Here is a 72,089-nt window from a genome sequence, read left to right on the forward strand (position 1 = left end):
AGCATTGTATTTATGGTATTACATGCTCTTTTATGTAATTTTATTTAACATCACTGAAGAAAAATCCTTGATCACCTAGAATCTTCTATGTTTTTGTTTTAGGCCCTCAATAATTCTCCTCCATCTCTCATCTTGACCCTTACCCTTCTCCTAGTTTTCCTTCTCTCTCATGCCTTTCGCCTCTTGCCCATTTGTTGCTTTCCTTCTCCCATTGTTCCCTCTTGGTCCCTAGCAACTAGTTGTTTCCACCTAGTTGTCGTGCTCCCTACCTTCAGTGAGTGTGGATGGAAGCTCCCTGTGACATTCACCCTTTTCTCATCATTTAGTGTTACAGTAATATGGCATCGCCCTAGCACTAGCTCTATCTCTTTTTTCTCTTCCTTGTTGCAAGCTTCCTTTTTTATCCCTGTCCTACCCCCCATACCTCATTAGCGAGTTCAAGTTCACAGTGTAGTGGTTTATTACCAAGAGAGGTCCCACAGGGATAGTTCATGTATGCATCACCATCTATAAGAAAAAATCTCTCACTATTGTGACCTCACTCTTAGGCGCATCTAGGATGAACTCACTTGTGTCGAGGGAGAAGGAGGCTCTCACAAACTCTATCTCTCAAACATGGAGGTTCTTTTTTAGATGGTTGACCGAGTTCCGATCACCATAAATACATGTGGTAGGTTTAATAATTATATGCATACTATCGATCTCTATCAGCATATGAAATTTTCTTAAGTCAAGTTCTCCTCTATCGACATGAGCATCATATTAACATCATCCACTCTCTTGAGCACCTACACTAACACATGAAGGAACTATATTGATAGATGAAACACACTAATCAACATATTAGGATTATCCCCTTACTGGGGGGCACTATTGGAGACAAGGACCCCATCTAGGTGGTTGCCACGAACTGAGATCGATCCGCTTGAATGTATGCCATGGTTTTGTCTTCTGGGTTTCTAGGTTCTACTGCTCATTTTCGGCCAATTAGGCCTACTACACTATGTTGTATGTTGTATTTTGAGCTTTCCTCCTTTTATTTATCTTGTACCTCTCTTTGGAGAGTCTATTTTTTGCTTTGGTCAGGTCTACCATGTAATAGATTGATTGAAAACTCTTACTACTACTCTATAACTCCCACTTTTGAATGAATATAATTTACCCCACCAAAAAGAAAAAGAAAAAATATCTATATATAAATATATATATATATATATATATATATATATATATATAATATATATATATATTATTCACTTTAAGTCTAAGATAGATAGTAGTTCTAACTCTTAAAATTGGAAAGTTAACCTCTAATACAATCTAGTAAATATTTAATATGGTAATTTTTTTTAACATAAACTGTTGATGTTTCCATAACATAACAAGGAGTTTTGATTTTTTTAATTATAAAATAACAAGTAGTTTTTTCCAGTATTGAACATAGAGAGTTTGATTTTTCCATTGCTAATTATGCATTACAACTTTATCGAAAACTATAAATCCCATATGACTATTCAATTGAAGTGTAATTCATTTCTATATATCAATGTAGTCAAACACAACACACCGGCTTGATGCTAAATCTGTAAGTTTTAATATTTTCAGTTGGTTTACATTTTATTTAATACAATTTTGTTTTTCTAAGGATTCATCTATTTTGATTTAAATTGGTATTATTGAGTTGTATTTATTGTTTACAGGTTTTCCATGACTATGGAGTTACCAAGTTGTTCAATGGGAAAGTTGTAGCCATAGCAGAGGAGAGGAGAGGATAATCTTCCATTTAAAAGTTCTTTACTTACACATTTAAGAGCTGCCTAGTTTGTAAGTATGTTGAACAAATATTTTCCTTCTCATTCATTTTACAAATTTCTTGATGCCATAGACATCTAGGAATAAAAGATACTTGGCCAGAGAAATGGACTTTGCCTCATAGAACACTTACTTTAAGCAATTTTAATTTCTTGTGCTATAATTTGGTATGTAGATTGATAGCATCGAGTCTTCCCTTTTACTCACATGCCTGTTAAATTACTCTTCTCCACATAAGTTTATTTTTACCATTGCAATCTTTAATAAGTCATATATTGAATTAATTAAAATAGTAAATATTATCTAATTTCAAATTACAATTCATAATAACAATTCTTATCACTTTAATTAATTATATCCATCCTAAATTTTCCAAAGTGATGTCTATTTATAAAATTCCTAAATGTCCAAAGTGTATTCATTAGAATTCTTCATTTATACAATACCAATTATAAACCAAAACTGTAATGGATGGAGTCTCTATCGTGGTGGAATTTTAAGGATAGCCAGAGAAGTGATGATGGAGGGATGGTCAGAAATATCGTGCAATCTTGTGAAGGAATTCTTTGGATGTTGTGGCTAATGGATCTCCACTAATTGGAAGTGATTGATTGAATTTTGTATAGTAAGGTATGATGATTATGGTCTTCAAATTAATGTATCCATTATGCAATCCACAATTTTTCCATTAAATTTTGGCTAACTTATAATTAACAGATCCACCATGCAATCCACAAAATTTCCTTTATATTCTAGCTTCACTAAAGACATATTGATGTTATTTTCAAGGGTTGTGACATAACTTGTTCGATGACACTTCCAAACAACAATAAGTTGTCTATTCTCTTCCCATAGATGAAATTTGATGGGAAAATTGCCTATTACAGGTTGATTTTCTTGTCAAATACAACCAAAACATTTCTTGTTTTGTTAAAACCAACCTACCTCCATCTTAAATCTAGATCTACTAAGCATCGGGAGGGATCAAGTCTGTAGTTAAGATGGATCTATGCTGGTACTCTTGCATTACATAACAAATTTCCTCAAGCCTTTAAATAGGCTTAATCATAACAAATACCATGGGCTTGTAAACTGCCATCAATAAACCCATCAAATAACTAATTGAAACTCTAATTTTAATTTTTAATTTTCAATTTTAATGTTGATCGAGCCAACATAACATTAGATTACATAATGCCTTACATAACATTTTACAACATCACTACCATACTGGATTGTAGAGTGCTTCTTAGTGCAATCATCAAAAACAATATTAGAGTTGCAAAAAAAATAGGTGCAGGTGTTTAAGATTTGAAATTTTTACCCTTCTCTCCCATATCTCCTTGATTTCAAAGGCTATTAGGGATTTTGTCTTCTTTTTGGCCTTCTTTCATTCTAAGGTTCTTCGTATTTGCTTTTGTGTTCTTTTACGAGGTCCTTGGATAATACTTTCAAGTGGAAGCCATTTGCAGTGAACTGTGATGGATGGTTTATCTATCTGTCTATCTATCTATATATACACACACACACACACACAAACACAAGTGTGTATATCTCAATCTATACCACCATAAATCGATGTTAACCCCAACTCTATCAAGCACTACGAGGGATCAAATTTCTTGATGTGCAAACCTCTTTTAAAACATAAAACTTGAAGAAAGGTTTCCACCTAGAAATTATCGCTATAAAAATTTGATAGATCCTGGGTTAACATGGTTCTATGTTGTTTATTTATATATGTTCTATATGTCTACTCCATTCTAAGCATGAAATGAGTTACAAATCTCCTTCATCTTGAGAAACACACTAATAAAATGTTTAAAATTTAATTTTTTCTCATTTTATTATACAATATAGATATACTCTTTCTCTCTCTCTTTCTATAAATAAATATGTAGATCAATTGATTGTGTGGTGTTTTGTCCCCACCAAGTCATAGGTTCAAAACTCATGGGGAGGGGTTGAGGATGGGAGCCACCTTTAGGGAAATTAAAATATCCCAAGGGGCTTCCAAGATTGACTGAGTTGTGAAAAAGGCTTAACATCCTAGTGGTGGGAAGGTTGTTCTTCCATCGAACATTAGGGTTGGCCCTGGCCTAGGCTTCACACAATCCTGATTATAGTATCCTAAACCTAGTGATAAAATCCCACTAGTTGGCATATCATCCTTCCATCCAACATTAGGGTTGGCCTTGGTGACTGAGCTTCACACAATCTTGGTGATAGAGTCCTACTGGTGGAAAAATCATTCTTCCATCCAATGTTGGGGTTGGCCCTAGCCCATGCTTCACACAATCCTGGTGATAATATCCTAAACCTCGTGATAACATCCCACTAATTGGTAAATCACCCTTCCATCCAACATTGGGGTTGGCCTTGACCTAGGCTTCATAAAATCCTATTGATAACATCCTAATCCTAGTGATAACATCCCATTGGTGGGCAATCTTTCTTCCATCTAACATTCAATTTCTTTTAATAATATCTTTTTTTAAATGTTACATGCCACTCCTTAAAAAAACACTTACCAATGGAAGGAATTACACACCTTATTCATCTTGAGCAATACAGTAATAATTTTTTTTAACCATCAACATTTTTTTTTATTTACTTTACATACTACCTCAATATTTACATTGAATCTTTTTTGCATTGGATTTTTTTGTTATTAATGTTTTTCTTTAAATCCTACATGTAAACTCCATATTAAGCATTGAAGGAATTATCACATCCCCCTCATATAGTGAATTATAAATAACCTATTAATGGAATAAAAACTCTCTCTCTCTCTCTCTCTCTCTCTCTCTCCCCCATATATATATAAAATTCCCATTGATTTTTTAAAATAAATTTAGTTAAATACCACATATCAATTTCATATTAAAAATTAAATAAATTTCATATAAAAATAACTAATTTAAACTACTTTATATCTCTATATATAAAATTGGTATGAAATTATGTTATTTAATATGTGCATTGAAGTAGTATATTTATAGTTGACACTCAAATATTTTTTTGTTATTAATATGATCTTTTTAATTCTTTTAATTTTTTTGTTATAAGTAAACAAATTTACATTGTATTAACAGAGAAAAAATTTACATAGTTTACATGCAAGTGTGCATTATCTGCTTCAGTGTGAGGAAACCAGAGATGAGAACTGAAAGGATCTACCCCCAAGAAGGAGAAACCAAATCTCGAAGGTCTTACAATTTTCAAAAAACAGCTGATAGTTAACAAGAAACATGCACCTTAGATCTAAAGTTACATTTCTTTGCATGAAAAACCAAAATGGGTGCAGATCCATAACCATCAACGAGCCTCGAGGCTCTACGACACATGTCCACCATCCACACAAAAATGAGAATTGAAGGGATCCTACCATGGGGCCAGAATGGTCTGAGAGAACCAACCTGAAAATTGCCATAAGGTTGGAGTGTTATATTTTGCGCATTAGAACTGCATGGTCGCCATGGTGGTGCCACATTATACCTGGGCACTGCATTGAGCTTGCATGCTACTAGTGTCTGCCGAAATCTCTTCCACGATGTAGTAACTTTTGGGACTGGGACGAGGATGGGAGGAAGGAGGAGCATCATCCACCTAGGGGACAAGAGCATGGGAAGGAGGCAGATGGGCCACAGGAGCACAAGGGACAGGTGGAGATGAGGAGCCGACATGAGGGTAATGTGAAGGAGAGTGGGTAGGAGAAGAGGAGGAAGGGATATTTGGTTGGAATTCGATGTTGAGGTCTCTAGCCAGATGTTTGAGTGAGGAGAAGGAGTGGCTTTGGTGGGTTGAGAGGTCAGCTATCCAGCCAGAGGCCTTCAGCCTCTCTTGGGCTCTCTACTAAAGCTGGCATGTGAGGAGTTTCCAGAGAGCCTAGAGCATCAAATGACCTCTATGAGTCTCCACCTCCTCCATAAACATGGCATCTCTTCTAATGGACTCTGGTATGCCATAATTAAACATCAAAACAATGGTGGTGGTGTTGAAGGTGGTGGGGATATGCCCACGACATCTGCCTCTGCAAGGGCATCGACCTCTCCCCTATCACGATTCATTGTTTGATGGCATCAGAGCAGGGTCATAGTGTCGGAGCCAGAGGGAGCGCTAGATGGAATGACGAAAGAAGAATGAAGCCTCGAGAAGGGAATTTCCATGACATTAGTCAATTTATTGCATGGATGTGGGAGAAGAGGAGCCTGATACGAAGATAGCATGAGCCAGCGAGGTGGAGTAAAGGCCATGACTTCCACTTATGAGGGAAGTGAGCCAAGTGGAGGATGTTGAAAATAGGACTTGGGAGTTGTTCTAGTGGTCTCTCGAGCACTCAGATTTATCCAAACTTAAACATGAATGCAAAAAAATACAAATATAAACAAAAATATGAAGGTGCAATAGAAATAACACTTCATTGCATTAATCTCAAAGAATTGAAATGTGCTTACATACATAATGGAAATAAATTAGCTTGGGCGATGGTTGTTTATCTTTGAGAAAATATGTGGCGGCTACATGCCTCTAAACTGTGTTACAATGAGGCTTAAGGGCCTTTTTATTATTGAACAACAAGGGGAAACCCTAACCCCAGGAGATGGAACACCAAGAGTTTGTGGGCCCCATTGGGGTTAGTTGGGCAACCAACTTCCTTGGGTCGTAACTTGGTCATATTATCTCCGTTTGGCACATACGATTCCTCATTGGAAATATCTCTCCAAACATTACAAAATTTGTAGTAGGCCCTTGCCTATGGAAACTACTGTGGACCTAAAAAAATGCCATTTAGTGGGTCAAAACTACTCCATAAGTTCAAGACCCGAAAAAATACTAAAAATAGTAAATGTTGCTATAAATAAGGAAACTAATGAAACTGATCAGAGGTCTAGGTGGAATAGGTGGGTCGCCACCAATATCCACCTAGATCTACCTTCCCTCCTTAGGAAGAAATGGTCCCCATTGTGTGCAAAGCCTTCATGAGGTGAGGAAATTTTTGTTGAACCTGGCCCATGGTGCACCACTTGCCCTGGTGAAGGAGTTGGTCTGCTTTGACAAGTCGATATAGCTGGATCCTCTATTGGTGAGTATTCTTGATCTATGTGTCCATGATTTGATTAGTTGTGTCATGTTACATGCAGTTTGGGTTAAACTATATTGGTGTGAGTTGTTTTTCAATGTTGGATGTGTCAAGTAATGTTGGAAAGTAATGTCGAAGGCAGTGCACATTGAATAGTAGGTGCAGGCTAAGGAACGGTGGAATGTTGAGATCGAAGGCATTATCACCTACAACCTTGTTAATGGTGTATGGACCATATCAGAGTGGGCGAAACTTACGATGGGGCCCAACAAGGTGCTCCTTTTGCAAATGTAGCCAAACTTTGTCGCCTACCTAGAACTTGTGTGGCACCCAATGTTGATCACATCATTTCTTGTACTTAGCATTGGCTCTGTCCAATATGTCATGGACCTATTGGAGGATGTGATGAATGTGCTCAATGATTTTTTTAGCCCTGTAAGCATTAGACTGAACATGAGCCGAGTCTTCCTAAGTAGCTACAAATGGAATGACCACATCAATGGGACATAATGGATGGAATCCCAACCCCATCTGAAAGGGGATTTGGTAAATTGAGCTATGGAGAGCTCTGTTATAGCTGTGTTGGACATAGAGGAGGCTTCATCCCATGTGTGTGGATGCTTCGAGTTGTACATGTGAAGAATGTGTACAATCATCCTGTTGATGACCTCTGTTTGGCCATCAGTTTGGGGGTGGAAATCTGTGGACTTACTGAGCTTGGTATCCATCTTCGACTAGAGAATTGACCAAAATGTACTTAGGAACCTGCTATCCTAATATGAGATAATGGATTGTGGGATCCCAAAATGTACCCACACTTTCTCAAAGAAGAGCTTAGCAGTGGCTTTTGCTGTGATACTATTTTTGCAAACCGCTAGAATGGCCATCCTAGAGAACCTATTGATGGCCATGAAAACGCAGTCATTCCCATGCTTAGTAGAAGGAAATCTCGACATGTGATCCATCAAGATTGATTCCCAAGGTTGACTAGGAGTAGGGAGAGGAGTATATAGGCCTTGTTTCTTGATGGTCAGTTTGTAAATAACATGGGCAATGTAGGTTCTGATGTACTTCCCAACATCTTGTCGAAGGTTTCGCCAACAAAAATTCTTCTACATCACTGCTACTACTCTCTCTACTCTAAAATGTCCAGTGACCCAACTTTAGTGCACCTCCCTAATCATCTTGGTACGCTCGCTTGAAGGAAAATAGAGGTGTCACAGGTGGCATAACAATGCATCCTAGAGTTGAAATTTTGGAACTTGCTTGCCTTCCAAGAGCATTTGGTATGTGTTGTTGAATTTTGGATCACTTTCGTAAATATGTGACCACCCCGAAGTCTTGTGCCCATAAGAGTCAAGCACAGTGGTCAACACCATGACCGACAATCGACTGAGGTAGACTGCAACATTATTGGTGTTGCCCTTCTTGTACTTAATGTTCAAATGGAACAGTTGTAGGTATGTGGACCTTTTCTAATGGTGATAATTCTGCAACTTCCCTTGTGTCTGTATGAACTGCAGGGGTCGGTGGTTTGTGTGGATGATTGTTTCCTTCAACAAAATATAATGCTTCCATTTTTGTTAGGTTAGTACAATGGAATAAAACTCTTTGTCATAGGTGGGATACTTTCAGACTGTATCTGAAAGTGTCTCACTGTGATATGCCACTCGATGCCTATGTTGAGTAAGAACTGCACCAATAGCACAGTTAGAGGCATATGTCTCAATCTCAAATGGTTATTGTTGGTCTAGTAATGTGATAACTGGTCCAGAGTAGAGGCGATGCTTCAAATCAAAAAATGCCTTATGTTGGGATTCAAACCAAAATAACTTTGATTTTTCTCTTCCCTTGGTGACTTGACTTAAAGGCCAAGTGATATGAGGGAATCCCAACACAAACCTGCGGTAGAAATTGGCAAGACCCAGAAAGCCGCAGAGCTATGTTAGAGTGGTTGGGGCTAACCAATCCCGAATGACTTGTACCTTGGCTAGGTCCATATGCACACCCCTCTCATCAATGATGTACCCTAGATATTGAACCTAGGTCAACCCAAAAGTGCATTTCTCCAAATTGGTACACAAGTTGTGTTGTCGCAAGTTTTGGAGGACCTGTTGAATATGGTGCAGGTGCTCTTCCCAGCTTTGGTTGAAGATCATGATGTCATCCAAATACACCACCACGAATGAGTTGGTGAATGGTCGCAAGATGTCATCCATCAACCTCATGAAGGTTACGGGGGGATTCGTCAACCCAAAAGGCATGACCAACCATTCAAAAATGCCCTCCTTGGATCTGAATGAAGTCTTCCACACATTAGAGGGTTTGTTTAGTACCTAGTGATAACTAGACTTCAAGTTAATCTTGATGAAATATTTGGCCCCCTTGAGTTGGTCCAGAAGGTCATCAATCTATGGGATTGGATACCTATTCTGAACAGTGATATTGTTCAACACCCGATAGTCAATACAAAATCTCCAAGTCCCGTCCTTCTTTTGTACCAACAAGATCAAGCTCCCACATGGTGATGAACTTGATGTGCCCTTTCTGCAACAACTCTTTAATCTGCCTCTTGATTTCATCGTTCTCTAGAACATAGTGTCTATAGATCCATTGGGTAGTGGTGCGCCCAGGGTCAGATCGTTGGAGTGCTTGATTTGATAGTGTAGAGGTACCCTTGAGGGTGAGATGAAGATGTTCCTATACTCCTCCACAACCTTGTCCATATGTTGTTTCTAGGTAGAGGAGCCCTTTCTGGAGGTTGTGGCCACAACCTTCTTATTTCCCTAAGGGCGAATCATAAGGAAAACAAATTTCCCGGTCTGGGAAATAATCATACTGCATTGCTTCGCAGTGATCAAAGAGATGGTGGTAGGCGATGCCACCTCCAATATCCGGTACAAATTATTGCCCAAATTAATAATAGTAGTGCGAGGCCTAGACTCATACATAACATGTCGTTTCCACAAGTATGGTTGGCCTAATAACACATCACAAAATTAAATGGGAGAAACATAACACAACACCTCAACCATGAAGAGCTTGATGTTGTAGGGAAGGCCACACTACTAGTTGATGCGAATATCTCGTCCTTGGTGAAGCCACTCGATAGTGTATGTCTATGGGTGTGTTGTGGTCGGTAGGTCCAGTCACTTCACAACCTTTGCTAAAATTATGTTCTTTTGGCTCCTGATGTCGACAATGAACTGAAACAGAGAACCCTTCACCCACATCTGTGAGTGGAAGAGGCGATGCCCCTCTTTTGGATCTTGGAGGTGGAAATGGTGGTTGTTATGAAACCAACTCACAAAAAGATACAAAAGATAGATCAACGACTTAGAAATCAGCCTCTTCGAGGGGGTAACCTCCTCTACATTACACAAATGAATGTTTCTTGGATGCTACAAATGAAAAACCTCCTTTCTATATATAGGAGTCTAAGGGGTCACAATATAATCAACGCCGACATAACGCTAATAATATAAGGGCACAAAAATAACAATAGTGGGCTTCTATGGGGCACAATAATAACAATATGGGGACAATAGGGGCACAACAATAACAATAAGGGCTACAATGACAAAAATAATGGGGGAATCACTAGTATTATAGGGACCTAACATGCCCCTCTCCTTCAAAAAAGTGTTGTCCTCAACGCTTAAGTAGTTCTGGATGCTTCTATATAAAATTCTCATCCTCCCATGAGGAATCTTCAACAGGTAAGTTATTCTACTTGGTGAGATACTCTGAAATTGATCGATTTCGTAGTTGTCGAGTTCTTATTTTCGTGACTGATTCAGGTTCCAATATTATTTTTCCTTCCTTATCAAGTTCTGGCAATATTGTTTGAACTGGGAGCTTGTCACCTATAACCTTCTTTAAGCATGAAACATGGAAAACTGGGTGCACTCAGGAAGATGCAGGAAGCTCCAATTTGTATGCCATAGTACCTATCTTTTGCAACACCTTGTACGGGTCATAATACTTTGGTTATAATTTATTATCCTTCTTAACTTGCTTGAGGGATATTTGTTTATATGGTTGTAGTCGTAGGAATACCCAATCACCTCCATCAAAACTTTTTTCGTTGTGCTGTTGATATGCCTGTTGTTTCATTCTATTCTGCGCCAAAGTGAGGTTATCCTTTAAGATTTGGAGAACTTGTTGTTGATGCTCAATGTGATCTTCCACTGCTTGAACCTTAGATTTTTCTCTTAAATATGATGTGATGGATGGAGGATGATATCCATAAAGTGCCATAAATGGGGTCATTTTTGCTGCAGTATGGAAGGAAGTGTTATACCACTATTCAGCCAGAGGCAACCATTTGACCCATTGTGTCAGTTTATCAGATACAAAGTAACGAAGATATCCTTCCAAACATTTGTTTACTATCTTAGTTTGCCCATCAGATTGAGGATGATAAAATGAGCTATGAGCTAACTGAGTACTAAGACAAGAAAATAATTATGTCCAAAAATTTCCAGTGAAAATGGGATCTCTGTCGCTTACAATAATCTTTGGGTTTCCGTGTAGATTTTGAATTGTTTTCATAAATGCAGTAGAAACTGTACTTGCTTTAAATGGATGAGATAATGCACAAAAGTGTGCATAATTGGTAAGTCTGTCAACTACCACCATGATAACACCCTTTCCTTCGGACTTGGGTAAACCTGTGATAAAATCCATTGAAACCTCCTCCTAACGTTGGCTTGTAATGTATAAAGGTTGTAATAGACCTGGGGTCTTAATTGTTTCAACTTTATTTTGTTGGAAAGCCAAAAATTCCGCCACAAACTTTTAAATATCCGATTTAAGGCCATCCCCAAAAAAAATCTTCTTAACCCTGTGGTAAGTTTTTAGAAATCATGAGTGCCCTCCTAAGGGAGGGATGTGAAATTCCATAAGAATCTTTCGTTTGAGTTGGGAATTATTACATAAGTATAAGAGATCTTTGTACCATAACGAATCATTTTTCCAGCTAAATGTATCAAATGTACTGGGATCTTGTTGTAACTATTGAATGAGTGCCCACACTTTTTCGTTATTCTTCCATTCATCCTTTGCTTCGTTTATCCAATCTAGTTGGATAATAGAAATGGCGCAAATAAATGCTTCCACATCCTCATCCTTTCTTGGGAGTGCATCTGCCACAACATTTTGCTTCCCTTTTTTGTAGATGATTTCAAAGTCATAACCCAACATCTTTGTGACCCATTTTTGTTGCTCTTCTTAACATAATATTTGTTCTAAAAAGTATTTAAGACTATCATGATCTGTTTTTACCTTGAAGTGTCTTCCCATTAGGTAGGGCCGCCATTTCTTAAGTACATGTGGTATTGCCAACATTTCCTTCTCATCAATAGCTTTGTGTAAATAATTTCCTTTGATTGGACGACTTTCGAAAGCAATGGGTCTTTCTTCTTGCATTAAAACAACACCAATTCTATTTCCTGAAGCATCACATTCCACAATAAAGGTTTTTGTGAAGTTTGGCGTGGCTAAGACCAATGCTTGGCACATTGCCTCTTTAAGATGTTCAAAGGCCTTTGTTGCTTCTGGAGTCCATGAAAATGCACCTTTCTTCAATAATGTTGTTAGAGGTGTTTCTATTCTCCCATAATTCTTAGCAAACTTGCGTTAATACCCTGTCAACCCGAGAAATCCTCACAGATGCTTTATGGACGTGGGGATTTTCCAATCTTTAATGGATTTAATTTTGCTAGGATCTACCTTAACACCTTCATGAGATACAATATGACCCAGATATTCCACCTCTTGTACTCCAAAGAAACATTTGGAGCTTTTTGCATATAATTGTTTCTCCTCCAATAGTTTGAGCACCCTGTCAACATGTTGAACATGATCATTCTGAGACTTGTTGTAGATTAGTATATCATCAAAAAATACTAACACAAATTTTCTAAGGAAGGGTTTGAAAATGGAATTCACCAAACCTTGAAATGTAGAAGGTGCATTGGTAAGGCCAAAAGGCATGACCAAAAATTCATAATGACCCTCATGAGTTCTAAATGTTGTTTTCGGAATGTCTTTAGTCTTCATTTTGATTTGATGATATCCTAAATGAAGATACAACTTGGTGAAGTAAACTTATCCATGCAATTCATCCATTAATTCATCAATGAAAGGAATGGGGAATTTATCTTTAATAGTGAGCTTGTTGAGCTCCCTATAATCCGGACACATGCGCCATGATCCATCCTTCTTGTGAACCAATACTACTGGAGCAGAGAAACAACTTTGACTAGGTTGAATTATACCAACCTCTATCATTTCTACAACCATACGTTCAATTTAACTCTTTTGGGCATAGGGATATCTATAAGCCCTGATGTTTGGAGGAACACTTCCTGGAATCAAATGAATAGCTTGATCATGATCACAAATAGGTGGGAGGCCTTTGGGAGTCTCAAATACCTTGGAATGATTGTCCAAGAATTTTTGGAGATTTGGAGAAATAGATGATTTTGATGTGGGAACCTCTAGCGAACATAATTGTGAAATTATGCCTCATTGTTATTTCTTTAGAAGATTTTTCATTGCGTTAGAGCTGATTATCTTTCCCGGTTTCCCTGCGATACCCCTTAATTCAACTTCCTTTCTTTCTGAAGGAAATTTCATGAAACATTCTTGAAAATTAAAAGCTATTGTACCCAAGGATTGTAGCCATTGGACTCCTAGTACAACATCAACACCACCCATTGGATTGGAAAGCATTGGGCTATTAAATACATATTCTCCCATTGATAACTTGATATTATGGCACTTTCCAGAGAAATTTATGGTTCCTCCACTTGCAACCATCACTTGACACTCTGATGATGGATATAGGAAGCAATTCAATTCCTTGGCTATCTTACAATGAATAAAATTATGGGTACTACCTGAATCAATCAACACTATTACCTTTTTCTTCTTGATATGTCCTTCTATCTTGATAGTTTGAGGAGTGGTAATTTCAGCCAATGCATTACAAGATATGGTCGGATTCATTTCTTCTTTCTCTAGGGTTTGTTCCTGGTGTATATCCTCTTTTTTTGACATTTCTTGTTCCTTTTCTTCCTCCTCTTCACCATCTATGTAAAATAATTTCTTCTCAACACACTTATGACCTTTAGTGTATTTGCTATCACAACTGTAACAAAGCCCTTTTGCTCTTTTTTCTTCCAATTGTTGTGGTGTCAACCTTGTGGGTTGTGGAAGGCTAGGGGAAAAAACACTTTCATCTTTATAATTGTGAGTGGTAGGCTTCTTTGTTGCCATAATTTTGCTTTCCATTTTTCTTTCCAACCTGACTGCCTTCTCCAACGAATTAGGTTCCCAAAGGTGAACCTCATGTTGGATGTTACCCTTTAAAGTCCCTATGAACACACCAATCCTATGCTCCTCTGGAATATCTTTTACCCTTTACTCAATTTTTGGAAGTCCTCAATGTGCTCCATCATTGAACCCTTTTGTTTGAGATTTATCAATTGGCTAAAAAAAGTGTTTCTTTTTGCATCCTCATAATGTGCTATCATTTCATCCATAAAAATTGCCCAAGTGACAATCTGTTTACGAGAGAAAAACCATCGATACCATACAAATTGATTTGGTTCCAAATATAAAGTTGCAATGCGTACCTTTTGTGTGTTTTACACATTATGGAGATAAAAATATTGCTTCATCTGTAGTATCCATGTTACAGGATCCTTTCCATCAAACTTCCTCATATCAATCTTTAGAACTTGGTGGGTCTTCGATCCAACATTAGATTCTATGAAATCATGATTAACATTTATTTTCCTCTTATCATGAGTTTCCTTTATTACCCTTTCACCATTAGTAAGCATTTATTTTAGAAACTTTTTTCAGATCTGTCTTCAAATCTTCCATGTTTCCTTTAAGTTTTTCTTCTAAACCATCCATCTTAGCTTCCATGCCTTTCTTTAAACCATCCATCTTAGCTTCCGCACCATCCATCTTAGCTTCCATGTCATTCATATTATCTTCTACGTATTTCTTTAAACCATCCATCTTAGCTTCCACACCTTTCTTTAAACCATCCATCTTAGCTTCCATGCCATCCATCTTAGCTTCTGTTACTTTTTGTGAGAGTGAATTTTGTTGCACTTGGTCTCGTAATTTTGATATATCATGTTGCATTTCTTCCTCTTCTTCATGAGTCATGCTATATCTTCCAGGTTGCTTACTAGGTGTTTCCATTTTCTTTCTTCGGGGCATCAATTATAATTATGCTTCACTATGCTCTTTGAATTCCTTCAAACTAATTTTTCAAACCAAACTTACGCAAAAGTTTTAAAAAAACTACACACGTTTTTCACTTTGTAGGAGCTCGATATTGCATCTGATGTATCTCTAAAATTTCGGATCTCCAAGGTCTTAAATTGCGTACTATAGTAGCCCTCTGAGTCCTCTTTCCAATTCCACTAGTCTGATCGAAATTGGATTCCCCAAGAAAGCGTTATGCCCAATCTCCCATGATGACCTGATTATACACTTTTTCAGTAGAGGGAACTTGTATGAAGTGCCACGTGTCACTGTTTCAACCCTAGGACTTGAAAATGATGCACAAAAAACTACAATCCATCCTCTTTCTATAAATTCTTACGAAATTTCAATATTATACTCAAAGAGAAAGTTATAACTATTTTCCCAAGGTAACCTATTTGGGATGTAATTTGGGAGCCTGCAAAAACCCTAACTTACTTGGAACATATCTCCAAAACTATAGCGACACAAGATCTGAAATTTGGACCCGAGGATCACCGAGATTTCGGCTCGAATAAGTTTTTTTTTAGCTTCTTAAACATTGCATAAAAACAGTTACAGTGAAAATGCCACGATGACCTGTTTTGGAGCAGTGAAACCCTAGAATCCAAAGATATGATACCAAATGTTATGAATCCAACTCACAAAAAGATAGAAAAGATAGATCAACGACTTAGAAATCAGCTTCTTCAAGGGGGAAACCTCCTTTAAATTACACAAATGAATAACTCTTGGATGCTACAAGTGAAACAACACCTTTTCTATATATAGGAGTCTAAGGGGTCACAATACAATCAAAGTCGGCATAACAATAATAATATAAGGGCACAAAAATAACAATAGTGGGCTTCTATGGGGCACAATAATAACAATATGGGTACAATAGGGCCACAACAATAACAATAAGGGCTACAATTATAATAGTAATGGGGGAATCACTAGTATTATAGGGACCTAACAATGGCACTGGGCTCTGCATCAATAATCTACTTCCCTATGTCATTCCCCTTGTCGGGTTCTGACTTAGAGTTGGAACATGCATCTGATTCGGAAGCCTTCAACTTGATCACCAGTGACTACTTGGCCTGACACTTTCTTGTGTTATGAGTGGGGCTCTTATGGAACTGACAACATTTTCCCGTGTCCTTCTTTGTCTTTGTGGTGTTGTTCTTTTCTTGTGGCTTCGACAGGTTTTCCTGGGTCACCTCGCCTTGGATTTGTCCTTTGTTTTGCGGTTTAGGGGTGTCTTTCCCTTGCTTCGGATTCACGTATCCAACGTATCGATTCTTTTGTTTAAATTTATGCTTGACCTTGATAGCGTATCAATAGGAAACGCCAAGCGAGGAGATGTCTAGGAACTCCATCTCATCCTAGATGTATTTGTGTAGACAACCATGGTACTTAAGTACCAATGTCGCTCAAAATCCTTGATACCCAACTTCATGCGAATGGTATGAAAAATATTTGTGAACTCTAGTATGTCTTGGTCGCTTCCCTATCACAACGTGGTCCACTTTATGTATTTATCCTCATATCTCTCGATTGGGTAGTACTCCTCCTTGAAGTTGTCTCAGAAATAATTCTAGGTGGGTGCGACTGAAGATAGTGAGGGTTCATTCTCGTCCCTCTTCTCATAGTAGGTTTGCCACCAGTCCTTGATGTGGGGGGAGACTTTGAGGAGTCCAAAAGTAATATTTTCTTGGTTGGAAAAATCATAAACTAAGAAATATCCTTCGGGAAGATTTAACCATTTATATATGGAATTCACATCTATCTGACAGTCAAATATGGGGATGTAAAAGTTAACTTGTACCTTAAAGGGAGTGGCACTTCTAGAGTGGCTACTGGAAGAAGATGTGTTGCATGTGGGTAGCCATTGAAGGATCTGGGTGAAGTTATCCATCATCGTGTTCCTCTATTACTCAAGGGCTTCTTCGAGAAATATTTTGAAAGGATCTCCTAGCCCCTTGTCTTTCTTTTCTTCTGCCATGGGAAGTCATCGGGGTTTGCGAGACTGGCGTTGCAAAGGTTCAACCATTTCGAGCCCTAACTCCTTATACTCCAACCTCTTTGGGGACATGCAAAGAAAAATAAAGAAAGAGCAGTCCGATTTGATACCACTAATCCAAAATTAAGCAAGAACACAAATAAATACAAATATAACCAAAAATACAAAGGTGTATCAGAAATAACACTTCACTTCATTAATCTCAAAGAACTAAAATATGCTAACATACAGAATGGAAATAAATTGGCTTGGGCGATAATAACTTATCTTTGAGAAGCGATGTGGTGACTACATGCACATGAATTGTGTTACAATGAGACTCAATGAACTTTTTATTATTGAACAATAAGGGAAAACCATAAAAAATCAAAACCCTAACCCAAGAGATGGAACACAAAGAGTTTGTGGGCCCCGTTGGGGTTATTTGGGTAGCCAACTTCCCGGGGTCGTAACTTGGTCATATTATCTCTGTTTGGTGTGTATGATACCTCGTTGAAAAGATCTCCCTAAGTAATACACGATTTTCTATAGATCCCTACCTTTGGCTACGAATCTGCTGCAGACACAAAAAACATCGTTTAGGGGGTTAAAACTACTCCAAAAGTTCAGGACCCGAAAAATTGCTAAAAGTATATTTTGCTACTATAAACAAGGAAAGTAATGAAACCTACCGGAGGTCTAGGTGGAATAGGCAAGTTGCTACCAATATCCACCTGGATCATGGACCCAGGGAATGGATTTTTCAAATATTACATTTCAACTAATTTTAAATATCCTATTATGTTCTTATCTAATGAGTTATTGTTTCATTTATTTATCTCACGTGTTTTTATCATTTTATATTACTATTTTAATGTAGATGTGGTGTTCCTCGATGGGGGTGTTAATCTTGATATGATGGATTCATTGGAGGTTGTTCCCTCCTCCTCCCAAGTGTACATGCTCAATTAAGGAGCTTAGGCGTTTTTACTATCGGTCGGTGTTTGCATGCAGGGATATGGGTGGCGACATATTCCTTTAACGTGTTTTTCCTTACAGTCTTTGCCCCATGGAACAATTAACGTGAATGGTGGTGAGGACATGCCATTTCAGTTGTTTTCTCTCCATTGCTTTGAGGTTTTGTTGTCCTCCTTGGTTCAATCTTTCTTTGTTGAAGATGTGCGGTAATATTTCCTTTCAAGGGTGTATTCAAGGTCCTATTAGTGTGTTGGTGAGCAAGCTCTAACTTATTTCTTTTATATTATTTCGATGCTTGATCTTGCGTCCTTTTGTTAGTTGGGTCATTCATATTTTATTTCTATTTGTTATGAGGTTAATTCTCCAATCCTTGAGGCTTTTTATTGGTCAATGAGGGCCTTTCAGTCTTCATTTCAGTCAGGTCTTGAGTTATATTGTGTTTGTTGTTCAAAATAGCTATAAGTTTTCTTGTGGAATTTCATTAAGTTTTTTACTGGGTTGGTTGTTAATTCATGGCACTACCTTGTTAGTGTTGTGTCTCTACATTTCAAAATTAAGTTAGCGTAAAGGAAAGTATTTCCTTGTTCCAAGGCATTGTAGAGTTTAGTGGGTCATGGTTCTAAACTGTGAGGAGTTTGATTACTTGGTGAATGTGGAACTTTTAGTTTGGCAATTTGGTGATGATATAATCATGTTATTAGGTCCGGGGTTCCGGGTCCTATGTTGATTCCTTCAAAAGGTGCCCCAAGCATTATCTTTGTGTAGTTTTGATGCCTCATAGATCGAGGATGAGTAATAGGTAGGATGGAGGAGGCAACATTTCTTTGGGGCGACGAGGTTTCATCCCTTCGCATACGATTATGTGGCTACTCTCTTCAATGCTATTCGTCCTAAGGCGAGGAAAGAAATTAAAGTTTTGGAGAGTCAAGATGAAGGACATCATTTATATCATTCTGATTCAGATTTGGTGGGTGAACATTTGGAATGAAAGGCATTTCCAACCCTGGAAAGGAAGCTTCATCGTCTGAATTCTCTTGCTTTAAATCTTCAAATGTATACTCTAGTGCGAATGGTCTTCAAATATAAGCAGGTGGACAATTACAATTGTATTCTCATCTCTGAAGGATATCAAACATATGCTCTGAAATCACAAGTTTTTTCTAGATAGTTTGGAATCTGGTTTGGCTCGTGTAGAGAGATTTCTTGTGAGTGATTGCCTCTAGTGACCTCACAGATCCTCCTTGATCTAATTCTTAGGCGCCATCTATAATCTATTTCCCAACCACGATTAACGATGTAGAAATTCAATGTTTTTGGAAACAATTTTGGAGGGTCTTCAATGAGATTGCTAAGGTATTGCTTTTTGGCTTCTTGGATTCTTTGTTTGTATCCTCAACATGTTTTATTCTAGGTGTGATTTGGTTGAAGAAATCCTCTTGGTTGATATGTGGGGTAGTACTAGTGAGATCTTCTCCTATATTAAGCTTTTGATTCGATTGTGGATGATATGGTATTGTTATGGCATTATGCATTTATGATGGTTCTTGGTTCAAGGTGTTTTTTTTGGTCATTGCAAATGAATACTATGGATTTGCTTCCTCGTTATGTTTTGACATGGTGGTGGACTAGATGTGTATAAGGTGTGTTGCCTGCATGTTGTCTTTGCAATTTCTTTGTACCTCATGGCATCTTGGTTGTAACCTGGACAACATTGTTTTATACTCTGGTGGTGAGGATATATTTTCCTAGTGTTTTGTTGGTCTTGCTAGCACTGGTTATTGCATGGACATATATTTTCCGATGTGGAAATTAAATTATGATGATTTTTTAATGGCTTGGAGGTGCTTTGCTTAGTTCGTTTCGATGGCATTGGATATTGCCTGGACAACTATTTTCTTTTGTGGAAATCAATTTCTGGTGACTTCTAGGGATGCATGGAGAAGTACTTGCGGACTTAGTCTCTTTTTGTCCTATTTGTATATACTGTGGAAATGATCAGTATAATTATGCCTAGATGTGCTAGATTGAGCATTTTGCTCTTTTGCTTTGAATGTACTTGGTTGTTTGATTTATTATGGTTTTTTAGTACATTAGGTAGATTTAAATGACAATCTCTCTAATCTCCCTTTTCCAATAAAATATAAATTCAATTTACAAAAAAAAATGTAGATATGGTGTTTTTTTTATAAACTTAATAGCGACCTTTAGAAGACCTTTTAAGGAATATGGAGATTAAAAAAATTAAAAGCAATATATCAATTAAAACAAAAACAAAAACAAAGGCATCCAAAATAGTTGGAAATTTAAATGATTAATTACTTATTTACAACCAATCATATAATTTATATTTTTAAGGCATCCAAATAAGTTAGAAATTCAAATGATTAGTTACTTATTTACAACCAATCATATAATTTATATTTTTAAGGCATCCAAATAAGTTGGAAACTTAAATGATTAGTTACTTATTTACAACCAATCATATAATTTATATTTTTAAGGCATCTAAATAAGTTAGAAATTTAAATAATTAGTTACTTTCTGTATTTAAATGATTAATTACTTATTTACAACCAATCACATAATTTATATTTTTATAGATATCATTAATTTATATATATTATATATTTAACGTAATCATACTTTTACTTATAACTAATTATTTATACAATATATTATCTCATGAATAATATACTTATAACTAATTATTTATACAATGTATTATCTCATGAATAATAAATTCTACGGTTATTTCAACAAATTATGCGTGTATTTATATCATCAAATAAATTACTCTATAGAAGAGGGGCTAACTAGCTTTACAACATTGACTCTTGTTAAAATAATAAACAATAATAAATAATGATTTATATATTCTATAGTGATGGGCCTTCTCAAAATAATCACGGCATACAGAAGAGGGGCTAACTAGCTCTACAACATTGACTCTTGTTAAAATAATAAACAATAATAAATAATGATTTATATATTCAAAAGTGATGGGCCTTCTCAAAATAATCACGGCACAGCTTCTCGGCTGCTACTCCCACACGGGACACACCAATTTGTGACATTGAGAGACGTCGAGCATCTCTAACCACGTACAATGTTCAATACCTTCCACTTCTTCTAAGTCAAAGCAGTTCCAAACACTTAGCTTCCGAAGATTTGTGGCCTGGGCTAACCCCCATATGCTCTTCAGATTCACACAGTGCGCTGCCCATAACTGCTCCAAAGATACAAATGTTTCTATACTTGGTAGCTTTTCTAGCTCAAAGCAGTTAGAAACATCTAGGCATCTAAGCTTTGTCACCTGCGCTGACGCTCGTATGGCTTTCAGTTTCCTACATTCAGCAGCCTGCAAAACCTCCAAGGATACCAATATTTCCAAACTAGGCAGCTCTTCTAACTCAGAGCATTCAGGAACAAATAGGTATCTAAGCTTTGTCACCTGTGCCGACGCTCGTATGCCTTTCAGTTTCTTACATCCATTAGCCCGCAAATCCTCCAAGGATACCAATGTTTCCAAACTAGGCAGCTCTTCTAACTCAGAGCAGTTAGAAACATATAGGATTCTGAGCTTTGTCACCTGCGCCGACGCTCGTATGCCTTTCAGTTTCTTACATCCATCAACCCGTAAATCCTCCAAGGATACCAATGTTTCCAAACTAGGCAGCGCTTCTAACTCAGAGCATTCATCAACATATAGGATTTTAAGCTTTGTCACCTGTGCCGACGCTCGTATGCCTTTCAGTTTCTTACATCCATCAGCCCGCAAATCCTCCAAGGATACCAATGTTTCCAAACTAGGCAACGCTTCTAACTCAGAGCATTCATCAACATATAGGCATTTAAGCTTTGTCACCTGTGCCGACGCTCGTATGCCTTTCAGTTTCTTACATCTATTAGCGTGCAAACCCTCCAACGATACCAATGTTTCCAAACTAGGCAGCTCTTCTAACTCAGAGCACTCACGAACATCTAGGATTCTGAGCTTTGCCGCCTGTGCCGACGCTCGTATGCCTTTCAGTTTCTTACATCCCTCAGCCAATAACTGCTCCAAGGATACCAATGTTTCCAAACTAGGCAGCTCTTCTAACTCAGAGCAGTTAGAAACATTTAGGATGTTAAGCTTTGTCACCTGCGCCGACGCTCGTATGCCCTTCAGTTTCTTACACCCCTCAGCCAATAACTGCTCCAAGGATACCAATGTTTCCAAACTAGGCAGCTCTTCTAACTCAGAGCAGTTAGAAACATTTAGGATTTTAAGCTTTGTCACATGCGCCGACGCTCGTATGCCCTTCAGTTTCTTACATCCATAAGCCTGCAAATCCTCAAGGATACCAATGTTTTCAAACTAGGCAGCTCTTCCAACTGAGAGCAGAAAGAAACATCCAGTAATCTGAGCTTTGTAGCCCGCTCCAGAAAGAAACATCCAGTAATCTGAGCTTAGTAATGCTTCTCAAATTCTGACATTGGCGTACCTGCATCTCCTCCAAAGATATCGGAAACTGCAGAGGTGTCTGCAAAAACAAAATGTTCATTCCAAACACAAATGTCGTGCAGCTGTAATAGCTGCTAAATATATAAACGCTAACCCAACAAATTTCTATTTACCTGTGATTCACTTTTCTCGTTCCACAATAGAGCCATTAAATCGCATTTGTACAGACTTAGAATCCTTAAATTCTTCACTGAAACCCAGGAAGGCAGGGAAGAGTGAGGACATCTGTTCCACCTGAGGCATGATAGGTTTGGTGGCTTCGCCTTCCTCAAAATGGGTTCCAGGTGACAACCTTCCATATCAAGAATTTGCACACTCCTGAAACTGCGTTCCAAGACAGCATTTTCAGTATCAACGACGCCAAATACATCATCATCATCATCTTGGCCACTATATTCACCGGGAACCATCCCAATTCCGCGGAAGGTTATTTCCTGTCCATTGTTGAAAAACAATCGTTATTATTTGTTCATTCAACAAACATTCTCTGACTTTTAGTGGATAACAAATAAAGGATTGAATGACTGAAGACTTACAGCATTTTCAGTATCAACGACGCCACTTCCAATTCCGGGAACCATCCGAATTCCGCGGAAGGTTATTTCCTATCCATTGTTGAAAAACAATCGTTATTATTTGTTCATTCAACAAACAATCACAGACTTTTAGTGAATAATCTTTAAAGGATTGAATGACTGAACACTTACAGATGATTGGTGTGACAAATTATGGATGAGGTTCTTTGTTAGGACAAGACGACGAGGCAACGAAGACGCTGCAACCTGTCTTCCCACGTCTCTTAGGTGGTCGTGCATCTGTATAAAATTCAAGGCGTCAACTTCCACAAGAGATTTGTCCTGTAGATTTAGAAACCCCCGATTTCCTCTCCAGCCCGATGAGTTCCATATGCTTATTGCCGAATCTCTGTTTCTTTTTACGAAAAAGCAAGCAATGTCTAAGAATATATTTTTTTCCTGTTCATTGAGGGAGTTATAGCTTATTTTAAATGTGTCCTGTATAGCACTGGGAACTATTTGTCTAAGACTCTCCCATTCTTCTTCCCACTGAGATATATCTTTACCATAAAGAAGTGCCCGAAATATTTTTAAAGATAGGGGCAATCCATTACAATAATCTATGAACTTATCTACCAGAGATTTAAATTCTGGGAGAGGAAATGCTTGGCTGAAGGCATGGGAACAAAAGAGCTCTAAGGACTGCTCTTTCTTAAGTCCTGATAGACTATAAATTGATGAATTTTCAACTTTTAAGCTTCTCAAAACATTCTTATCTCTAGTTGTAATCAATATTAAGCTCCCTGAATTGAGACCATCAGATTGGGGCAAAAATGCCTTCACCTGATCCACATCGTCAACATCATCTAAGATCACTATGGCTTTACAAGATTTGAGAGGCTCTATAAGCATCCCCTTACCTTCACGCACACTGTTTACCTGCTTATTGAAGTCAATCAAGCTATTAAGAAGTTGACTCTGCAACAAATGTAAAGACCCATTGGTTGTATTTTCTCTGACGTCACATAAAAAACAACTTCTATGATAAGCTGATTTCTTCTTATTGAAGAATGTTGTGGCAAGTGTTGTCTTTCCCACACCACCTAACCCTACAATCCCTAAGATCTGGGGTTTTCGGCCCTGTTGTTGCGTCAACTGGACTGTATTTTCAAAATCTTTCAGTTTGTCATCGAGGCCGGTTGGATACTCCGCCACGTACAAATATGGCTTTGGCACCCTTTCCAACAGACATTCAACCACCTCATCGAGCAGTTCCAGCACCAAATCCTCGCTGGAGAAATTAAGTAGACCTAGTGAGAAACAAACGTCTATGCCTATAAAATACAACCATAAGGATAGGGAAGGTTTGAGTTTTTACCCATCATTGTCCTTCTGCAGCTCGAACCCGCTCTTGTTTGCAACTTGATGGAGTGCATTTCTCCATTCTTCAATAGTGCTGGGATCATGTCGCCCCTTCCTTTCATGAGTTGCTAGAGCTTCACCATAGAGGCCCAACATCCACCGAACGTCCCCTGGTTTGACGCGGTAAAAGACAGGAACTATGGGAGCATTTGACTTTAACATCAGACGGAGCTCATTGAGGCACCATTCCGATTCAGCGTATCGAGGAGAAAAGATCGCCACGTGAAGTGAGGCGGTCCTAATAGCGTCTGCGAGTTGAGAAGAAATTTCACATCCCCCTTGCATCTCCTCCTCATCGAAGAAAGCCGTCAATCCTTTCTCGCGAAGGCGACGGTAGAGAGACCTGGCGAAGGTTTTCTTCACATCAACCCCGCGATGGTTTATGAAAACTTTGTGGGATTTGTTGGTGGAATTAGCAGCAGCGGAGGAGAAGGTGGAGGATGAAGATGATGCCATTGCCGAGATCAAAACAGAAATTAAGGTAGTAATGGTTGGATGCTATGGACGCAGAGTCTGCACAGAGACGATTCACTATTTCAAAAGCGCAGAGAAATTGTAGAAGATTGGGTACTAAAAGGGCATGAGGAATTGTGGGAAAATTGGTGTGCACCTGTATCCCTGTAATATCTAGATTAAACCTTCACCTGTTATAATCGACATCGACCATAGAATATGGCCATATCCAACGCGTTTTTGATGTCAAAGATAAGACGTTGATGGACCCCACACGCATTGGTCTAAAACATAAGACGCACACGGACCCCACACGCATTGATCAAAAAGACAAGACGCATGGACGCACTTGTTTATCACCCGAGTCCCACCTCAAGCTTTGTCGTAATATCCCATTATTATATAAATATTTGAAATCTAAAAAATGTTGTTTAGATTTTTTTTTAATGTAGTAATTATATGTAGTTTTAAAAGTATTTTAATGTAGTAATTGTATGTAATTTGAAAAGTATCCTAATTTAGTGATTATAAGTAATTTTAAAACCATTTTAGCTTAATATTTTGGGGGAAATTATTTTTGAGTTATAATTTTTTTTTATATTTAATTTTTCAATTTTAAAATAATATATTCTTATTATATAAATTAAAAAATGATAATAGACATTGGGATGGGGAAGAATGACGGACTGAGTGTTCCGCATTCGAGGAGGGGCCTGGATAATATGCACATCTGGATGTATTTAAATGTGAGTAACTATGTTATAAATATTTGGTAAATTTATGTTGTTAAGTTGTAAAGCAAATAATGAAACTTTGCCAATATATATATTGTATATGGCTTTGGATGGGGTATGTGTTCCGCATTCGAGGAGGGGCCGGGATAATATGCACATCTGGATGTATTTAAATGTGAGTAACTATGTTATAAATATTTGGTAAAGTTATGTTGTTAAGTTGTAAAGCAAATAATGAAACTTTGCCAATATATATATATTGTATATGGCTTTGGATGGGGTATATTTTATATATATGCTTTTCAAAATAAAGTATATCATTATAGTTTATCTTTATTAATGGATTTAAATGATCTTTGTAATTGATAAAGAATGTTTGAGCTGTTGTATTAATTTGAGTGTTTAAAACCAATTAAATTTTAATATTTTTATTAATTTATTGAACATGATTTTATTAAATTTAAATAATTTGAAATATTATATATACATAAATTTATATATTTTATTATACATTGATGACACAGACGGTTTTGGGTACTCTTATAAAAATCTTTTTTGGTTTGAAGTGGTACGGGAATAAGTAATGGGAGAAAAAAAGAAAATTAACAACTATGTCAATGCAATGAGAGAATATTTGATTTAATTATTCTCTCTCTCGGAGGGTTATTGTTTTGTGTAGGAAGAATTATAGTAATTATAATATTAGTAATTGTATCAAGACGTGCAAAGAATGTCAATAGGAGGGGTAGGGAAATGTGAAAGAAAGTTGAAATTGAAAGCAATTTTTTTTGTATCGTTGAACGTTAGGAATCATTACAGTTTTTGCAATCTCTTTGATTCTTTTTTATTTTTCTTCCAATACTAACTATCCAATTAGTTTTAAAACTAATTTTATTTTTACAAATGAAACTAGTTTTTCTAAAGATTCACAATAAAAATGACAATAAAAATAATCGGTTACTAAAAACAATTTCGTTAAACAAAATAATAAAACAATCAAAATTAAAATAAAATATCAATAATTATTTTGATTAATTTTATTTCATTTATAATTACAATACATACTTAAAGTAAAAATACATCCAAATTAAAATCACAACAACTGAAATTACATCAAAATCATGTTGGAATATGTAATTCTTACTTGTCTCAGTTGTGATTAGTTCTATTTGGAGGAGTTTGTTCCTAACTATGTTCTTAGATTTGTGTGTGGTTGAGATATTCTCTCAACTAACAAATTGTGTGTCCAAGATAGTTTTCCTATCTTGAGACAATACGCCTGTATATGTAATATCATATTTGATTAATGGAATACAAATTTACCTTATGGAAATTTAACATGGTATCAAAGACCTCAGAGCCTAGCCCCTCCTAGGCTTGGCCCGTCCTGGGCTGAAGGAAATAAGAGTATATTTTTTAGTTTTTGTTTGTCCATCAACACAGACTTGTGGAGCTGTGGTGCGATGCAATAAAATGCTGGAGGTTCTAACTATTAGAGAATTGGAGGAGCATCTCTGCACGCAGCTTGGCCGATCTGTGGCTCTTTGGCAGTTTTGTGGATGATCAAGGGTGATTAGGTGGTGGTGAGTCTACCCATCGTAGAGGAGCAGTCGATCTGTGAGTCTACAGATCTATGGATACAAGCTGGCTCTTCCCTACATACACTACTAGGCTTCTCATTTGGGATGAGAGGCACTCCGGGCTACATGGTGCCTGAATGGCTCATGGATGCGGGTGTGAGCAGCAACAGGGATGTTTACAGCTTGGGCATCGTGTTACTGGAGATTGTGTTCAGGCGTCGGTGCATAGATCTGTTGGCTCCAGAGAAAGATTGTTATCTTCCCATTGTGACCATTCAAAGAGCTTACTAACCTTGCTCCCGCACTTCATTGCCTGTGAACGAAAGCAGGTCTTCTCAAAGATTAATGGGTAGATTAGAGTCTTTCGGTTTATTGAAGATTTCTAAAGCATCCGTATAGTTTGTCACGAGTAGGTATGTGATTGCATACGAGGCAGTTCAAACTAGTGGGGCCTTGCTGATGAAACCCTCGGCCAATTTCTTTATTCAGAAAGGGCAACCTGGTGATCTCAATTATCACTCATTTTCTATTTTTATTTTTTTTCGATCAGATTCTGTCTTCGAAATTGTTAGCAAGATTCACCAGAACAGTCACCAATATTAGCGCTAACATTTCAACTTTCCTTATCTATGCTTCCGTGCGGTTGTGGGCTAAGGTTCGTAGCCTCACGGTGTTGCAGGTGATTGTAGCATCGGCCTACGGGCAAGAATTGTAAGAGCTTTCTAAGAGGCCACAAGTTGTGTGACAAGAAGGTAATATGTTTTTGGGGCTGTGTCAAGACTGTAAAGAATGGGAGTGCATGGAGCCAGCGTTCTATGGAGACAGGTTGATTATTAGAGTCGATCTAGTGCTCGTGTGGACCAATTCAGATGTTGTTTCTCATAGTAGCGACAACCCTCTGTCTCTACCTCTGCCCCACAAGAGGGTCAGGGATGACAAAGAATCCAACGATGTGATGGTTTCTCCAACAGGGGTACAGGTAACAATGGAACCGCAAACCCTGAAGTTTAGCAAGAGAAACGAGAAGTTGAGCTTCACACTAAGTGTCAATGCCCAACCCGTGAAATTTCCCCCAGGAGCCGATTTCGATAGCATCTTTGGGTCATTGGCTTGGAGCGATGGCAAGTACGTTGTACAGAGCCCAATTGCAGTAATCTGACAACAATCTTAGCTGATTTTTATGCATTTGGAGGTGAAGGAGAGGCTCGATCCAGATGGTTGCTTCTCTAATGAATGGACCAATGGGCTTCTTGGTATTGATCACGCAAACGTGGAGGTGTTGAAGGCAATGTGCGCCCTTGAAAAATTGTGCAAGTGTAGAGAGGATATCCACTGCGCTTCAAAGGTGGGATACTTCTGCAAACCTGGCAGAATTAGGAAAAGCTAGTTTACTCATATTATGTGTTGGTGCTTTTGCATTAATGCATAAAATCATAGTCATTTTTAGATCATGGCTTGTGCTTTTATTTCATATTGTTTTGAAGGAGAATATGTCTCGGAAATTTGTATACATATTGAGATTCACGACCTCAATATGAAGTCATTTTGTTAGAATTCGTGACTCTAACTGATGACAGGTAAAGTATAGAGATCCAAGACCAGTATATCCAAGACTCAAAAGTACAAAGTCTATGATGGAAATAGTTTGTTCCAGCATATGAATGGTGTGGTATATCCAACATGAGTGGCAAAGGATCCAAGGACAACACAATGAATGTTTGTGTGAGTTAGTGTGAGTTTGCGGGATAGACTCACTAGCATGTTGTATTATGAGTCACACATTTTATTAGTAAACAAGTCTAGGATGTTTTGTAGTGGTCTTTTTAATGTATGTACCTAGTAACTCCAAAATTTGGAGTTGTGGTGTAAGCCTTGTAAGGCATGTGTACCCTCATATAGTTTGTGGTATTTTAAAAACCACTTTGTATTTGTAGTGTTGGTTTGTGGTAAGCCATAAACCACATGTAAGAGTGAAGCGGGACAACGATTCTTGTAGGCATGGTTTAGGGTTAGCTGAGAAAACCCTCGACCTGGTTGAGTCGGGTCTTTGGTGAGCCTTAGTGGCTAGAGTGCCCTAGTGGCAGGTTTGTAGCCTAGAGTGGCTGGAGTGACCTAGTGGGAGGTTTGTGGCCTAGATTGGCTAGATTGCCTTAGTGGCAGGTTTATAGCCCAGAGTAGTTGGAGTGCCCTAGTGGCAGGTTTGTGGCCTAGATTGGCTGGAGTGCCTTAATGGTAAATTTGTGGCCCAGAACGGTTGGAGAGCCTTCGTGGCTGTGTTAAGTCTTGGTGGATGTGTTGAGCGTGGTGGTTGAGAGCCCTTGGTGGCATGGTTGAGGGTGATTCGATAAAATCCAAAGCATGGTTATGGTTAATTTGATAAAACCCATGATGATGATATTGGAGGGGAATTTACAGGTACATGTACATTTATGTAGTTATAATGGTTGACAGAACCATGTATGTGAATGGCATCCTAGTACATTGCGTTTGCAGCGGTTGGCACCCATGCATTCTGGTGGTTGGTTTCTCCTTTATATAGACATCAACATATTCTTTTGTTATGTTTGACCACAACTAGACTTTGCATATTGATATCAAGACAAGTACTCATTAAGGGGGTGTGTTGGAATATGTAATTCCTACTTGTCTCAGTTGTGATTATTTCTATCTAGAGGAGTCTGTTCCTAACTATGTTCCTAGATTTGTGTGTGGTTGAGATATTCTCTCAACCTACAGATTGTGTGTCCAAGATAGTTTTCCTATCTTGAGACAATACTCCTGTATATATGTAATATCATATTTGATTAATGGAATACAGATTTCCCTTATGGAAATTTAACAAATCACTCTCAAAATAAATTTAATAAAAGCACTTTACAACATAGTCACAAATCTCACTACATTGAAAATCATACTTTTGAATGGAATCGTTGAGAACACAATAGCTATATTTACATTAAAGTTGAACCCAAAATAATAAAACAATAAGAATGCTTGCAACACAAATGTGCCAATAACTTTGCAATTTCGACTGATTTTAAATCTCATAATTCCAGTGTATTTTTTTATAGATAAGAAAATAGATATACTAAATTCACCCAAGAAGAAGTGAACTCACCCACACCTGTAGATCTGATATCCTTATGATGAATTATTTGGTGATCATACTTCTATTTGTGCCTTCAACCCTCACAAATAGGTTTTTATTTGTGAATGTGAATAATAATAAATTAAAATTAAAATATATGAACCAACCAAGAATTAAAATGAATCATCAATAGATACCAATAAAATTAAACAATCACAATGTTAAAGCTTCTTTCCTCTCCAAACATCTAAGTGGAATATAAAAAACTAATTGAAATTAAGGAAAATTGGTGATGAATGTGCTCATATACCAGTGCCTATTCCGTAGCTCATAAGGTAGTGTGATTTTTCGAGAGGAGCATTTAGATTTATTTTAACAACACGGGCATGGTCAACAACCTTGTACTCGCTAAAGGTGGATCACATGAAATGATAAACTAGTTTTCCACCAACAAAGAAATGAGACTTCACATCACTCTCCATAACAGTTCGAAAGGCATCCACTTTGAACATTCCACATAAATTGGTCTTCTTGGAGTTACAATAAACACAATATATACACTGCTCAACGAACAAAGGAAGCATATGATCTCAGTTCTTTAGATCTGTTACACCTACTCCCACGCTTTCAACTATTCTGAAATTCTTTACAAGTTCTCAATTAACATTTGCTTTGTTTGTGACGAAAATAACTCTACATTAAAAGTCACTCACCCTACAGCCTCGTGACCGAATATGTGTGGAGATAGTTTCTAATCTTGCATGCAATGTAGGAAGAACGATAGGCTTAGCTTTGAAGTAACACGAAGCTATGGAAAATTTCCTAATGGGTTGGGGTTCAATGGGTTACAACATTGGAATAAATGACAACTATATAAACTTCAGCATGCACTCCACGTGGTTTCCACTTCCATGAAAGGCTCCAAGTAATTGCAAATGTGCCTGTACATACTACAAACAACAACAACATTGCCTTTATTTCAATGGCCTTCATCATGGGATCTTTAGTTTGGTTCTGTTTCCACACATGCTACATTTGAATGATCAATGTTGAGAAATTTCTGCTTTTATCAATTACACACTTTCTCCCAAGCACTGCCTCCCTACTACCTAAGATGATACCCTCACCACCCTCTCATGGATACACTCCAAAGCGACAAAGAGAAACAACAATTGACCTAGTTAGAGTCCAATTCTCTTGGAGATTTGTCACACCTTCTTCCATGGGTCTCAGGGTCGAATCTCTCGGAGCTCATGTAAGGGTAGGTACCCACATACATATTGCAGGGATCCAATGTTTGAGACAAAAATTTTCTCACCCTGCAGTCTGCAATTTTTATGTCTTGGTTCCTTTTTATTAGGAAATAGGAGGGCTTTATGTCTCTATGCATAATTTTGTGATGGTGCAAATATCTCAAGCCCTCTAAGGCCTACATTGCCACATTCAACAATGATCAAGATTTGATCATTATATTATTTGTCATCCATCTCGATGCATTTGGAGTGGAAAAAGTGGAGGAATCATCTCATGGGACTGTTTTTACTGGTGGGACCCAATTTGGAAAAACAGGGTCTAAAACCTTCCGGGAGCATTTTGAGGCTTCAAATGACGTTATTTGGGGGTAAAAATTTGTCCCTTATTGGAGCACCTTTTCATGTTATTCTACACACAAAGAGATTTCCAACGATGCAAGAATCGCGTTAATCAGAGTCCGTATGCAAAATTTATGCCACTCAGAAGTTGGCCTTCTTATTATCACACCTATAGTTCGGGAGGATGCCGTGTCAACCCCCATTATTCTTGGAAAAGGGGATATCCACGTGTTTGTTATGTAAATGACTCTAGAAGAGTCTATTTTGTAACTCTAGTTAAGATTTTATGTAGTCAAAATTAACCACTAGTAGGCTATTGGGTTGTGTTATAACCGGGCCACTAGGAGGAAGAGGCATTCCATTTTTTCAAGAGAATTTTGTTCCATAGCATAGCAAAGATAGCCAAGAGATATAGGAGGTAGAGCACACAGAGAGGATCTGTGCACTGTAGCAACCCACAAACCATAGGCATTGCTTCATTGTACCTGCAGCCATATTTCCAGATAGAGAAAGAAAGTGAAGTGATCTCACCTTCCAGCTGGGTTTTCTCCTGAAAAGGTTTCCCAGAGAGCATATCTTGTGTCTTGGAGATTGATTGATCATTCTCTACTTTTCTTCATAGTTTATATTTGCATGCATGCACTAGTTACAGTTAAACCTACAAATCTTAAAGTTTAATAAACTTGTAATAGTGTAGAATCTCAATTTTTTAATATAATATTATGAGATTTGTTGTGACGAACTGTCCCATGGAATATCCTCAACAATTTATGGATCATTTGGTATTAGAGTAGGTTTCTCTGGTTATTTTGTGGATATTTTAGGGATCTAGGTCGGTGGGGTCAAATATTGTAAAACCTTAATCATGGGCGACGAACCTGTAAATGAACCTCGTGATCTTACAGAGGTGAGGTTTTCGCGACTCAAACAACAAGTCACGGATATAAACTGCAATGTAATCCTCTTCATGGAGGCCCTAAGTAATAAGTTGGCCAAATTTGGAGAAGACGAGGGTTCGAATGCAAAGGACAAATCTAAACATGGGATAAAAGATTGGGGAGAAACAAAGAACCAGCCGAAGAAAGAGCCCGAAAAAGATCAACCCAGTTCGAGTGTCATGAATCAATCACAATCCATATTTAAAGTGGAAGAAAAAATTGATATCAAGTCGTACCATGGTGAGATAGACACTCTGAAGTTGAACCACTAGTTCCAGCAACTAGAATTTATTTCAATATCCATCAGAGTGAGGAAGGGAAAAAGATCTCATTTTTGGGACTGGAATTGAAGGGCCATACTTTGACTTGGTGGGAGAGCCACACAAAAACCTTGAGGTTGGAGGGAGAACCTCCAGTGACTAAATGGGAGGATTTTAAAACCCTCATTAAGTCACAATTTTATCCCATTGGGTATGTGGAAGACCAGTGGATCCGGTGGCATTACTTCAGGAAAAAGTCAGGCCAAATCATGCAAGAGTACACCACAAAATTCAGAAAGATGGTTATAATGTTGGGTATCTCTCCAAAGAACCGTAGATCTACTCCTTAGGTATTTAGGGGGTCTGCATCACCATTTTCGTGAGCAAGTGATGTTGTTCAAGCCCAAAATGGTGAACGAGGCTTGTGTACAGGCACAATACCTGGAGAAAATAGGCCTAAAAAGAGCACAATCAAGTGGATCGAAGCAAAAGGAGCAACGAGGCACTTCTAAGGAGGGGAATAAGAAGCAAAAAGAGGGAAAAGATAAGAAGATGGAATCCACAACACACCAGTGCAAAGATCCTAGCAACCACTGCAACATTGATGGCCATACAGAGGATAAGTGTTGGAAGTTACATCCAAAGCTAAACCCGAAGAACAAGAAGAAAGATAATAAGAAAGAGAATCTCATGGCCACTGATTCAAGCAACCAAGTTGAAAGCAACTCGAACTTGGATGAGAAGATCGTTTGTAAATAAATGCAGAAGGAGGTGAATCTGAGTAGCCTTCAACAACAGGAAGAGAAATAAATGACCAAATTCTTCCATGTAAAGATACAGGTCAAAAGAGGAAGATTGATGATTTGTTTGACTCAGGATCGTAGGAGAATCTCATTGCAGCAAATCTGGTTAAGAAGTTGGGGTTGGAAGTTCATGATCATCCAAACCCATATCCACTGGGATGGGTACATAAGATGTAGAGCTAAAGGTAACAAAACAATGCAAAATTAGATTTGCTATTAGTGTTGATTTTATTGATGAAGTAGATCTAGATGCGGTTCCCCTTGATGTATGTGGAGTCGTGTTTGGGAGTCCATACATGTACATGCATGATGCAATATTCATGAGGAGAGCTAACTAGTACTGACTCATCAAGGAAGGAAAATCGTTCATCATCAACGTGCACAAAGGCAAGTTGAAAATTTCACTGGTATGTGCCAACCAAGCCAAGAAATTGATTAGTTCCAAAAATAAGTATGTTTTATTATTTTTAAGAGAAATTCAGTCTGTAGAGGAGTCATTAAGGGGAAAGGAATCCCTAGAGGGGTGTACTAAGAAAGAAAAAAAACAATTAGAGGAGTTGTTAAAGGCATTCAAGGACGTGTTTCGAGAGCCTAAAGGGTTGCCCCCTAAGAGAGAAGTGGAGCACAAGATCTAGCTATTGCCAGACTCCCCATTGCCAAATATTGGGTTGTACAAGTAGTCTGTTATAGAAGTAAGTGAGGTGAAGAAACAGTTGCAACAAATGTTGGAACAAGGTGTCATTCAACCGAGTACATCACCATGTGGGACACCCACCATCATTGTGCCAAAGAAGGGTGGGACTTGGCGGATGTTTATAGATTATAGAGCATTGAATGAAATCACGCTCAAGAACAGATGCCCCCTGCCCATGATAGATGATCTACTAGATCATTTGCAACAAGCAAAGTATTTCACCAAGATGGACTTGAAGTCTGGATAACACTAGGTTCAAGTCAAAGAAGAAGATACATGGAAGGTCACCTTCAAAAGCAGGCAAGGTTTGTATGCGTGGTTAGTTATGCCATTTGGCCTATGTAATGCACCAGCTAAATTTAGGAGATTAATGAATGTTGTATTGTGCTCTTTTATAGATTCATTTTTTATTATCTATTTGAATGATATACAAGTATATAGTGCTACCTGGGAGGAGCATATTTCACATTTGACGCAGATGTTGGAAACATTGAAGAAGCACCAACTTCTAGGAAATCTCAAGAAGTGTGATTTTGCGCAGCAGTCCTTGGTGTATTTGGGAAATGTGATTGGTGGAGGATAATTGAAGATATATCCTTGCAAGATGGAGGTCATCATGAAATGGTCAATGCCTACTAATGTTATTTAGATTAGGAGTTTCATTGGGGCAACACAATACCTGAGGAAATTCATAGCCTTTTTTTTCAGTGGTGGCAACACTACTCCATGCCATAACAGCAAGTGGCAAGAGTTTCCAGTGGTGAAAAGGTCAACAGAAGGCTTTCAATGAGTTAAAGAAGAAGATCAGTGAAGCACCAATTCTGGCATTACCAAACTTGAAGCGACCTTTTGAAGTGGAGACAGATGCAAGTGGGTATGATATGGGTGTTGCCTTTGTTCGAAATCCCGAGTTTTCAAATTATTGATGGTGGCTCCGCTAAATGAAGGACTCAAATGTTGTTTCTATTTGTTCAAGGTATTCATGTATCGATTTTTCTAATCTTCCTCGTTTTCCTAATAAATTACTGAAGGATGCATATATTTTGAGCAATGGTCCTAAATTCAATGGGGAAGGTCTAACTTTGACTTTTATACATGTAGAAAATTTCAAAACATTTATAGAATCTATTGGAGTAAAAAAAGAGGATAATTTTATTAGATTGTTCTATGATTCGTTTCAAGGGAAATGTAGACAATGGATCAAAAGTTTTCCTATCAGATCTATTAAGTAATTTGCAGATTTTTGGCATGTCTTTCTTGAAACATGGATGGAGAAAGAGGAAGAATTTGAAATAGAGGCAACCTCTATTCAAGGCTTTAGAGAATGGGAAGATATGTGCACAGACGATGAGGTAGATGAGAATTTTGCTTCATCTCTTTCTTCTTAATTGAATTCTTGTCGATGTAGCCATGAAGTTAAGCTCAATTTTTTGCAAGAGTTTGCCACCAAAATTGAAGAATATCTAATTGAATTGGAGACCCAAATACAGTCCTAGGATCTGGACCGTCAAGTCCCATTCTTTGGGGACCTTTTCCAGTAGAAGGAAGGAAAGGTAAGGCTACCCTTGGATGTTTGCATTAATAATTTTCAGCTGGAAGCATGTATTGAGGAGTTGGGGCAGCAAATAGAGTTTGGTTTCTTTGATCCTATTGCGGCATATATGGAAAAGAAATTCAGTTTGAATAACAAGCTAGATTTCCTTTTGCCCAACCACACTCATTTTGTGCATGTATGGTTGTCAGCATTTACATTTATGTTCTGTTTCAAGCACTGCCAAGCATCATCATTGCTACAATTGCTTGATTGGTTAATTTGGCATTACAACATCACTTGATCTAGTAATTTGCAGCAAAGTAGGGTAGGGTTGTACATAAATAAGTTGCCCAAAGTAGCATTTCAGTTTTCGGCATTTGTTTTAGTTTCCTAATGTACAGGTTGCAGTATGTGTGTTTTTTTGTTGGAATAAGTTGTTCAAGTTTGCAGTTGTTTGTGATCGTATTGCCCAATGGATGAGGCACTTGGTCTATAGTGTTCTTGACACCTCCAAGGAGTTTCCATTCCCAATAAGGCCAATGTTAGTTCCAGTCTTCATAGCCTATCACCAGGGATCAAAATGGGCTCTTACTATGTCTGGATTTCAGAGATGTTTTGCACATGAGTTTCAGTGAAAATCATATCCTAAGCATGTTCATCAGAAGCAGCTTGGAAAAATCTTTCCAACCGTACCTCACGCTCCCAAAACCAGCTCCCGGATCAAAAGATATGATCAAAATGAATGATTGATTCTTGATTATGCATGTTTTGAGGTCATTTGCTGCACACAGGGACAAGTTTACTACAAAATCAGTTTCTGAAGTAATGGACATGAATTTTATAAAAGTGAAAGAGGTTTTTGTCAGTCACATAACAAATAACAAAAACCTCCTTCAAGTTATGCACATGTGTTACTATGTGGGAGATATGCGGTGATATTTGAAGCCTACATTAAAACAAAACAAATTTTGCATTTGTTTTACTATTTTAGTCATTGTAGTGCGACGCCATTTTACAACAGATGGAAAGTAATTTTGAGAAACCCAAGGATTTTTTTTGTCAACCACGAGCCATATAAAAAAAACCTCTTTTAGTTTATTCACAGGTGTCGTGAATTGGAATATTTGACTAGATCTTTACAGCCTATTTTTACAGATTTAAATATTTAGTGATTTCCTGTTTAGAGATTATTTTGTGGCACATATTCTGAGCAACTGGAAATGAATTTCCAAAATTTGAGAGAGGTTTTTCTCAAAAATGACCTTATCTACAAAAAATTATTTCAGTTTTGTAACAGGTGTTATGGTTCAAGAGATACGAGTTCATCTTTGAGCCCTATTTTCATAAATTTGGTCCAAATTTAATGTAACTGATTCTATCTTGAGAGAGATGGTTGAGCTCAACTCCCTTAGTACAAGGATGAGCTAATTGTATATATTTGATGAATTTCAGAGTGTAATGGTTGGATTTTTGTAGCAGAGTGAGGCTGCCATTAGACTGTGTAAATTTTTCCTTGAATATTATTTTAATGAAGCTTTTTCTACTCTTTAAATTTGGGATTCATCACGGTGTTTAATGTGCAGCATGTTTTTCTTGTAAATTCATTTCCATGCTTTGTTTTTTATGCTAATTTGGTTAGATCATTCTCTAAGGGAAGTGTTATGAATCCATCCATGCACGATACTCCTTTCACAATGATTATGTTGTTTGATGTAGTGGTTATCTTTTTAGAATCCATCCTCTGTTAGATGCTCTATTGAGTAACCCTGTGCTTCTCTTTCTTCTAAAGTTGCCACTGTAGATCCATCCCTTGATTAGTGCTTGTAGGGCAGCGGTCTTTCCCCTATTTTCTTCTCTCGTTATATCTTTAATCTGGCTGTACATTGTGCTTACTTTGCCCCAAGTTTGCTGGCAGAAACTAGCCCCAAATCCATAGCCCAATAGTCCCTTCTCTTGCTATTTTCAACGCACAATTTTCAACCAAATCCTTATTCGTCATAGCTAGACTAAGATTCAGTTATCGCAACCACGTTTTGTTGGCAAAGAGAGAGCCCTCTCTGGTCTAGCAGGGCTAGATGCCAGATCAAAAGCTTAGCCTGTGGTTACGTCGGAATTGCCTCTTCTCAGCCTTGAGGTTCATTCTGAGTGCTAACAATCTTGATGCAAGGAGGAAGGCTCCTTTGCTACCATTATGAAGTATTTCATGGGGCAACTCTTAACTAGACTGCCTACGATAAGGAGATTTATGCCATGGTGAAAGCTGTGAAGAAGTGGAAGCACTATCTGATGGGAAAGGAGACAATAATCCACACAAATCACCAAGTATTACAGTACTTGCAGGCCCAAAATAAGCTACAACAGACTAGGCACTACAAGTGGATGGGGTTTTTATAGTAGTTTCACTTGGTAATCAAATATAAGAAGGGAAGCAAAAACAAGTTGGCCGACATGTTGTCAAGGCCACCCACATCAAAGATTACAGATTTGGGGACTCTTATGCACATGGATCCATTCACCCACGACGCATATAGAGAGGCATATTCAGAGGATGAGGACTTCAAGGAGGTGTATCAGTAGTTACAGAGTCAGAGTCATGTGTATAGTGTAGACAACATCGTTGAGTACCATCTCCAGGATGGGTTACTCTACATGATGGATAAGCTATGTGTTCCTAAAGGTGATCAATTGTAGTTGATTAGAGAGGCTCACACCTTCAAGGTTGTAGGGCACTTTGGTGTAGGGAAGATTGTGGCTAACTTCCAGAGGAATGTGTATTGGCCCACGATGCAAGAGCATGTAGCTATGTTCATAAGAGGATGCACACTTTGTTCTACCATCAAGCCTAGAAATAGGAAACATGGTCTATATCATCCCTTACATGTACCTATTCGTCCTTGGGAAAGAATTTCCATGGACTTTGTGGGAGGGTTACTGACAACCAGGAAGGGACATGACTACCTGTTCGTGGTAGTTGAAAGGTTCAATAAGATGTGTGTTTTGATGCGTTGTAAAAAGACCATCAACAGACAAGAAGCAACAAACTTGTTCTTTGGACAAGTTTGGTTGCACTTTCGGATACCAAGGAGTATCATTTCAGATAGGGATACAAGATTTCTTAGTGCATTTTAGACTACATTGTGGGAGAATATGGACACAAATTTGAAGATATCTACAACATTCCATCCATAGATAGATGGGTAGATAAAAGTAGTCAACAAGAATTTGGTGGAGCTACTAAGGGGTTACAACTAGAAGCAACCAAAGAGCCGGGATGGAAATATGGTATATATACAACATTCTTATAACAGAGAAATCCACACTTCTACAGAAAAGTCCCCATTTCAGACTTGTTTTGGATATTTTCCACCTTCACCTTTGGACATTGCATATGGGCAACAAGGAGGAGTGAAGGAAGATCTTATAGGAGATGATTTGAGGGCTGAAAAATTTATAGAGAAGATTAGGAAAATCCATCTACAGGTACAAGAAACACTACATAAGTCACAGGAGAAGTATAAGACCATGCATGATTAGCACATAATAGAGAAAACATTCAAGGTGGGAGACAAAGTAAGGAGAGGCTGTAGGGGCCTAGTAAGAAAATCAAGGCTCTCAGATATAGTCCCTTTGAGATACTAGAAAAGGTAGGTGATAACGTCTATCGACTCAATCTACCACCATATATGCACATTTACTCAGTTGTGAGTGTGGATAATTTTAAATTCTATGAGCCTTCCATGCTAGACCAGGAAGAGGAACAAATCCTACCTTCTGTGGAGGATTTGGCACTAGACGCTTAGGCAAAGTTGACAGAAGATACAATTTTGTAGAAGAGGTCCAAAATTAAAAGACAAGGGAAGCAAGACCTTTGGTAGATTGGGTTGAAGGGAAAACTTCCACGAAAAGCTAAATGGTACTGTATTAGAGAGAAGGTGGAGTAAACATTTTCTCACCTCATTCAATAAAAGCTTTTCGGGACCAAAAGCCTCCAAAAATGGGGAGGTGTGATCTAGATTGGATCATTATATTATTTTTCATCCATATCGATGCATTTGGAGTGGAAAAAGTGGAGGAATTAGGTCATGGGATTGTTTTTACTGGCGGGACCCAGTTTGGAAAAACAGGGTCCGAAACCTTTCGGGAGTGTTTTGAGGCTTCAAACAACGTTCTTTGGGGGTAAAATTTTTCTCCTTACTGGTGCAGCTTTTCATGTTACTCTTCACATAGGGGGATTTCCAATGGTGCAAGAATCGCACCAATCAGAGTCCATATGAAAAATTATTGCCACTCAAAAGTTTACCTTCTTGTTTTCACACCTATAGTTAAGGAGGAATATCGCGTCAGCCCCCATTATTCATGGAAAAGGGCTAGGTTTTTGATGTAAAGACTCTAGAAGAGTCTATTTTTTAACTCTAGTAAAGAGTTGATGTAGTCAAAATTAACCACTAGTAGGCTATCAGGTTGTGTTATAACCGGGCCACTAAGAGGAAGAGGCATTCCATTCTTTCGAGAGAATTTTGTTTCATAGCATAGAAAAGATAGCCATGAGAGATAGGAGGTAGAGAACACATAGAGGATGTGTGCACTATAGTAGGCCACGAGCCACATACATTACTTCTTTGTACCTACAACCATATTTCCAGAAAGAGAAAGAGAGTGAAGCGACCTCACTTTCCAGCTGGGTTTTCTCCCAAAAGGGTTTCCCACAGAGCATATCTTGTGTCATATGTGTGTGTGAGATTATTTTGCCGTTCTCGACTTTTCTGAATAATTTATATTTGCATACATGCACTAATTACAGTTAAACCTACAGATCTTAAAGTTTAATAAAACTGTAATAGTGTAGAATCTCATATTTTTAATATAATATTATCAGATCTGTTGTTACGAACTGTCCAGTGGAATATCCATGACAATTTATGGATCAAACAAGAACCTCTCAGACATCATCTTGGATTTCCTTTTCTCCAATGAACCTTCATTCGTGTACTCCAAAATGAAGTGAGTTTCTTCTCCCTTCTCTAAAATCTGGTAGCATTTCACTATATATTGGGATTCTGTATTCTTCAGAATTTCCATGTCTCAAATTATATGTCGACTCATGGCTTGTTGTGATTTTCGTGAATGACCTCTAGGGCTTAAAGGGAAAAAGTCTTCTTTTTTTTTTGTCAGACCTTGTACAATTTTTCCCCACTTCCATGGTCAAGAATCTGAATTTTCTCCAAGCCTCTGAGATCTGACATGTCTCTGGAACCAGCTGCATTATGCGGAGGCAAAGGAAGATGATAAAGTTGAGTCTATTGGTGTGCAGGGATGGGGATATTCAACTGCGTACCCAACATTTCATTCATTCAATTAATGAATGAACACTTATGGTTGGATTGAATTGATGAGACTATGAAAATCACAAGGTGAAATAGGAGGTGACAGGGCCCAAAGCATAATCACCCCAGCTGGAGTTTGATGAGGAATTTTCCTAAGAGGCTAAGGTGAAAGGGCCCAAAGCATAATCACCCCAGCTGGAGTTTGATGAGGAATTTTCCTAAGAGGCCAAGGTGAAAGGGCCTAGATCAAAATAGTTTCAGCTAGACCCATATGAATTATAACTCCAAATTTCAAACTTTGAACTATGTCTGATTTAACAACATCATCCCCATCTTATCTACACTTTTCCTTCCCCTTCATCTTCGAAGGTGTGCTTCTCGAGGTCGAACAATATGTATTAGCCTCATCGGGAGCCTCTATTCATGAACGATGTTTGTTTTCTCGCATATTCTTCAGATACCTTCAATCCAATAATCCAGAGACCAAGGGTGGCATATCTGGTTTGAAAAATAATCCCTTATCAAGAATTATGGGAGCTGGGAGCTGCAAGTATCATTGCAGAAAACTCTTCCAAGGCATTGGGAGGAGATAAGAGGCATGGAGAGGAACGATGTCCAACCCCAACACTAGAACCGAGCAAGAAAATTATAGAGGAAAGTCCAAGCGATCAAAGTCCACATGTCAAATTTTATTTTACTAAAGGCGGGCGAAAATAACACTCTGCGATTGGTTGGGGTGAAAAGTGTTTGCTCACCCCAAGCTCGCAGAGAAAACACCTATCAGCACAATTAATATTAATTATTAATTCAATATTGACTAATATATATATATATATTATGTAAAAATTTACGACTTTGAAAAATAAACATTTATTTTAATATTATTTAAAAACTATTTTTCAAAAATCTTGATTTCATCATAATTTGAATGTTTTATTGTAAGTTTTACATAATACAATGTCATGTCTTGTAGATAAACTATCTAATTGATTTTCTACATTCCTAGATATAGTTACAATGTTCATGAGATATTTTTTTAGATATTGACATAATGAATTCCCTTATTAAATTTAATAATATTTCAGTAGATGTAACAAACGCATCAGATACCTGTCTCTCCTCATACAAATTCTCCACTCACTCACTCGCGCAACAACGTGGGTGTACCACATTCAACAATATCAAATCCAAGGGAATGACCTTCTTTTGAATCTACCAACGTGTATTAGGAGTAGTTGTGGCACTGTGAATTTAAGCCTCAATGATAATTCCTTCGATGAGGCTCAAAATTCCCAAAGGCGTGATACCTTTTCCAACCTTTCATTGCTACAATCATCAAGCGCTAGTTTGGAAGGAATCATTTTTGAATTCATAGGTAACATCCTTGATCTGAATATCTTTCAAGTATTTTTGAGGTGGCATTCCTCCAGGAATAACCAATACTAATAAATTATGACAATTATAACTCTACCACAATAATTTGTTTTGCTAAACCCCCAAGTGTTTAAGAATCTTTGGTCCTCGCAGTTCTTTGATTCCTTCACTAATATGATATCTGGACAAATATCCAATTTGTGTACTTTGAAAAACCTTATTTCTATTTAGTTATTTGAGATGAAGTTGTCTACGCAAATACCCAATGAATTAGGATCCATGAGGTCTCGGATAAACATATCTCTATACAATAATAATCACATTGGTTCCTTGCCTTATAATTTGGGCTAATTGTCTAGGTTAGTTCATTGATGTGTTTAGAAACTAGCCCAGTCGTCCCCTGTTGGCATTATGATACAAGTGTTGTCCTTGATGGAAACTCACTCAGAGGTTGATACAGGTGATGGCAACGTAATCAGAGGACAGATCTTAGTACAACAGGTCAAGAAGTGGGAAGATCTAGTATTGCTGGTTATCTGTTTGTGATGCTTGGCTATGGTTGGATATGACAGCGAAGGTATAAGTAATTATCTTTAGATCTGTACGCGGGTTGTCTCTGGTGAAAGCGCGTATACACGCGGTTTTTATATAGTCAAGTAGCGTATACATTATGAGATTTGGTGTTTCAGGTTGCTGTTGATTCTAGTGATTGTTGCAGAGTTCTGGGCTCTAGTTTGTGTTCTGAGTTTTGATGACAGGGTTTCAGTGATTCAGTATTGGGTGATTTAGAGATTTATGATGCAAGAATAAGTTGATGATTGTATTGCAGCAATGATTGTTTTGTACTCATGGATCCAGTCTGAAAATTTATGAAACGTGGTCCCTAAAGAAAAGAAGGTTGTAGCCTTCTGTAGGTCAGCACCTACGTACTAGTATATTAGCTAGTACAAGAGCTGACGGGGTTGTAGCTCCCTTCTAGAAGTAGCTGAAATCGAGAGAGGGTTGTAGCCCTCTGTAGGTTGAAGCCTGCGTGCTGGTAAAGGACTGCACCAGTACATTGTAAAAGAAGTTTCTTATTAAAGGAAGAAAGAGACGAATTGCAGCAGGTGGTTTTCACCCACATTGGGTTTCCACCTTATATCTTGGTGTTCATGTGTGCTTCTTATATGTGATGATCTATTATGTTTTACTGCACCTGATTACTGTTATTATGGTTAATAATGTTCTGATGAATTTACTGAAGATAAGCTAACTGAATCAGAAGATTATTGCATGTACGCTAGTTGCATTTAACACAGTCGCGTATATACGTTGATATACTGAACTAAAGCCGCGTATATGAATCTGAGTATGAAATTGAAAAAGTATCTGATTTGATAATACTGATTCACCCCCCCCCCCCCCCCCTTCTCAGTATTATTTCCAACATCCCCTTCCCCCTCATACATGTAAGGTGGGTGGCATGATGTATTTTATTTCTCTTTGAAACTTTCTCAACGATGGAATTACCTAGTGATATGGGAATTGTTGGAGTTTGACCCACTTCTGACTAAATAATAACAATATGATAAGCAAGCTTCCATCTCGTATTTGGGATGTACCCTTTGCTCCAATAGTCAATTTTGGTTTCAACCAATTTTATGGGTAGATTGCATGAGATATTTTTAGTGGCAAGAATCTAGCAGATTAGTTTGTGCAAAGTAATCAGTTTACTATCACCGGAAATTCAAAAGGCATAAAAGCTAATGAAGAGAGATGCAAGCAACAATTTGTTATAATGGAAAATACTGGCTCATATCAGTAAATATTAACCATTACAATTTTACACAATGAAAGTTGATCCTGCACCTTACATCGTCCATGGACATGTCACGATGAACATTCTCATATCATTTATATGTGGGGAAATGTTGATTCTATTTTGTTCTCAGTCAAAGATTGGATCTTCTGATTTCATGATTGGATATTCTCATTTCATTTCATTGTGGGGAAATGTTGATTCTATTTTGTTAATAATCTCAATCAAATAATGAATACGGTCACTTTTTTACCATTCCATTAGTTTCTAACCCTTTACAAATGGGGTTTTTCCTATATTAAATGTACAAGATGGTATTTTTCATGATTAGAAAATCACCTATTAAGCATTGAACAAAATGAACTATAACTTGAATAATTTGTATGAATAACCATAAGAGTGTTCAAAGTTTTTCCACACAAGCTAACATGTCTCTGGAGAACAAAACCTGGATGGAAGAGGAATTAAACCATTAGTTACCACTCAAGTTATTTTCCTTTGACTATAATGTTGCAAATTTTAAATAAATAATATATGTGTTAAATTCTTCTTATATAGAACAAAATTAAAGTTTTATTTGATGGAGTCAAAAGACATTATTGAGTTTGAGATGAATAAACTAGATAAGTGAGTGGGGGTATTTGAAGCCTCATCTCTATTAATTATTTGTAGAGGATCTTAGGGTAACTATAGAAATTTTGTCTCAAATTTTATAACCCCATAGAGATAGCAATCCTATCATGGTTGGGAGACAAATTAGTCAATCATAATCTTGTTGTCTTTTACAGAAACCCTTTTGGTCCTTCACATTATTAAAGACTATATGGAAACATTCAAGGTACGCAATATTTTCCCATTCCTATTGTGCTAAGCTAATCCAGTTTGTGAATTATGATTTCTCTTCAATAACAATAAAATGACAAAAATCTAGTGTTGCAGATGTTCAAATATAGTATAAAGCTTCTTTTGAGATCTTATTAGTTGGGATTTGAGATTTCATAATTGGCATTTTCACATACATCAATATGTTCACCTTCAAATTCCATGTTCAGGGTCATACCCATAGTATTTACATGACTAGTTATGTCAGGGAAATCATTTGGCTAATCTACACTATTGATAAAAGAGAAACACCAATTTCTTTCCTCTAATTTGAATATTTATATCTTCAGGTATACCTATTTATATTAAGGATCCTTCCAAATTTTTATTAAGAATTCCTCTAACCCAACTATAAGTACTTTGAAAATGACATACTTTTGTCATGATTTTAAATGGTACCAATTGTTGGCTTGATGGGCTCAGACCCAGGTTCGGAGTTAGTTGCACCAACCAACAAAACCCTATACCATCGGCCCTTTCTGCAACGATCTACTCGTGCAAACCACAATCTCACCCAAGGCAATATTGGGGGATGCTGGAACCAGGTTTCCACATCCAGAAGGGTATGGAGTGTGGCCCTTGACTTGGTCTGACTTACTTACAGATCTATTATTGTGCTACAAAATTTTACTTAATATTAGACCAAACCCAATCTATTCATAAAAAAGACTACTCGCAGATCTAAAACTACATCTATTGTGCATAAATCAATGGATCTTAACTATAATTAATAGTAACTGAATTCGGATATTAATTTTGATCTTATCTTTTATCGTGCAACACCAAAAGTAAATAATGATTGCATAAAGTAAAGTACAAATTTAAGTACACAGATCTACCTTCAAAATATTATTTATTATCTTCAGATCTTCACAATTACAATCCTTCTTACCTTACATACATAACTGCATGGGCCTGTGCACATAGTTGTAGACTTACCAAGGTCTCCACACACATAGCTACAGACTTACCAAGGTCTCTGCGCACACAGTCGCAGAATTACCAAGGTCTCTGCGCACACAGCTGCAGAATTACCAAGGTCTCTGCGCACACAATTGCAAACTTACCAATGTCTCCGTGCATATAGTTGCAGGAGCCATCTCCTTCACTCTAACATAGAAATATATGAAAATTACAGACAAAACATCAAAAACATATCCATGAAGGAATATTACCTTTCACTTACTAAGACAACCCTTTATATATATTTTTCTCCTACAATACAATGGTCCACAAACCATGGGCGGAACTCAAAACATACAAATTAATCCCATCCTTTTATGAAATAAGGAGCTTTAACCCACCATAAAGCCCCTATGACTCCTAAACAATGAGAAAAACACGCTTCGCTCCTCAAAATGCATGCTCTTTACAAAACTTTGACCTAGGGGGACCCTACCCAATAGGCCCCCAACACAAAGGTGTGAATCGTCCCGAGTCACTCAGCTGGTATGCCCTGAATCTTTTCTTTGAGACCATTGTATGCCTCTTTCAAAGTTTGAAGTGTCTCTGTGAATTATGTGGCAACCTATCATACTTCCTCTACCATCTTTTCTGTCATCAACCCTATTGTCGCCAGACTAATGGTTCATTGTGTTTTCCTTATGATCTTCAGCTTGCTCTCCACTATATATGAGAGTTGAATGGCTTCATTAGCCCATGGTTATGTCTGTGCTAAAATGATTTTCTCTTTTTGTCGCAACTCATCAATTTTTCCCTGCAAAATCTTTCCCTCCTAGAGACGGGAAAACTGTTGCGTAGGTGCTAGGGTCCACGCCGTCACTTAGATTTCATCAAACTACTATTGTTTGTCACAAATCTTTGCTTGTATTTTGTACATGTGGGTCCTCCTGTAGCGAAACCCATATCTCTATAGTGTCTTTGAAGATCTGGCTACACTTCTTGACTTTTGTGGCTATATTCTCCATAGCAGCCTTGATATTTTCTTCACGTTGCTCATGAACCTCTAGTGGAGTTGCCAGCTGCAGCCTCATCGCAATTCCGCTATCTATATTTCCAAATCAAATTTGACTTTGTGGACTTCTGCCTTTGATTCTTTCACAGCTGCCGCAAGATTCTGCAACTTCTCTTCGGGTGTTGCATCTGTCTAGATCTAGAGCTCTAGTAGCTTGCTGCAAGCTTTGTTGATGGCCTCTTCTAGCTATTGTCCGTGTGAAACTGCCTCATCTCGCTCCTTGATGGCCTGATTATCATCCTCGAACATCTGTCGGTTGTCATTTTTGACTTCTTTAATGACCAATAGAGCTCGTTTCTCCCGTATCTTTAGCTCATTGGTGACTCCCTGATGTAAATCGTGCAAGTTATGAATGGGGAGCGCTGCAAGATTGAGATTCAGATTTTTCCAGTACTGCACGCACTCCTAATCTTCGACAGTCTCAAAATGTAGAGCGTCGCGTGATAGTTGCACTGCTCGGAGCATAGATGTGATTACTGTTGTCTGTGGGCTACTTGTAGTTGTTCTTGATGGTACTGTGCTCACTTGAACCATGCTCTCTTGAGTCACTCTCACTTGAACTGCACTTGCTTGAATCTCCAACTTCTTGAGGCCCTTGTTGGACCTTTGTCAAAACTGCTTTATATTGGTCTTCAATGTCCCCCCCTAAGTCCTCCGTCACAGCTCGAACTATGTCTCCAATCTCGTCGATGTCCCCTTAGTGAGGACCATCGGTTTTGTGCCAACGGATCTGTCCAATTTTTTCTTCTTTCGCGCACCTCCAGTACTTGATTTTCACCTTTTAACTATAAATGGAGAATCTACCTTCTTAGTGTCAATAAAAGGGTCTTCACCACCCTAATCACTGCCTTCGGTGGCCTATTCCTCCTACTCAGCTTCACACTCTGTCTCCAACGAGTGCCCTTCTCTAGCTCAATTGTGACTTTCTTAGCCTCCTTCTTGTTGCCCTTCTTGGGTGGCTGCTTCTCGGTCCACGCACCTAAAATATCTGTCATTGCTTGACTGTTGCCTACTTGTTCTTTCTCTGCTCCTTCCATTGGTGGAGCTAGGTAATCCCTCGACTAGTTTCTCACCACTTGTGCATTGTTGTCATTAGTGACCAAGAATGGTAGCTCGTACCATATCTCCTTCAGGTCCTTCTTGGCGTGAATGTGTACATGGTGAAAGTCTGCCTATAAGTCTACAATTTCTTCATATTGTTAAAATAAAACTAGTGATAGCCTCGGCTTCTGGCTGATCACAGTGCACAAATCCATTTCAAACAATATCCAGAAAATTTTTCTCTCTGTAACACAAGTCGACTCCTTAGAAGCCCAGAGCGAGGCATACCTTGTAGCCTCATAGATGTCAGGGTCCACAGTGGGGAACTGTGACTCCTCTGGCATTCTCCATGCTTTCAATGCTATCAAGAGTAATAACCACGTCTAGTGGAATTTCTTTCCCTCTTCTTGTGCCTTCCGATAGTCATCCAAAAATTCTTGGCACAAATATCTTGCCCAGTTAAACTAGACACCATTGCTACACTGCGCAACCAATGATACGACCGGTGAGGGTACCTCGTCCGCCTGACAATTCCTCATTATTTTCCCGGCAAAAGTGTGTGGGAAATAGTGAACAACTTGATCATTAATGGAGCTGATGAGAAATCCCTGAGACTTCCTGATCAGATCATACTCCTTCTTCATCATCTCAGCCAACATTTTCTCCTGATATTTTCTGACAAATGCGTTGGCAGGGTTTGCTCCTTGGTAGGGAAGCGTAATTATTCTTCTAATAAACATATCATCAATGGGAATTTTCATCCCCAACGACAAACATACATCATGCACCAATGCCAACAACTGGTGCACACAGATTGTGTTGATATTTTTGTGCCCGAAGTGTGGAATATGTATCATATTCAACAACCCAGTTCGATGAATTCTTGCTACCCATGGCAACAGTTCAACCCTTGTTACTCTAGCTTCTTCATAGTAAACTAATTTCAGGTACTTGTTGGGCTCGAACTGGGGATACTTGCTCTGATCGTTAAGATCCCAGTCTTCCATGTGCAGTTGTGGCACCCTTGCCAACAACTCTCTCTCAATCGGCACCTCATTCGGTAATAAGGGTGTAAAGACTTTGAATTTGATAGCATCTAGGTCCCTAGTAACTTTTGAGGTCAGCTTCCATGGTGGAACATAGGGTGTAAAAATGGATATCGGTTCCACATCTTCTGCATTGATATCTTCTACTCCGCCAACCACTTCTTCCACATCTGAATCTCGGGGCTCCATTGGTTTTTTCGGTTGTCTGATCTCTCCTTAGTTCTCTATTCCTAAGTGATTTTTCTTGGTGATTGCCTAACTGGAGGCTGTTTCTTCTTCTGTGCACTTGTGCCGGTAGTTTTCTTCCTCGGGGACCTCAGCCTGGTGACATGCGTTGGCGGTGTAGTAGCCATGAGGAATCCAAGTCTGCATCTAAGAAATTCTTGTTCAATCTCCTCCCAATTCATGCAACAGAATGCTCGGCTCACAGTTCAACGGAAAATCACCATTTGAAATCTCAGTGAGCAAAGTGTTTGAAAGTGGAGCGAGTTGCCATATTTATAACCTTTTGGAATTTTAAACTCCACAATCTCCTTCAGATCCACCTCATAAATGCGAATTTGGTGGTAGATTTGCCCATTAAATGCATACCCCCCGCTCCTTGTAATGAAAATTTCCCTGTCAAATCATTTGTAGCAATTCCAACGGTCATATTCTGGATGAACTGCATCAGACCCTTCCCTACAGTGCAGTTACTCCTTCTTCATTGCAACTTCCTCCCTTTGTGCTATCCTCCTAAATATTGCACAACACTTCCTCCGCAAAGAAGTCCTTCTTTGGAAGAGTAGTTTAAAGTCTCGTGCTTCCTTCCAACTTCCTATAGCACTAAGACTTGTCTCCGTTCATATAGTCATTGCATAGTCCCAGAGATAAAATGTCCCTGTAGATTTTCAACCTAATACCATTTACTCGTCCATGAAAGAATTCTCCATTCAGCTTCGCGAGTTGAACTGCACCACCATCTAAGATATCCCTGATAGTGTACGGTCCTAACCAATGCATTTTGAATTTTTGGACAATGTATGGTCCTAATATTTATACTTATTATGTCGGTCATGCTAGGCCTTTTCCCTAGCTTTCTACACTTGTTGGTGAAATCCTGTAATAAAGTGATCTTCCTTGAGTGCGAGCAGTTGTTGCAATCGCTCCTCCATAATGTTGTTGTTCGCCATGTCTGTGACTGCAACAATTATAAGACTAGGTACTATGTATTCCATAATCATTTTGTCTTCCTGTCCATAAACCAATCTAAATGGAGTTTGTCCTATCAACTTCTTGCAGGTAGTCCTGTATGCCCATAAAACTGCTAGTATGTGCACATCCAAATCGTTTTTGTTGACATTGCATACTTTCGTCAGAGTGTTTTCCAAAATTTTGTTGAAGGCCTCAAATGTGTCATTCGCTTGAGGATGATAAGGCGTGCTCTTCTGATGATGTACCTGAAATTCTTTCGTCAATGCTTCAATAATGTTGTGTAGGAAGTGCAATCCTCAGTCACTCATCAAGATCTTTGGACACCCAATTCTCGAAAAAATATATTCAAATATGAATTGCACAATAGTGTTTATGTTGCAATCCTTTACTAGTTGTGCTTCAGTCCACCTAGTCAGATAATCTGTCATAGTAATAATGTATCACGCACCAGTCTTATTTCCTGGTGGATTGATTGGCCCAACTAAGTGAATTCCCACTTATCAAAAGCTTGCAAGGTGACTTGTGGATTCAATGACAATTTTTCCTTTCTTGAAGGTCTTTCGGTCCTCTAGCAGACATCGCAAGCACTACAATATTCTTTGGAATCCTTGTGCACTGTGGGCCACCATAGTCCTACACAGTTTCCTCCCGTGACAACACCATGTGCTTCTACCAAAATACTATGTCTTTCATGCACAAGGACATATCTGTGCAATATCTTATCGGGGCCCATTTTATACAAATGTCCAGCAATCAGAGAAAAATCTGCAACTCTCACTACGCGTTCTTTCTTTTGTTGAGTCATATACTCCACAGGGGCTACTCCGGTAGACAAAAGGTAGATGATATCAGTGAGATGATCATTAGCAACCCTTACTGCAAAGAGCTACGCATCGGGCAATCCTTCTTCAATGTTCGCTAGTTCCTCACCAGTCTCAATTCTAGACAAATGATCTGGCAAGTGTTCAATCGTCCTGGCTTAACTATTACTTCAAAATCGTACTCTTGGAACAACAATAACCATCTGCAGACCTTCCCCCCCAACACAGGTTTGTTCACCAAGTACTTCAACACAAAATGGTTTGTAAACATCTTGAAGTGTGCGCCAAATAAGAAATTCTTGAATTTTTGCAACGCGTACACCATATCCAAGCCCTCTTGTTCCATTGTGGAGCAATTCCTTCTACCTTAGATAATTTTTGACTCACAAATGTGATGGGGGGATCAAGATCCCCTTCTCATGGTTGCGCTAAGATACCACCCAAAGCTATGCATGACACATCTACATGAATGTGGAACTCCTTCCAATCTAAAAACACAAGGATTAGTGCAGTGACCATTTTTTCCTTTAAAGTGTTGAGATTCTTTTGACATTCATCATCCAACAAAAGATGACATCTTTCTTTAGTAATTTTTCCATTGGCGCAGTGATCTCCGCATAGGCCTTTATGAATTTCTGATAATAACTAGTATGCCCTAGAGTCACACATAGTTGCTTCATGTTCTTCGGCGGATCCAAATTGATGATAACAACAATTTTGGCAGGGTCCACCATCAGCCCCTACTTGCAAACAACATGTCCCATTAATATTCCATATGGCACACAAAAGTACACTTTTTTAGGTTCAACGAGATTTGATAGTTCCTGTAGGTATCCAACATCAAATGCAGGCTTGAAACATGCTTCTTTAGCAATCCAAAGACTGTCTCGTCATTAAAGTAAACCTCCAAAAATCTGTGGATGTATTATTTAAAAACTGTGACGACAACTCTAGAGAATATTGTAGGTGCATTCTTCAACCCAAACAACATGGCTGTATGTTAAAACGATCCCCATTCAGCATCAAAAGTGGTCTTACTCCTATCTTCTGGCATGATCTTAATCCAGTGGTAGCCTGAAAAAACATCTGTAAAGGAGTAGGCTTCCTATCCTCCCACATTATTCAAAGCTTCATCAGTGAATGGTTTTGGGAAAAGGTCATGTACATATGCGTCATTCAACTTTCTTAAATTGACACAAATCCTTATTTCTCCCGTAGTCTTTTTCTCCTACACTACCATCGGGCTCACCCATTCGGATTCTTCCATAGGTTCAATTATTCTAGTTGCGACCATCTTTTCAAGCTCCTCCTTAACCTTCTCTTTGTATTTTGGGTTTAGCCTATATGGTTGTTGTTTTATGGGTTTTTCAGCCGCCTTTAAAGTGACCTTCATTACACCCAGAGCACCTATAATGCCTTTTAACTCAGTGAATTTTGTCGAAGACAACTCTTGGTACTCATGCAGTAATTCGGTGACCTTATCTACCATATCCTCATCCCAATAATTCTGATGCGCACGACTTTGGGCTTTGCCTCTAACCCTATATTGAATTGCTTCATCTTAACAGGTTGTGTTATGTAAGGTATCTCAACCTTTTGTCTTGAAACCTCACACTATCCTTCTACTTCAGGAATGTTAATGTTGCACGGATCTTCCTCGCCCTCTTCCGCGGTCATATTATAGCATTCTATTGCGTGCTGCAACTACGCGTTCCAATCGGGTTGTACCCAAGTATTTGACTCATCTGATGTCCAGAAAGTTGCTACTTTGATTTCCTGAAGGGCATCATCGATGCACTGAAAACCATCTTCGAAGTTAAAGGCAAATATGAAAATTTTCTTCAGACCATACCAGTCGGTGGTGCCATGGCGCAGCTCCATTTCAAGATATCAATTCATTGGTATCACATCCAAAGTGTGGACAAATGTGTGTACCCATTCTGGTTGAGGTTCTTTGCCCCATGCCATAGTCCAATGAGACAAATGTTCTATGGGATTGTCCTTACCATTATACTTCTCTATGAGTCTTGTGTTTTCATGACCGAACTTGAGCCTCATCAATCGGCGATACTCTGTCCAATCTCCTATATTGTCTTTATGTGTGCCCCACCATCGTGTAGGTGTAGAAATCAAAGCTATATCTAAGGCCTAGAATTGTTTTTCTTCTAGGACATCCCTTTCAAACTCATCAAGAAATAAACTGACATCACTTATCCCATCATAGTAAGGTAAATTACACACCTTTTTTGAGATGCAACGAAGATATTTTGTAAGTTTGTTATAGCGTAGAGTAGAAACTTTGTGCAACTGGTTCTTCCAATTCTCAAATTACTCATTAAAGTCTGAGAGACATGTATTATCCTTTTCCCATCGTATCCTCCCATATGCGGTGGGGTTGATCCAATCCTCATCCTGCGAAGTTAACTTATAAATATTTTCAATATCTTCATCACCATATTCATCATGGACATGTTATGTATACCGTACTCCTTTAGAGGGGTTCAAAGGAACAACGACCCTGGTACCATTCTTCTCAAATACCATGCTTCTTCTTTTCTGATTGATTATAGCATCCATGTCAAAAACCCAATTGATTCCAAGTAAATCTGGATAAAGATTGTTGTCGTCCACAATCTTAATGACTTCAAAGTCCGCTACCATGCTTTCTCCTTCACTGTCCACAACAACACCCTGCAATTGACCCATCAGGATGATTTTCTACTAATTGTCCATGCGTAGCTGAATCGATGACCATTGTAGCTTTCATTTCCCCATTCGATCCCATGTCTGCTTTAGTAATACATTCGCATCCAATCCCAACTCAAGAATTACCTGATCCATTTTGAATTCACCAATCTGCGTAGTTAATCACATCTCTCAACCAATTATTTTCTTATTTCTACATATTTTGTTTACTACACATTGTTCAGGCTGTGGCTTCTCTTTACCAGCACAGTTGTGTAATAGTTCTTGCAATCCTTCCACTGCTTTTTGATCCCTTAGAAACTTCATACATGTTTGCAGAAAGGACTTCAGAATGGTCGAATTAGGGTTCTCTGTCGTAGTAAACACTTCAGGATTATTCTTCTGGGATAATATTTGCATCTATGTCTTTGATGTCGAAGCTCCTCAGTCCATGAAACTCTTCTTCGCTTCCGTGAAGGTTTGTTTCTCCCTTTGCATATTGAACCCAATAATCTTTTCTCCAACCTTCCTGACCAATGTATCTAGCATTGGATTTTTTTCCCTCTGTTTTATCTTCTCTTGTTGCTACGCCACTTTGTGTCATTATGTTAACACTTGGATCATATTCACTTGGTTAAGCCCTCATCATTTTCAAGTTCTGCACAAGATGCTGATTCTTATTTTCCTACGTTTTAGCCATCAAAACATGGCAATCCTCTATTACGTGGTCGAACTGTGTACAATACTTACAAGAAGGGGTAGTCTGGTTTTGATGACCCCATGCAAAATGTCTAGCTTTGCCGTAGTTATAACATATAATCTGATCCCGACCTCATCCAACACCCCCTCCTTGACTATGTCCTCAGCCCTAAAATCATCCGCGGGCTACAGGTGAACCATGATATTCTTGCACGAGACCTTCAACTTGCATTTTGTACGCCGCATTTTTCTCTATCTTCAAATCATACATGTGACAATTTCTTTCGTCATGTCCTACTGACCAGCATAAGTTACAAAATAACTACTTTGGCAACTGCACATACTTTTGTAACAAATAACAGTGGTCAGTCAAGTGTTGGCTTGCAATTCATTAAATACTACACCAGACACTCGATCCAATACTTATTCCAACACTAGGTTTCAACTTCATAGGATTAGGACCTCCAATAGCCAAAATAATCACAATATACAGAACATTGGTCTTTATAATGACCTTCCACTTTACACTTTATGCACCAAACATCTGATCACATATCAGGTTGAAATTCTTTTCCCTTCTTCAAATCTTGTAGCTCCATATGTAAGCTTGCTAATTGGGTCCATATCTGCTGAAATCCTATGTGAGTATCTTGTAACGGTAAATATTCTAGCTTCATCGCAATTTCTAAGGTCTTAGCTTGCGATGTGATCTTTTGTTGCAATAACAATAACCATAGCACAACGATATACACTCTTTGTGTTGTTCATCGAAGATATGAAAGTTGAATTATCCCAACAAACATTTTAATCTCTGATCTAATTCCCAGGCAGTCTTGTTGACTGCTTTCTTAATCTCTTTTATCTTTGTAATGCACTGCAACTATGACTTTGGTTTCTTGAACTCTGTGTTCAGTGCTTTCTTTGTCTCAGCTAGTGAAGTAGTTGGGTTTGTTGTACTATACTTAATATACCATAACAACGTTCTATCTTGTAGCGACATGAAAAGTTGAGCTTTCTTCATATCTTCATCATTGATTTGTTGTGCTTTCTCACTGTATATTAAACTGATTATGCAATGTACTAAAGCAAAATACTTAATCTACTTCTACAATCAAACTTGTGGAAGCTTAAAGATTGAGCAAGATCAAGTTGAACACATATAACTAGAAGAAGAATCAATGCACATGAAACACAAAAGAATACTTTGGGGAAAGCCTTAGCTAAAAACCCTACTATCTGTATTATCATACAAGTGGAAATATCTCTGGATTACACAAAGATTTAGCTCACAAGCTATCCAGCTCTTAGTACAATCCCTCAATGCTGCTCATAGATAGAATAGACACAACATATGCCTCCTTCAGTCCTCCAAGCATCCTATTTCCTTGAGCAGTTGCTCCTGGGTCCTCTGGCTGCCACCTGTGTGAATTCACTTCTCATACAACTCACCAAACATAGAAATAACTGCGCAATCTTGAAGGAGATAATTCCTTCTACATGGATGAGTTTCCTTTATAGGAAAATTCCTCCAACTTATAGTAAATTGTCCCTTCCTTTAATCTCAACTAGGTGTTTCTCTGAACTGACATGCATGAGTTATTTATGAGAGAATATTCAGTTATCTGGAGAACACTAGTTGCATGCATGCATGCATTAACTCACTGAACTCACAATTAGTTCCTCCAACTGTTTGGAACTAATTTAATTGGACTTAACTCAGTTAACTGAGCTAACTAATTATAACTCAAATACAACTCATCCTTATCTCCTTAATTAAGGGATAACTTCCTCAATCAAAGGGATAACTATTGCATGTCTTCACATAGACTTCATGTTTGATTTTCTCTAACTAATTAACTCAAGATGAATTAATTAATTATTTTTCAAACAGCTAGTGAGACTAAATTCGAATTTTAATTCAAGGACAAATTAAAATTGGAATCTATCCTGAAATGCTATTTATAGCATTTCTATTTTTTGTTATTTCCAACAGAGTTGGAGTATATCCTGAAATGTTATTTTTAGCATTTCTATTTTTAGCATTTCTTGTTGCCATTTTCAACACTCCCTCTCAACAAGAAAGGCATTCAACTTGAACCCGACCATGAACCTTTAGGATGTTTTGCATGGAACACTTCTCCCGAGTGTTGTTGCTCCAGCAACTCCAGAAACAAAAAAATCCAACCTAAATCAGAATGATGCCTTTGTCATCAATGTCTATGATTGTTATTGCCTCTGTCAACTGAAAAATATGCATCAATCACACTAATTCCTCCTGCCACATCCGTGCTGCTGCTAGTCCTATCTCCCAACACGCATCCGCACTTCACCTCCTCTCATCATGTTGCATCGTATTTCCCACTGCTGCACTGCAACTCAATTACTCAAAAGTAAGTAATTGATCTCCCAACTGACCTCCCTGTTGGGCTAGAAACACCCTATCATGCTGAAGCTCCCTCTGTCGCTGACAAGTGCTCCCTCTCTGACCTTTGTGCTGCTGCAACAACTCCCTGCATCTCGCACCGTAGCACACCTCTCTATGCTATCTTGCACTGGTGAAACACTCCTGTGCCTCTTGCATTGCTGCAGCCTGTTAGCTCTGTGTTGTCTTGGGACTCCTGCACTGTAGCTCTCTCTGCTGCTCCATCCGCATCTGTCTCTACCCACTTAGCCAGTCCTGCTACTCCTCCTTGGGGCTTCTGTAGCAAGGTCTAATCCAAGAGGTTGGGTACCTCAAGGATCCTGCCCCTATTTTAGCCTTCTTAGGACTATCACTTCACATCACCCCACCTCACTCCTGGAGGTATGGCTGCATGTGATACCTCTGCTGACTTGGCTTGAAATTTCCCCCTACTGGAGGTCTCTGCATGAGTGGATGGCTCCACTCGATCTCCTCTTGACTTCTCCAGTTGTGGATGTTCCACAACCTCCTGAAGCTGCTTCACCAATTGTGGCTCCTCCACAATTGTCTGTAACTTCTTCTGGCACTGCATGTTGAGAGGTAGTGTACTCTCCCTCTCAACCACCAAGTCTCCAATAGTTGCCTTGAGTCCTCAAGGCTTTGCATGCATATTGAACCTCAAGAGCATACAAGTTCTTGACTTGTGAACTGATCTGCTTCACCTGTCTCGTGGTGATGTGTCTAAGGAAAACATTTCCCTTACTAAAGACTACATCATAGCCTTTGTCCTCTAGCATCGCGATCGATACCAAGTTATTCTTCAGTCCTGGCACATACTTCACATCTATCAAGGTAATGCGAGCTCCATGCTCCTTCTGAAAAGAAACCGTGCCCACTCCTGAAACACTATACTTTTCATCATTACCTATCTCTATGAGTATCTTGAGGTCTTTCTTTTCCAAGGTGCTGAACAAACTCTTATTATCAGTCATGTGGAATGACGCTCCACTGTCAAGAAACCAACCACAACCCATCATCGATGAAACCATAAATGCAATGAGGGTAAAATCCAATTTGAACTGAGAGGCCAATGCCTCACCTTCAGATCCTTCCAAGGATCCCTTCTTGGATTTATTCAATGGACAATTAGTTGCATAATGGCCAACCTCATGACAATTAAAGAATCTCACTTTATACTTGTCAACCTTCTTCCCTCCATGAGAAGAATTCGATTCGGAATGGGACGCCTTCCCCTTCCCTTTCCTTGCCTTACTAGCTAAGGCCTTCTCCATCTTGATTCTCCAAAGCTTGTCCTTGAATTTGATTTGCACCTGCAATCCTAAACTTCAAACTTCGAATTCTCTTCTCAGTACACTATTCACAACTTTGATCAACTTGGCTCTAATACCATGTAGAAATTTCTCTATCGATCAGCTAGCTCTGATACCATGTAGAAATTCTCACTGTAGATTAAACTGGTTATGCAATGTACTAAAGAAAAATACTTAATCTACTTCTACAATCAAACTTGCGGAATCTTAAAGATTGAGCAAGATCAAGTTGAACACATATAACTAGAAGAAGAATCAATGCACATGAAACATAGAAGAATACTCTGGGGAAAGCCTGAGCTAAAAACCCCGCTATTTGTATTATCATACAAGAGGAAATATCTCTGGATTACACAAAGCTTTAGCTCACAAGCTATCCAGCTCTCAGTACAATTCCTCAATGCTGCTCATAGACAGAATAGACACAACATATGTATTCCTTCAGTCCTCGAAGCCTCCTATTTCCTTGTGCAGTTTCTTCTGGGTCCTCTGGCTACCACCTGTGTGAATTCACCTCTCACAAAACTCACCAAACTCAGAAATAAGTGCACAATCTTGAAGGAGATAATTCCTTCTGCATGGATGAGTTTCCTTTATAGGAAAATTCCCCCAACTGATAGTACATTGTCCCTTCCTTTAATCTCAACTGGGTCTTTCTCTGAACTGACATGCATGAGTTATTTATGAGAGAATATTCATTTATCAGGAGAACACTAGTTGCATCCATGCATGCATTAACTGACTGAACTCACAATTAGTTCCTCCAACTATTTGGAACTAATTTAACTGGACTTAACTTAGTTAACTAAGCTAACTAATTACAACTCAAATACAACTCATCCGTATCTCCTTAATTAAGGGATAACTTCCTCAATCAAAGGGATAACTGTTGCATGTCTTAACATAGACTTCATGTTTGATTTTCTCTAACTAATTAACTCAAGATGAATTAATTAATTATTTTTCAAACATCTAGTGAGACTAAATTCGAATTGTAATTCAAGGACAAATTAAAATTGGAATCTATCCTGAAATGCTATTTATAGCAATTCCATTTTTAGCATTTCTATTTTTTTGCTATTTCCAATTGAGTTGGAGTATATCCTGAAATTCTATTTATAAGAATGCTATTTTTAGCATTTCTTGTTGCTGTTTTCAACAATATACACTCTTTGTGTTGTTCATCAAAGATATGAAAGTTGAATTATCTCAACAAACATTTTAATCTCTAATCTAATTCCTTGACAGTCTCGTTGACTGCTTTCTCATCTCTTTTATCTCCGTAATGCACTACAACTATGACTTTGGTTTCTTGAACTCTGTGTTCAGTGCTTTCTTTGTCTTAGCTAGTGAAGCAGTTGGGTTTGATGTACTATACTTAATATACCATAACAACGCTCTATCCTGCAATGATGTGACAAGTTGAGCTTTCTTCATATCTTCATCATTGATCTGTTACGCTTTCCATATATCTTCTACGAAAAATGAAAATTGATCAGGATCCTCTAATCCCTTACCCTTAAAAACAAGGATCTTTACTATGGTAGCCATATTAAATGGGGGAGGTGGAGGTGTAGGTGTATGAGGAGGAGGTGGAGGTGGAGGTGGAGAGGCCGAAGGGGGAATCCTAGAAGTTCCTTGATCATTTGACTTTGACGCACCTATAGGCGTGCTAGGGTTGCTTCTCTCTTCTTTACTTTCTAATTCACTCAATAACGGACTGTAAATAGCTTCAGTGAAATTATCGTAGTCTATTCTGAATCTCTTTACACTCTGCGTAGATCCAATCTTACTTCCTTTGAACATCAATCCGCTTGCATGCTCAGTACACCCTTCTCATAAGAACATCTTAATCTAGAGCTTTAAACAATTCAAATACTTACCTCACAAACCCTTGAAAAATGAAACTCATCTTCACTATAGGATATCGATGTGTCAATTGCAAATTTAGTAATAAAGCCTTTGGGAACACTATCGATCCAGTAATCGATAAATCTTATGATCTTATTTTCAGTCCCCTTGAGCCACTTAATCAACTGTGGAGTCCACGTAGTAGTCTCGTCATGCTTCCAATAGGTCTTACTTTCAGCTAGTTTTGAAATCCACTCGTGCATCTTGTTAGCGAACGATGCGAAAAATATCTCATGTTGCTTTGTAAATATATACTTCTCCAACCACCTTTCCGTTGACAGGCGTGAATTTCTATTCTCTTGTGCTGCAAATTCATGCAACTTCAGACCAAGCTAATCTTGAATCTCTTTTTTGGTCAGATGGCACATCACATATCCCTCAGACAAATCCTAGTCTCGACAACGAAACCATTTATTGGCTTGAGGGGCTCAGACCTAGGTTTGGAGTTAGTTGCGCTAACCAACAAAAACCTATACCACTGACCCTTTTAGCAACGATCTGCTCGGGGAAACTGCAGTCTCACCCAAGGTGATATTGGGGGATGCTGGAACTAGGTTTTTGCATCCAGAAGAGTATGGAGTGTGGCTCTTGACTTAGTCTGACTTACTTACAGATCTATTACTGCACTACGTAATTTTACTTATATTAGTCTAAACCTGATCTATTCATACAAAAATGCTACTCGCAGATCTAAAACTCTATCTATTGTGCATAAATAAATGGATCTCAATTGTAATTTAACAATAATTGCATTCAGATATGAATTCTGATCTTATCTTTTATTGCACAACACTAAAAGTAAACAGTAATTGTATAAAGTAAATTACAAATGTAAGTACACAGATCTGCCTTCAAAATCTTCTTTATTATCTTCGGATTTTCACAATTACAATCCTTCTTACCCTGCGCACACAGCTACAGGGGCCTGCGCACACAGCTTCAGGGTCCTGTGCACATAGCTTCAGACTTACCAAGGTCTCTGCGCACATCGCTGCAGGAGCCTTCTGCTTCACTCTAACATAGAAAGACATGACAATTACGGAAAAAACATAAAAACGTATCCATGAAGGAATATTACCTTTCACTTACTTAGACAACCCTTTATATATCTTTTTCTCTTACAATACCATGGTCTGCAAACCATGGGTGGAACTCAAAACATACAAATTAATCCCATCCTTTTACAAAATAAAGGGCTTTGACCTGCCCTAAACCCCCTATGACTCCTAAAACACTCGTGAAACATGATCTACTCATCAAAATGTGGGGTATTTACAAAACTTTGACAAAAATTTGACCTAGGGAGACCCTACCCACCAATATCAAACACAATGCATGTGAATTCTTACCTAGCCCTCTGAACAAAAAAAAAAAAAAAAAAAAAAAAAAAAAAAAAAAAACCTCATTAGATGACAACTTGTCATTGCTTGAATTCCTTCATTATGTAGGAAATTGAATGTAGTAATTTCTATCTATTTAGAGACTAAAATATAAATGTGAAACTTGCTAACTTAATATTGATTGTTATGATTATTGGATTTTACAAAGGTAAGGTTTCTAGTGACCTTGTTCGAGACAACTTGAGGGAGTGATTCTCAGCAAAATATTCGAACTATGGGGTAACTTCACATGAACCCGCTTGATGGAGTTGAACTTCATTTTCAACTTAGTGATTTTCTCATGAACTCCAATTCTAGATAAAATATTTGATTTGTTTCTAACACTAGTAAATTAGTTTCCTTCTTATGCTTGCATTTCTTAACTATGCTCTCTAGGTGTTTCTTTTCATTAGACATTCTTATGTAGAGTTGTTTTTGACATTTGCACTTCTAAGTAGTATATCTACAGAGCTAGAAGAAACTAACAATGTGGAAATTTGCATCATAATCATATTTTGATATTTTCTAATTTTAACAACATAGGGAGCCTTTCCATTCCTCTGGGTAATCCTTCCTAAATTAGAGTTTGTCCCTAGTGACCAAGTTTTCTCAAAGTTTTACAGTATTTCTCTAGATGGGTTCTAATATCTCAATTTTTTAAAATTTTCTTTTTGTTATCTGATGTCCTAAGTTTTTTGTTTTTGTTTTTATAACTTGATTCACAATTTAAAAATTTTGTTTGTGGTACATCAAATTTAATCTTGTTCTATCAACCTTATTTTGTACTCTTCAATATTATGTTCTACATAACCCTCTACTAGTTGAGTTTGTGGCATGTCCTCTATATTTTTCTTCCATGTAGGTAAAATATGTTATAGATCTAACGATTTTATGCTACACTTTTTTAATCTCTTACATCCTAAAGCTAAAATAGGTGTATGGCCACCTTGGAATAACAATCTTGTTGCACTATAGAATCTCTTTATTTGAAGTATCCATAGAAGTGTGAGAGAATAACAACTAATAGATAATAGTAGGAGGTCAAGCTCTTGCTAGGAGTGAAGGTCAAGGCAAGAACACCATTGAAAGAGGATGCAAGAAAAACTACGAGGAGAAAAGTACTAACCTACCCAGGAGAAAATTCACCTATTTGTTGGAATACTTGCTCACTGCTATAAGACTCTCAAGTCGGTAATGAGACACTAGATAGGACACTATACAGTAAAATCTATTACAGAGTGAGTTGGGTTTCCAGTCAAAATTAAGGAGGGAAGTGCCAAATTCATAGAGTAAAGCTTGTTAATGAGTTAGCACTCCCTTCCCTAATTTTCTCTTAGAAAGTTAGGAGTGTCGGAACGTTGCAAGCATGAATCAGAGGAATAAGCCAATATAATTTATTTGTCAAAATCTAAGCTTCCTTGATTTGGAGATAATTGAACTTTAAGAAAATTGAATGCAATATTTGGTGGCGACAAATTTCGTTCAATTTCACAAAGTGAGGAGATCAAGCGTTTAGACAATAATATAATTTTCTAGGTGAAGCTAATGTGATATAGGTACATAAGGTCGAGGTGGTGTTTTAGTTGCATGGTGGCTAATTGCAACAATATGTTGTTCCTTGTGCTGAATATGATGTGCTTGAATGAACAACTAAGAGGGCATGCTACCAATTCCTCCAATCGATTGGCCAGGTGGGATGATGTCAACCAACCCTCTAGCCTCTCACATGTGAAACCGCCCATTTGGGATCTTAATCTCTACATTAAATAAATAATTTTATGTTACACACACACACACACATATAAAGTGTTGAAAACATCGACAACAAATTGTCAACATTGTGATTTTTTCTAGCCACCAAAAAATCATGATTGTTTTAAAAAATCACCGAAAATTAGCGTTAGGACCCTAAAAATCGTCAGACACATGGATCCACGGGGTTTCAAAAGAGATTTTGGGTTTTTTTTGGTCATTTTCTTTGTTGCTATTGGAGAAGGAATAGGAAGAGATTTGTGGTGATTTTCAAGGAGGGATTGCGAATCAAACAACCATTATCATAAACCACAAAAAAATTGTGGATCAAAGTTTCAAGATCATTTTCCAAATCAGTCATACAGACTTTGTTTCTTTCATTCGCAGGTATGCTCTTAATTAACCCCATGTTAATGATTTTTTCCATAGATTTAGGCATATGCTTGCTTGCCTCTTTGCCTACCAACTTTTTCCTTTTGTTTATTTTTGTCATTTGTTATGATTTTCTTACTAATGAACCAATGTAAGGGTTTTCTCCATATTTAGACAACAAGCTTGTTTTTTGTTTTTAACTTTATTATGTACCCTCTTATTTCCATTTTTCATTGCAAATAATGTAGTTTAAGTTTGTAAAAAAATGATTTTTTTGATTGAGGAAGTTGTTATTTTTTATGTAGCAGGGGTTTAATGCCATATTTTTTTCTTTTTGGTGTTGTAGGACTGAATTTTGAATTTTTCCATTAAAAACTTTGACTACAAATATGCCACAACCCTTAGACCCATTTTGGCATTGATCCAGTTGGATATCGGTGGCCACCCTCCTATTCCTCCTAAACCTCTAGTTGGTTTCATCATTTTCCTTAATTATAGCATGATTTACTATTTTTAGTAGTTTTTCAGGTCTTGAACTTTCGAAGTTGTTTTGACCCAGGGGCCTACCACAAATCTTGTAGTAATCAAAGAGATCTTTATAACGGGGTATCATACGTGCCAAACAGAGATCATATGACCAAGTTACGACCCTGGGAAGTTGGCTTCCCAACTAACCCCAACGAGGCCCACAAACTCTTGGTGTTCCATCTCCTAGGGTTAGGTTTTTGGTTGTTTAGGGTTTCCCTTTGTTGTTCAATAATAAAAAGGCCCTTAAGCCTCATTGTAACACAGTTCAAAGGCATGTAGCCGCCACATATCTTCTCAGAGATAAGCTACCATCGCCTGAGCTAGTTTGTTTTCATTATGTATATAAACATCTTTCAATTCTTTGATATTAATGAAATAAATATTTAATTCTGTTGCATTTTTGTGTTTATGTTTATATTTGTATTTTGTTGCGTTCCTGCATAAGTTTGGATTAGTGCTATCAGAGCGACCTTCTCTTTCTCTGTCTCTCTTTGCATGTCCCCAACAAGGTTAGGATATAAGGAGTTAGGGATTGAACTGGTTGGACATTTGCATGACTACCCTCACAAACCTCGATGGCCTCCCATTGCGGAAGAAAAGAAATATGAGGGGGTAGGAGATCCTTTCAAAATATTACTCTAAGAAGCAATCAAGCGACAAAGGAACACGATGATGGACAACTTTTCCTAGATCCTTCGACGACTGCCCACATGCAACACATCTTCATCTAGCAACCACTCTAGAGGTGCCACTCCCTTTAAGGTATAATTCAACTTTGACATCCCCATATTTGAAGGCCAGATAGATGCAAATGTAGTAGATAGATGGTTAAATCTATTGGAAGGATACTTTTCGATTCATGATTTTTCAAATAGGGAAAATATTACTTTTGCACTCCTCAAAGTTGTCCCCCACATCAAGGATTGGTGGGAAACCTACTGTGAGAAGAATGAAGAGAGGGAACCCTCACTATTTTTAGCTGCACCCACTTTGAATTCTTTCTGAGACGCCATCATGAGAAGTATTACTCTGTTGGGATCTATGAAGATAAATACATAAAATGGACCACATTACGGAAGGGAAGGGACCAAGATGTGTCGAAGTTCACAAATATTTTTCATGCCTTTTGCACGAAGTTGGGTGTTAAGGATTATGAGTGGAATTTGGTACTAAAGTATAATGGTTGTATGCACAATTACATCCAAGATGAGATGGAGTTCCTGGACATCTTTCTTGGCACTGCCTATCGATACACTGTCAAGATCGAGAAGAAATTTAAAGAGAAGAAGTGAGACTTTGGACCTGTGAATCTGAAGTAAGGGAAAGGTTCCTCCAAATCACAAAACAAAGGAAAAATCCAAGGCGGATTGACCCAGGAAAACCCATCGAAGCCAGAAGGAAAGAACAACTCCAAGAAGATAAAGAAAGACATAAGAAAATGGTGCGAGTTCCATAAGAGCCCCACTCACAACACAAGTGAGTGTCGAACCAAGCAGGCACTGGTGGCCGAGCTGAAGGCTTCAGAGTCAGATGCATTTTATGACTTTGAGTCAGAACCTGATAAGGGGAATGACAAAGGGAAGTAGATTATTGATGCGGACCTTAGTGTCACCATTGCCACCACCAAGATCCAGAATATTGAGCATGAAAATCCAGAGGAGGGGGAGCATCTCTTCTAGTCACAGATGTGGGTGAAGGGTTCTCCGCTGTAGTTCATTGTTGAAAGTGGTAGCCAAAAGAACCTCATTTCAGAAGAGGTCATGAAGGGGTTTGGCCTACCAACCACACCACACCTGCAGTCGTACACCATTGGGTGGCTTCACCAAGGACGAGATCTTTGTGTCAACCATCAATGTTGCTTTCCCTATAGCATTAAGCCCTTCACAAACGAGGTATCATGTGATGTTTCTCCTCTTGAAGTTTGTAATGTATTATTAGGCCAACCATACTTGTGGAAGCATCATGCTATGTATGAGTCTAGGCCTCGAAATGTGATTATTACTTTGGGAAATAAGTTATACATGATACCAGAGGTAGAACCACCTACTGCCATCTCTTTGATCATTGCAAAGCAATGCAGTAAGATCATTTCCCAGACTAGGAAATTTGTTTTCCTTATGATTCACCCTCAGAGTAAGAATAATATTATGGCCACATCCACAACCTCTAGATAGGGTTCCTCCGCATGACAACAAAATATGGATACAGTCATGGAGGAGTGCATGGACATCTTCACCTCACTCACATGGGTACCTCTACACTGTCATGCCAAGCACTCCATCAATCTGACCCCATATGTGCTACTACCCAATGGAATCTACATACACTATGTTCTAGAGAAGGATGAAATCAAGAGGTAGATTCTAGATCTGTTACAGAAAGGGCACATCAGGCCAAGTTCATCACCCTATGGGAGTCTAGTTATGTTGGTATAGCCGAAGGACTGAACCTAAAGGAACTATATTGACTATCGGGTGCTAAATAAGATCATTGTCTGGAATAGGTATCCAATCCCACCGATTGATGACCTTCTGGACCAGGTCAAGGGGGTCAAATATTTCAACAAGATTGACTTGAAGTCCCGTTATCACCAGGTACCAATCCAACCCTCCGATGTGTGGAAGAATTCCTTCAAATCCAAGGAGGGCCTTTTCAAATGGATGGTCATGCCTTTTGGGTTGATGGATGCCCTCGAAACCTTCATGAAACTGATAAATGACATCTTGCAACCCTTCACCAACTCATTTGTGGCAGTGTATTTGGACGAATCTTGATCTTCAGTTACAGTTGAGAAGAGAAACTGCACCATATTTGACTGGTCCTCCAAACCCTTTGACAACAAAAATTGTGTGTCAATTTGGAGAAATTCGCTTTTGGTATGACCCAAGCTCAATATCTGGGGTACATCATTGATGATTAGGGTGTGCATGTGGACCCATCCAAGATACAAGATATTTATGATTGGCTAGCCCTAAACACTCTAACAGAGAACCATAGCTTTTTGGGTCTCGCTAATTTCTACCGCAGTTTTGTGTTGGGTTTCTCTCATATCACTTGGCCTTTGAGTCAAGTCACCAAGGGAAAAGTGAAAGAAAATTTCTTTTGGTTTGAATCCCAATAGAAGACATTTTTCAAGTTGAAGCATCACCTTTGCTTTGCACCAGTGCTCACATTACCATAACTGCAACAACCATTTGAGATTGAGACAAATGCCTCCGACTATGCTATTGGTGTAGTTCTTACTCAACAAGGGCATTCATAGGAATATCACAGTGAGGCACTTTCAGAAATAGTCAGAAAGTATCCCACTTATGACAAAGATATGTATTCCATTGTGTAGGCTTACCGACAATGGAAGCATTACATTCTGGGGAATAAAATGATCATCCACACTAATCACCAACCCCCGTAGTTCATACAGACACAGGAAAAGTTGCATAACGATCGCCATCAGAAATGGTCCACATACTTGCAAGAGTTCCATTTGAATATTAAGTACAAGAAAGGAAACACCAATAATGTTGCAGACTACCTCAACTATCTGATCGTCATGGAACTGACCACTATGCTCGACTTTTGTGGACAGGAGGCTTTGAAATGGCCACATCTTTACAAGAGTGATCCAGAATTTGGCAAGCAAGTTCCTGACTTTCACCTATGGAATGTACTATTATGCCACCTTTGACACCTCTATGTTCCTTCAAGTGAGAGTGCCAAGATTATTTTGGAGGAGCACTAAAATCGATTTGTTGGACATTTTGGGGTAGAAAAGACAGTGGCAGTGATACATAAGTATTTTTATTGTCCAAACCTTTGATAAAATGTTGGGAAGTACATTAAACCCTACACTGTCTGTGCCATCGCTAAACCTACAATAAAAAACAAGGCTTGCATACTCTTCTTCCTACTCCTAAACTTCCCCGGGAATACATCTCCATGGATTACATGTCGGGCCTTCCTTCTACCAAGCATGACAACAATTGTGTTTTCGTGGTTGTCGACAAATTCTCTAAGATGGCCATTATGGCGACCTACAAGAAGACTATCACAACAGAAGCCACTTCCAAACTCTTCCTTGAATGAGTATGGGTACACTTTGGATCCCAAAATCTATTATCTTAGGTTGGAACAACAAGCTCCTAAGTGCATTCTTGTCAAGCCTCTGGTCGTTGTTAAACACCAAGCTCACTAAGTGCATGACTTTCCACCCCCAAATTGATGGCGAGACAGAGGTTGTCAACATGATGATCGTGCATATCCTACGCATGTAAAAATCAAAGCATCCACGCACATGAGATGAAATCCTCTTCTATGTCCAATACAGCTACAACAAAGATCTCCACAACTGAACTAGCCACAAGCCCTTTTAGGTGGGACTAGGGTTCCAACCACTATGTCCCATTGATGTTTCCATACCACTTGCAGCTACTTATGAAGATTCAACTCATGTCTAGTCCGAAGTCAACAAAGCTAACAACTTCATTGAGTGCATTCAACACATCCTCTAGCAGGTCCATGACATATTGGACAGAGCAAATTCTAAGTACAAATAGTGCCATGACCAACATCGGGTGCCATACAAGTTCCATGTGGGTGACAAAGTTTGGTTACACTTGAAGAAGGAGCACCTCGTTGGGGCCAACCGCAAGCTTCACCCGCTCTGATATGGGCATTACACCATCACTAAGGATATAGGGGTCAATTATTTCAACCTCAAAATTCCCCCATTCCTTAGCCTACACCAAGTATTCAATGTGGATCGACTGCGACCATACTTTCCCCCATTGCTAGACACATCACACATTGCTGAGAAACTGACACCAACAGAGCTCAACACAAGCTGCATCGAATAGGCCACAATTGATAGGATCATAGACACACATATCAAGAACACTCTCCAGTAGAGGATCTAGATATATTGAGTTGTCAATGCCAACCAACTCCTTCACCAAGGCAAGTGGCTCACTAGGGACCAGGTTCAATAGAAATTTCCTCACCTCATGGAGGCTCTGCACACAATGGGGAAAATTGCTTCCTAAGGGTGGAGGACTGATCCAGGTGCATATCGGTGGCCACCCACCTACTCCACCTGGACCTCTAGTCGAATTCATAAATTTCCTTCATTATAGCATGATTTACTATTTTTAGTAGTTTTTCAGGTCCTGAACTTCTGGAGCCGTGTTGACCCCCTAAATGGAATTTTTTTGAGGTCTACAGTAAGACCATAGCCATAGGCAGGAGCCTACTACAAATCTTGTATTACTCAGAGAGATATTTCTAACGAGGTATCATACACACCAAACAAATATCATATGACCAAGTTATGACCCTGCGAACTTGACTACCCAACTAACCCCAACGGGGCCCACAAAATCTTAGTGTTCCATCTCCTAGGGTTAGTTTTTGGTTGTTTAGGGTTTCCCTTTATTGTTCAATAATAAAAAGGCCCTTGAACCTCATTGTAACATAGTTCAGAGGCATGTAGCCACCACTTTTCTTCACAGAGATAAGCTGTTGTCGCTCGAACTAGTTTGTTTCCATTCTATAAGCATATTTCAGTTCTTTGTTATTAATGAAATGAATATTTAATTCTGCTGCATCATTGTGTTTATGTTTATATCTGTATTTTGTTGCGTTGCTGCATAAGTTCAGATCAAGAAGTATGGGGAACCTGATGGTGGCACAAATTGGAAAATACTCAATTGCAAATTGTGTGGGGCTAATATGATATGAGGGGTTTCTCGATTGAAGTACCATATGGCCAGAATCCCTGTACATTATGTTAGGCTTTGTAATAAATCTAGTTAAGAGATTATCAGAGCTACATATGAAGCAAGTGAGGCAAAATACATAAATAAAGAAGAGGCAACTACAAACAAGGTTGAGCGTGCAAGAAAATATTTAGGGCTATCTTCTTTCAAGATTGAGCTTGAAGCTAGTGTGAAGGGTTCCACAACTTCACCTACTAATGTTACTAGGATGTCATCAGTTTTTGTTCCACAAACTAGACATGGAGCACAACCTTCAATAAAGTCAGTAATTAAAAAAAGGAGAAGCAAGAAATAGACAAAGTTATGTGGAGGTGTCTTTACTGGAGTGACTTACCTCTCAACATCACCAAAAGTAATCAAATTTTCTATTTATATTGTGGGCCCAAGGTACAAAAGTGCTACATATGAGGAGTTGCAAGGGCCAATACTTTAAGAAGAAAAGAAGGACATCAACTCTAGATTGGCGAAGTTGAAGCAGTCATGGAAGGTCTTTGAATGCAGAATGATGTTTGATAGTTGGATAGATACGAAGGGTAGAACCCTACTAAATTTCTTGGTACATTGTCATAAAGGTACCATATTTATTAAATTCAAGGATGCATCAACACGTATGTAGCATTGATATGTGAGTTGTTAGATGAGTTCGTCTAGGATATTGGTGTACAGAATGTGGTGCAAGTCATAACAAATAATGCAACTAATTGTGTGGCTGTTGATAGGATGCTGATGGATAGGTACCACTCAATGTTCTACACTCCATGCGCAACATATTGTATCGATTTTATGCTTGAGATATGGGGAAACTCTCCTTCATTAAGGAGGTGATTGATAGGGCTAGGAGCATCCCCAAGTTCATATATAACCATGCTTTTGTTCTCAACCTCATGAGGAGATTCACTAGAAATAGGGAGTTGCGACATCCTACAATCACATGTTTTGCCACCAGCTTCATCATTATTCATTCTTTGCTTCAATGTTAATTTAAGTTGAAGCAAATGTTTGTTTTTGATGAGTCACATGATTGTAGATAGAGCCATTGCAAAATTGGTGCATGTTGACTCCTTTTGACAATGAGTAAAAGAAGTGTTGTCATTTAGTGAACCTGTAGTAAAGGTTATGAGATTGGTAGTTGGCAATAATTAACCTGCAATGACTTATTTGTATGAGGCCATGGATAGGGCCAAAGAGATTATTCATGCTTATTATGCGGACAAGGGTTCCATTGGGTCTGATAAACAGATAATGTTATGGGATGTGATTGATAGTCGGTTGGACCAGGGTGCTTCATCAACCCATTAGTGCATCATAGTTTTCCTCAACACCACACTTTCCTACAAATGCAAATTTGATTTTGATTGCAAGGCGATGGAAGGGATCTATACCTGTATTCATAGGATGGTACATGATCTCAAGCTTCACAACAAAATTAATCGCGAGATAGAGATGTATCAAGATAGTATTGGAATATTTGGTTTCGATGATGTTATTCGTGAAAGGACCATCTTGATGCCACATAAGTGACAAGTCATGACTCAT

The 72,089-nt window shown here is 38.3% G+C and overlaps 1 protein-coding gene and 1 pseudogene across 1 annotated transcript; both read right to left on the bottom strand.

The window, feature by feature from the left end:
• Positions 1-21,192: 21,192 nt before the first annotated feature.
• LOC149201272 (TMV resistance protein N-like) lies at positions 21,193-25,258 on the bottom strand. The gene is made up of 5 exons (XM_089401247.1): positions 24,550-25,258; positions 23,364-24,462; positions 22,770-23,090; positions 22,586-22,675; positions 21,193-22,476 (listed from the first exon to the last, which is right to left on the bottom strand). The coding sequence occupies exons 1-5, from the start codon at positions 25,047-25,049 to the stop codon at positions 21,193-21,195; spliced, it is 3,294 nt and encodes a 1,097-aa protein (XP_089257373.1). The 5' UTR covers positions 25,050-25,258.
• A 6,367-nt stretch (positions 25,259-31,625) lies between these two features.
• On the bottom strand, positions 31,626-54,565 carry LOC149201273 (mitogen-activated protein kinase kinase 9-like; annotated as a pseudogene).
• Positions 54,566-72,089: the final 17,524 nt, after the last annotated feature.

Source organism: Pinus tabuliformis, chromosome 2_1, assembly GCF_031772625.1.
Source record: "Pinus tabuliformis cultivar Carrire ecotype Pingquan chromosome 2_1, CPIR1, whole genome shotgun sequence".
In the NCBI taxonomy this organism is placed as follows: Eukaryota; Viridiplantae; Streptophyta; class Pinopsida; order Pinales; family Pinaceae; genus Pinus; species Pinus tabuliformis.

Coding starts and splice junctions, on each gene's coding strand:
- LOC149201272 (XM_089401247.1), bottom strand. CDS start 25,049: ATGGCATCATCTTCATCCTCCACCTTCTCCTCCGCTGCTGCTAATTCC. Junction 22,676..22,769: donor ACGAGAAAAGTGAATCACAG/GTAAATAGAAAT, acceptor TTGTTTTTGCAG/ACACCTCTGCAGTTTCCGAT. Junction 22,477..22,585: donor CTAAGCTCAGATTACTGGAT/GTTTCTTTCTGG, acceptor GAGGATTTGCAG/GCTTATGGATGTAAGAAACT.